This window comes from Pollicipes pollicipes, unplaced genomic scaffold (assembly GCF_011947565.3).
Source record: "Pollicipes pollicipes isolate AB1234 unplaced genomic scaffold, Ppol_2.1 Scaffold_4002;HRSCAF=4701_pilon_pilon_pilon, whole genome shotgun sequence".
Classification (NCBI taxonomy): domain Eukaryota; kingdom Metazoa; phylum Arthropoda; class Thecostraca; order Pollicipedomorpha; family Pollicipedidae; genus Pollicipes; species Pollicipes pollicipes.
In genome coordinates, this window is record NW_023596420.1 from 12,488,959 (window position 1) to 12,560,616 (window position 71,658).

The 71,658-nt window shown below is 55.5% G+C and overlaps 1 protein-coding gene and 1 long non-coding RNA gene across 2 annotated transcripts; both read right to left on the reverse strand.

Moving 5' to 3' along the window:
* Positions 1 to 12,969: 12,969 nt before the first annotated feature.
* Positions 12,970 to 17,363, reverse strand: LOC119093617 (uncharacterized). The gene is made up of 2 exons (XR_005093646.1): positions 16,738 to 17,363; positions 12,970 to 13,319 (listed from the first exon to the last, which is right to left on the reverse strand). It is a non-coding gene; the product is annotated as an uncharacterized LOC119093617 (long non-coding RNA).
* Positions 17,364 to 17,511: 148 nt separating this feature from the next.
* LOC119094107 (uncharacterized) lies at positions 17,512 to 46,148 on the reverse strand. The gene is made up of 6 exons (XM_037217183.1): positions 46,023 to 46,148; positions 34,969 to 35,215; positions 22,663 to 22,762; positions 21,095 to 21,117; positions 17,695 to 18,129; positions 17,512 to 17,519 (listed from the first exon to the last, which is right to left on the reverse strand). The coding sequence occupies exons 1-6, from the start codon at positions 46,056 to 46,058 to the stop codon at positions 17,512 to 17,514; spliced, it is 849 nt and encodes a 282-aa protein (XP_037073078.1). The 5' UTR covers positions 46,059 to 46,148.
* Between the last annotated feature and the right edge of the window lie 25,510 nt (positions 46,149 to 71,658).

Sequence of the window (71,658 nt, forward strand, 5' to 3'; positions counted from 1 at the left end):
GAACGGACTCTCGGACGGGTGGAGCATGTCATTACGGGTGAAGCCGCAGGACTGGTGTGTTATAACATCAGGTTACCGGACACTTTGTGACTTTAGCCGGCTTGTTAGTCACACTTTTGACAGGCCCAGATCTTACAAACCGCCAAGTCGCGCCACCATGAACTTTCAGTAACAGGCAGCGAAAATTTTGAAAACTGGCGCATTAAGGCTAACAAAACACTTGGACAAACCCGTTTCACAACGAGAAAGGAGATGCAACCTTTTTACACCTGTCTGACAACCTGCAACGTTGCAATATTCCCAATTTTATCTCCCCATTCAATTACCAAGACAAACTCAGAATTTTGAGATTGTGATCAGGACGTAGAACAAATGACAAAAACGGGGTCATATATCAATGGCCAGGCGTCACGAAAGCGTGAATGAATACATCCCGACAGAAGAAAAATGAGCAATCGTATTGGCAAAAGTGTGTGTTAATTTGCCCAGTCCGTCACGCACAGTCGTGCACGAGCCATGAATCTACACGTTTTAAGTGTTTTTAAGGATTGGTGCCAATTGTCGGCAACCAGTACATATTGGGACGTGAAATCTGTTCCACGGCGTAAGCAAGTGTGCTATCAATTTTTTCAGAATTTTTTAAAACTAAATTATCTCAGTGCTGCCCGATGCATGGATGAGTCAGCAGTGAACCGGGAAGCGACCGATATAACCTTTTTCCGAAATCAGCGTCAAATGCTATAAACCGCTAAAGCTATAGCTAAAACCAAACGTCAAAATATACGACACAGTAACCCGGTCGTCGCGACGAATACTCACGCGATATTTGCTTTACCAACTGCACGCATGTAATGAGATCGCTAGATCCCGCCAGACGGCCCAGGCCCAAAGCCAACAATAATACAACAATGTTCTCTGCCACGTTGATCGGGAACGCAAGTACGAGATCAGTGTGTCTCTATCTTTCATACTTTTGAAGCGAGGAGATTCAAATGCATTGATATGTCCTGCCCATTTTTCCCGGAGCCCACAAGCTAAATACTCACATATGTTGTCACCTCTCTCGTTTAATACTTTAAAACGGTTTTGCTGCTTGTCGTTAGTGTGTGTTTGAAGACTGTCTACCATAGACTCATGTTATTGGATTTTTTGGTAAGTACTCAAAAGTAAAGCGGTCTCAACCTGGATGATAGACACGCATCCTGTACTACCGTAGTACCTTATCATTTTGCCTTCTGCGATGTGTTTTTCCTATCATTTTGGGTTAAAGGGAGTGTTTCACATTTCAGATATCGAGGCAAGCATCAGATGTGATAAGGAAAACTCACTTGTAATTATTGGTATGGTTCTTAGTGCATAGGGCTGATCAAGATGACAAATTTTCACTATTTATTTGAAAAGTAAATATGCTTGTTCATGCGTCACCACTCAATTACGTCATGGAGCATTTCTCTGACGTCAGAGTCGCTGCCAGACTGACCATTTCAGAATCGCCACTGTAGCGGCGGGCTTATTCACTTGTAGTACTTCAGCCTGCTGCAAGGTGGCTTGCTAATTTATGCGCGTGATATGAGCCAACGATCGCAATGCGCGCGAGTTTCGGCACTTTCTCGTGGTGTTCTCAAATATTTATCCGTGATGGCATGTTTTTTTCATTTTCATCTGCAGTTGCGCCACCATTCTGAATTCATTATTTCATTGTCAATATTGTGCCCATCATAGCCAGAAGGAATGGTCAAATGCCTGCACTATACATCACAAGACACGGTGTGTGATCAAGACTTGCATTTAACGCGTTGAACTGCTTAATAGCTGATTGCTGTCTGTTCAAGCGTCGATGGTGCTGACGCGTTCTAGACAAGAGTAAAAACAGCTGTCATATTTGTCTTGACCTTAAACACAATGGGGCCATGAGGGGGCGGAATTTATGTGACGTTTCTATGACGTCATACCGCTCTGGGAAACTTCCAATTAGGCGGTGCGAAATAGTCAGCATAAATGTCTGCATAACTGTCTGCATAAGCGGTGCGAAATGGTCTGCATCTCGTAGGCCTAGCTCAGAAACAAACTTATTTAAATTCTTAAAAAGGTCGTAATTGTTAACTGCAATGAATGATCTTGAAAATAGCCATCTCAGTTCGAAGCCTCATATAAATGAGGAGTAGCGCCTTGAATGTTTACCCTGTTAGCCTTCATGTGCATGCGACGCTCTGCAGCCTGCTGTTAAAAGCTTCCGGCTGCATCCCCATACCGCAGCATCGCAAAGCGCTTGTCTCGTTTGAAACCGTAATGGGCCGGAAGCGAATTCACAGGCGCTTATGTAAAGGACATGCAGCAGTGCAGCAGTAGTGCCTACTGAATATCAATGTCATCAAATTCATTGTCAATAATAATGACCGATCTCAACCAAAACATACGAACAATATTTAACACGGAGCAGACATGGACGCAATGGCACGTGTCACCGTAACTGTTGTGCTATGCACACCACACATGCTGTTCTAAAGACTGTGTTATATACGGCCCTTGGGGGTTCTTCTTTACATCAAATACATTTCAAATAACTCTCAGCGTCCAAATGATCACCAGTTGCAACTCATCTTGGAAGGTGGGGCTGGTGATGATGAGATAGGTGAGACTTCTTAAATATCTCACATAGTTATACTTTGCCTGCATGGACACCCTGAAGATAGCCCCTGCAGGCATGGCTGGGAAATGTTCGCTTTGCGGGTGGGAAAACCAAGAGGCAATATGCAGCCTGCTGAAACGCCATCCCCACTGAGCGGAGCTATTCTCATGAATATGGAATAATGGAGAAGGAGGAGATAAGCACAGGCAGTAACTTATAGCAGGGCGTGAGCCAGCATAATTCAGCGCTACTTTTTGCGCCAGATCTGATGCAGAAAATGATGTGCCGTTGCCGACAAAATCACCAGTTTGTGGGTCATTCAAAAGAGCAATCCCCGATTGGCTGAGAAAGCGCACGTTGACGCGGCTCGGAGTTTGCTAGTGAATCTCGCAGGTGTAATTGGACACGTTCGTGGGAGTAAAAGCACCCGCCCATGGCTCAAATAGCCGAAGCCATGCTTCATGCCACTCTCTCCGGGCGTGGGGTGAAAATGATGCCAAAGTATCGCCGATACAAGGGCGGTTGAGTGCTAATGCCTCACAGTCAAAGGCACGTTTACAGTGCCCCAATCCCCACCGCGGAGGACTGCACAATCATGGCGTGCCAAATATTGCAAACTCATCAGATCACCAGCCTAAAAACGTACCGCCTTTAATCAGCGATGGACGATGATACGCCATCATCCGCGTTCATTATCTCCTCGAGAGGAGTCGGACTCGGAGCGAAGTCGCGGAACGGAAACAGCGCCCACTGCCAGCGGTTGACCGATGATTCTCACATGATTTATGTGGACCCCGATAAGTGAGAGCGCATGTGAAGGATAGCTCTTCACCCGGGAGAGTTCTTGTGCAACTCGCCATGCGATGTGAGTGCAAACGAACCACGCATTGACATCATGCGGCTTGCCGCTGGAGAAGATATCTGGCCTTGCCTGCCTTTCCTTTGTTCACATGTTTTTTCGGTGAGCCTGATCTTCTGTAAGCACAGAACCTGTGCTCTCAGAATGCCCAGACCGTGACACGATTGTCGCCGTTTCTATATTACGCTCTGACATGGCTTGCCCCGCATAAAGTGAACTCATCACCGGTGACGCGCAGCAATATCCTGCATCTGGTGAGCGCGACAAGCGAAGCTATTCGTCATCGCAGCGTAGGCTCGCGCCGGTTTTTGCCACTGGCCTGCTTTGTGTGAGGTTTTTGCGGCGGTAACTGAGCAGGTCGCGGCTGGCCCGGACGGCGCCATCCATCTCACAACGGCCGGCAATTCGTCCCCGCATCATTGGAGATGATATCTGGGCCAAATCGGATCTATCTGCTGCGGCTGTGCGCATGGCATTGTGTGCACTGACCTTCAGGGGTGGCGGACGACAAAGATCTATCGCCGGTCGCCTGGTAGGTGATGAGAACACTTCGAAGGCCGAGGCGAGCCGTTGGCTCGCTTTGCTGCCCCTACCACGTACCGCAAGGTGGAGCAGTTGGCATTTGAGCTGAGTTGGGCGGCTTCAAAGACCCAGTGCCGCCACAATTATTCGGCCTCTTTGACTAAGCGGGGAGCAAAGCACCACACCTCCAGAGCTGCCTGTCAGGCTGCCAAGGCTGTGTGTGCTGCGGTGTTCCATCACTCATCCTGTGACATTCGGCGCCGTTTGTTCCGGGTTGACTCCGCACCTGGATTTACCTGGATGAGTCAGAGTTCATGTTTGCCCATTCGTTTCTCCTGCCTTGTGTGTTGAAGAGCCTGTTGTTCATCTGCGTCCGTTTACATTTATCTGAATATGCGTTTAAGCTGTTCTTTAATGTTTTCCTCCTCTGTTTGGTATTCGTGTTTTGTATGGTTCAATAATGACGGTCGACATAAGTCTATTTTCCATTCTTAACTGCCGAAGTGCTTGCTATTTTGTCTGTCTCTTGCAATGACCAAATTTGGCAAAAAATGGTGGAAGGAAGTATACGCGGGATATATTCACCATGCATAGCATCTCACGAGTAGACCTTTCGATTCAACGGGGGGCACGGGGGGGAGGGGGGCATGGGTCAATCCATCCACGATGTTACTAAAACTGTCAAGTGTTTCAATTTATCAAAAAGAGCACAAGGTTTCGTATTTTTCAAGAAGTTTCCAGAATCGAAAGAGATCTTAACACTTTGGAGAGTCTTTTCTCGATCAAATTTCAAGAGCTCGACTTTTAGACCGCTGTATGGGCCAGATTTAATCCCATGAATTTGTTTTTGGGGACTGCATCAGATAACCGTTGCCCCCATGCACAAAAAGCCCCCCCCCCGTCATGGATTCCCACAGGTTATGGGACCCGCTGTCCGTCCTTAGGACCATGAGCTCATCCCGTCTAGACGGGAAACCATCAGTTCATCCTGCTGGGCCCGTATTTTAAGTTCTGGCCGTAGTTTAAGTTCTGTCTCTGCCCCTGCCACCGCCCGCCTGAGTCTGCGGCCCTCAGCGAACGCTCCCAGCGCGCTGCTCGTCCACCCATCTGTTTTCCATCTACGTTCCAAGCATGGCACAGTTCCGCAGTAATACAGGTAGGATGATGTCGAGCTTTTGTGCAAGGACAGTCAGTTCACAAGAGCAGATTTTCCTGGCGGGTCGACGTCGTCTGTAAGCAAATTGGCTAATTAATTCATCTGAAGAGCTGCTGGATGCACTGTCACGATCTCTTGCTAACAGCCCCTGAATTTAACGCTCATCAAATGCAAGCATTTCCAGTGAAACGGTCTGGTAAATGCCGCTAATTTAAATGTTCTTTGATGTAAAGCCCCATTAGTTGATGTGAATGTTGGCAGTAAATCTGCGCAAAATATTATCATTGAGGGCTCACATCATCAACATGGAGTAAGCGTCCTTCTTTTTGGTTCTGTCCTATTAATATAAATTAGCTCTTGCCAGACAAGAGTTGCACGTCAACAATTACTGCCGCTTTTTAAGGCTAAGGTGAAAAGGGTTCTATTCTAGTTTGCGAAATATAACCGTGACTCATGATGAACGCTGTAGGTACGTACGGGCAGTTTCTGGTCTGGTCAGGTAATTTTCCTATCACAAGATGATGGTTCGCCACACAGATGTAAGACTTCTCAAGCCTTACTTGATATCGCATTTTGTGTGCGCCAGGCTTGGGGTCAATTCGGCGCGGAATGAGATCGATCCACTACCCGCATTAAGTGTGGTCACAGCGGGCCTCGATTCCGCTAATTTCATAACCATTTGAACCAAGGTCAAGAGTGAATCGATTGTTATACTATGGCTAGTTCCAAATCGAGTTGTTCGAACCGAACCGCGCCGAACATTTCAATAAAATAAGTACGCTCTCACACCGTCGATGACCTTTTGCGCAACAACCGGACAATACCATCATCATCAAGGCCAGACAGTCCGCTTATCATCAGCTTAGCATCCAGGTAAGGCAGTGGCACAAATTCACATTAAACCATCATCATACTGCTCCATATCTTCTAAGAGAGACCTTCATTGCTTTGTGACCGACAATTTTCCAGGGTACTTGAAAATGAATTAAACAATACCATAATATCAGGTTAGGTTAATGTTTGAAAGAGGCCATGTGGAGAGTGCTGTATCAAGAGGCCTTCTGTCTCCAGTTTAGAGCTAAACTATGCTGAGTTAGGAACCGAGTGATGTCATACAATATTTGCCCGCTGTAATGCAACTGACACTTCGTGGCAGTAAGCACTTGCGTGGAGGTGGGGTACTTTTTAATGCGCAATGTCAACCAGGAACGACGAGAACGTCAATTAAGCTTTTCCCGCGCCCCAGGCTGGTCCAATAATAATGCATCGATGTTTGGTGTTCCATAAATGTCAATTATACGTCCAATACTTTGTGATGGACCAATACGCTCTCGTAAGTCAATGCAATGCGGAAGATTTAATGTTTTGGAAAGTGTCATATCGGAAAATCCTGCGCGGTAGGAATGATAAAACTCACGCGCCTGGTTGAGCAGGAAGGGCCCTGCGCTCATGGTCTGCCGGCATTATGGGTTCAGAATTCTGTAACGACAGTTACCGACCTTCATTATACCAGTAGGTACTAGCTAAGTGGCGTTGTCAAACATTTATTATACTGCAGATATATGACGTTTCAAAATGTGCTTGCAATAATATAAAGCAAGGCTATACCAGGTTGTCATAAAGCATCAGTCCTGGTACAAAACATCACTTAGATTTGATTACTGACGTCTAGTATCTCTCGTGATCATAAGCACCAATTGAAACTTTGATCGTTTACAATATCACCAGTCGATGATTAATAACGTCGTTTGGCCGGCGCTCGAAACTGATAAAACTCACGAATATACCTTTCGGAGCCTTGGAAAAAAGATAAATCACAGGAGATATTTAGCCTGGCGGCCTTAAAACACATTTAATTTATGAATGTAAACATCATGATAATAAATTGATGTTATTCGTACATCTATGTGATGAGCCTTCTTTTCTTGCTTTTAAGTTTACTCCTTCATTCGCTCGAGTTACTCTTGCATTGATAACCGAGAGCCGGTCTGTATCGGCCGACGTCATGGAGATCACGATGTAGTTGTGCAAAAGCCACTCAAAGCATCCGACGACATCATGACGTGGGAGGTGTCCGACGCGAGCGGCAGATATGATAGAAGTAGACGACAGATATGGCAACAGTAGACGACAGATATGGTAACAGAGCCATGCAGTCAGCCCGAAGCCTGAAGGGCGCGGGTGCAAAACAGGGACAAGTGTGATGAAACCGCGACCATAATGCACATTTATGGGTACTAGGGCCCCGCACTTTGAACATCAATGCGAGCTGTTAAGTGCACTTCCTGGTAATTGATCAAGGGATTTGCTCGAGCTTTGCCAACATTACCGCTTTGCTTAAAATGCATCCCGTGACATTTTTTCGGAGCGTCGTCAGTTTCACACGACCAGTGCTGGCCTAGATTAATTCCACGCCACCGGCAGTTGGCAGACATTAAGTACAGCAGCCGACTGGTGCAGCAAGAGAGAGCCGTTTTTGGCGGCTTACCCATCTGCGGCCCGCAGCGGGGCGGGCTCAATCAGGCCCGCGTGCGTGTTGTGCTTCTGTTCCGTGTTGCATTCTCCTCGCGGGCTAATGGGATGCCACGCCGCCACGGCGCAGCCCGACGCGCAAAAAGCGGCCTTTTTGCCACGAGTCCTGCTGTTCTCGTCAGCTGACCGTTGCCTGGGCTTTTTAGCTTATGCGAATATTTCCGAGCTGGCTGCGCACGGAGGCGAGGAAAAATCATCCGTTTATTGCTGCCGCTCATGGAGTGGAGGCCGTGCCGGTCGGGACACAGACGCAAAAATGTGGAGACAAGCATTAAAGTTCGTGCCAAACGAACCGCTTTTGCCAGGTTCTCAAGTAGTCAGTAAATCAGTCAGTGGCCAAGCGGTCAGAGTGCGGTACAGGACAGCCTGGTGAAGTCTACAAATTCAGGGGTACTGTTTCCTGTTGGACGGTCAGAGTGTAGTACAGGGCAGCCTGGTGAAGTCCACAGATTCAGGAGTACTGTCTGCTGTTAGACGGTCAGAGTGCGGTTCAGGACAGCCTGGTGAAGTCTACAAGTTCAGCAGTGCTGCCTGCTGTTGGAAGGTGAGTTGTTATCCAATAAGAGTGATGGGTTGCGTCCTGCCATGCAAGGACCAATGTGTTTCAACCTGCTGCGAAACTCGAATTTGAAATCGTCCAGCGTGTCCTCGGGGTTAAAAAGCGTCAGCAACTAAAAAGTCCATTGCCAGCGTAAATATAATGCTGCCCCAACAACTTCCTATCTTCTTGTCTTTATCTGCCGAAATGCAGCATTATTGTAAACGTTGCTTTCTCTATATATGGCCCGAAACATCCGTCTTTGTTGTCCTTTATTGCAGCAGCCATAAGCACACGATTCATGCGGATAACAAACAGCTGAAGAGCATTTTGGAGCAAAACACTCTGCAAACCGAGTCATGATCACCTTGCAGAAAAGCCAATCGATGCATGCAAAATGTCCGCTCGATTGTTATGAAGACGGCGGGGCCATTGGCTGAGGGTCTGGATGATTTAGATAGCTGTTCGCCGCCGGTGCCGACGCGAACGCGAGCGCAGCACGACCAGCCATATGTCTTGGTTTATGGGTGAGCATTCCTGACAACGCGCCAGGGCATAAAGGGAGTTATCACCGGGGCGGACCTTTGTCGGGACAATCAGTAATTGATACACCCTTTACCAGTGTGCTGCAATGTTTTTCATATTCATATACGGTGTAACATGACTCCGATTTGGTAGATTAAAGGACAGATACGAAGCAAAGGTGCTGCAAGCAGTGATTTATATAGCTGCTATCAAAATGTATGTAAATATTGTGTGTATTTATAGCTGTTCAGCTTGTTTACTCACTGCATGCACGATACAATGTTTAATCTGTTGGATACACCAAAAGTCGACGTTAGCAAGCACAGGTGTAATGGGGATGTTTTTTTTAGAGCCGCATTGGATCCATCCAATGCTCACAGCCAGACATGTTTGATGACCTTTTTCTCCAGCTCATTTCATTTCACGTTGATATAATGCGAATCTAATTATGCAAATGGAAGCAGCGACAACTGACACAGCCGCCCGCTCTAAATCATAATTTACAACGGTAGGCTGGCGCTGCAGCAGCAGTAACGCCAACAGAACGAGCATTGATTTATGAAATATCGACTCGTTTCGCTGTTCTTGGAGCGCGCCCGTCCATTGATCCTCGCAATGATTTGCGACGCGGGGTTTGAGCCGGTTGCGAAGATTTGCGCGCGGTGTCAGGTTACGGAGCGCATCGGTCGCAGCGAGGGTCTGTTCGGTGGTCCGGCCTGCTGCCAGCCTGGCGCGGAGTCCCGGCGTCCCTGACTGCCCGGGCCCGGCCAGCCCCCAGTCGCACAGGCCCGCCGCTCTGGGGCCACAACAGCCAATCTGTCAGCGCCAGGCACTCGGGATGCGCCGTTTTTGTGTCGGCCTTCAGCTCGTTTGATCTATCTGTCCGACTCCAACAATGCGACGAAAGCACGCGGAACGTCAAAACACACTCGCGCCAGGGGAACGGAATGAAAACAAACAATGACGGACGGAAGCGACGTGGTGCGGGCTTGTGCATCAACTCGGGCCTTGGCGGATTCCCGGCGACGCGGACTGCTGATTCGCTGGATGGAGCACCGCTTCACGTTTCCATACTGTTCATGGCCCACCGCGGAGCGACCCCAGCTTACCGTCCCTCATAAAGAATGTGAGACAGCAATCTAATCGGATGCAGCCAAACACCAAGCTAGCAAGTGCAATATGAAGCCAACGAAAAAAAAGAGCAGACTGGCGATCGGAAAGACAGGGAAGTATGCCTTGCAAACTGTAATACATGCATGGGCCAAAGGAAATGCATCTGACCCGCCGTCTCGCGTCAATGGCTCGAATGCTAAGATACTATTGCAGGACGCTGGTACGCTTTGAGGCCATGGGCACGTTCTGGAACATGACAGGTTTTGTCTGCCAAAATTCCTCTCATTTTGATCGCATGTCTAATCAGGTCACATTTTGCCATTCTGCGAGGATTATATCACTCCAAGAATTACCGGAACCACCCTCGCTATATATTCTTCCCACTCGTACCTAGAAGGCTCGTCGGCTCCAGCCCGTGGTCGCGCTTACAAAGAGAGTTATTAAATGTTGTTATAAGTTACTCGAAGGTTTTGGGACCCATAGTTACGCTGGCTCCAAGGCTCCAAGACAGTCAGAGTTATCCATGTAAGAACTCTTCATTGCTACATAAATCAGACACTGAGTTTGCGCAGCGAAAACCTCCATTTGCATACATTTTTGTGTGTTTTGAACGTGTCTCGGATTCCTAAGAGGTTTGTTGCCACATGCCATCCCAGTCAATCGCCGACAGCATGCATCCAGCTAATCCAGGTCGTTTGCCAACTTTCTGTTTGTCTTTTGTCAACTGCCCACAGCTCTCCCACCACCGGCGTCGATTTGCATCCAATCTGTCTCATTGGTGTCACTGAGAATGGCAGCATTCGATGTCCAACAGGACCAAACGCACGCAAGCACGTGCACACACAAACATACACACACACACACACACACACACACACACACACACACACACACACACACACACACACACACACACACAACACATACGCACATACACACACAAACACACACACACACACATACACACACACACACGCACACACGTAATGATCAGGACCATGTCACAGGTATAATACGCTGTCGAATCTTCCATTAGAACGTGCGTTATACAACTCGAGAGACAATGCCAGCGAAAAATGGCTGTCGTCGTCGATGCGCCCCTAACAGCTGTCAATACCAGACCACATGCAACTATACCTCAAATACAGCTTGCTACGGCCCTGGCCGAGCAGACTGCGTGCCGCTCTGGCCAGAGTCGGCCCCGCTCCACGCCCTGACCCTGACCCAGAGGGCGCGCCGCTCCGCTGAGCCACCCTCCCGTCCGCCGCAGGGCCGAGGAGGCTGAGAGCGGCCCACGGCTGCGACAGGAGCTGGAGCGGCCGAAGGTCAAGACCCGCTGCGGCAGAGACGTCTGCTTTGTTGTGGTGTCGCTCACCACGACAGTATCCTGGAGACCTGACCCGCGGTCTCGACGTCAGGCTCGGCCGAGCACTGAGACACTACCTGGCGTAAATGCCGGTTCTCCTCTTAGCGCGTCGTGACAGACACGGGATTGCCTTGTTTCATGGCTCGTATGTGTTAATCAATAAGACGTTAAAAGGAGTGTTCAACATTTATATGGGTTTTGAGCCGAAATAGTCATCTTGCAGACCTTTTGGTACTGTTCACAATCCCTTCTCCCTTATCCTTCTTCACATCCAACCATTCACAATCCAATCCCTTACCCTTCTCAAGACCTAAGCCTCCCTAGTTTCTGCGCTACACAATCGCGAACATGAAAAATGTATACCGGGTAGAGTATTTTGAAGTCACCTTGGCATTTATGACGTCATAACGACGTCATTCAAATCCCACCATTCCATAAACTATGCAGCAATCAAGGCCCAGAAAAGTTAAAAGTGTCGAGGTGTTCATATCTGGCGTTCGTAAGCGCCATTTCCAGATGTAGCTGCCGTCAAACGGTTCTCAATCAATGTTGTGTAAACTATGATGATGTGATCAAACCATGTCGCATTGAGAAGCATATTTACTGGACAGAGAATTGTGCTGTCTAGAGAAGTCTTTTCAACTTAAAAAGCATAACAACAGCTATAAGTGAGCTTATTTCATCATTTCTGATGTTCGCTTCAATATCGTCAAATGTGAAACATCCCTTTTCAACTATGCCAACGGCCAACTTTGTAAGCAGGAACCTCAGCCTACCAAATGCAGTGGCATTTCAACATCAATTTGTCCTGAACAACCTGTGCCGTTCTTAATCTTGAAACAACGCTAGACTGGTTCGTTGTGAGCCATTTGGTTCTTTCTGACAAAAATGGACTCTGCCAAACCAAACTCAGTCGCTTATCTCCACCGCGTAACGTGTAAAGAAGGCACGTGCTGCTGCCGTGTGCCGTTCCGCCTGCTCCGCCACGCGGCGTGGCAACAGCACCGCTCTCTGGCCAGCGGTCGTCGCCGTCGACCAACCGTGCCTGGCGATCGCCCCCAGCGCCGCGCCAGGTGTCACATGACAGCCCAGCTGACACCGGACGTCACACCACGCCTGTGACACCTCAATTCACTCCCGGCTTCCCCGCGGGCGGCGCCGGAGGTGAGGGTAATCGGTGCGCGCCGGAACCGCAGCCATCACCGGACACGCGTGGGGCTCCGGCCCTGCGTCAATACATCCCTTCCGGCCGCCGGGGCGTCCCCGGCGCGGGGCGGGCCGGGCGGTCAGTGAACGTCGCGGTTCAGGGATGCCGTTACGCGGGGGCAGGTGTCTGCCGACGGGACGGCCGGCGCCTTTTTGTGTCGGGCGCCGGCGTCGGATTACGGCGTCTGGAAGCGGGCCTAGCCCCGGGTGGTCAGTCACGCCGCAGCCGCGCCGCTCGCGGCCGCCTCGCCCCCAGCGCAGTCTGCCGAGCTGACAGCGGCTGCTCCTCACGACCGTCCCCCGCCCTGCCGCGCCGCGCCGGTCTGTGTGACCCCGGGGGCGGCTCGCCCGCCCGGCGCGCCGCCTGTCGTGCGGCGAGACCATCGCGTCGGCTCGCAGTGCTGGTGGTCATTACAGTCCTTTCATGCCGGCCGTCTGTCCGGGTGATAAGGGCCTTGTTCGAGCTAACGACTTCCGTCGCCGCCCATCGTCCCATTCTGGAGGCGGTCGGCACACTGCACGCCATCTCGAAGTGTTTATTCTTGAATGCGATTTGGTATATAGGACGATAATACGCTCCCAAGAACACAGTATATACACACGCACACGCACACACAAAGTTCACACGATCCAGGACATATCACAATAGCATGGAGTCGGCCCCTGAGTGCAGCGCATTTTGATATGATCTCAGCCGAGGCTGGCATGGAATGGACCGAGTCGTGCTGACGCGCTGGAATGGTCGCAGTCGGCCGCACCGCGTGGTCTCGGCCGGCTCCCAGTGAGACGGGCCGTCCGTCGCTACCGGAGGCCCGAGCGCTGGAGGTCTCGTCGGCCGCCCGGGTCGCCAGGTCGCGGCGGCGCTCCGCTCATCTGGAACAAACGGCGAGCTCGTTAACGGCGCGACTCGATGAGGCGTGCCTTGGACAGGGCAGATCACAGGCTGAGCTGATTACAAATGGCTGCCCGCTCCCACTCATCATGCCAGAACAGCTGTCGGGCCTTTATGTCTGCCATTTCGTTTTGCCCTTCGCAGCCATCACCATCCCGCCGCCTTATTACGGACTTCCTCACGAGCGCACTCAGCTTCGGCCAGTGGAGCCGACCTTTGGCCGGTGGCGCCGGGCGAGGTCAGCCGACAGTCTTGTCCCCTCCCCCCACCGCTTCCCATCCATCGGGACGCTGCCGGCCGTCAGACCGGCGCCCAATCACCATCCGTCCTGACGTCGCACGCCGGCGGGCTGCCGCAGTACGGCAGCTCGCACCACCGCTGGTTAGCACGACCGTCGAGCTGCGTTCTCTGGAGGACGCTCCGTTCCCGTCATCACGCGCGCCATGAAAACGGACGCTCCGGGCTGGACCGTAAATTGCGCTACTCTGGAAACTCGTGTGCTGGAAGCTAAAAAGTCAAACCCTAGCAAAGCGTCCAAGAGCGGCCGTCAGTTTCCCACGGAAGCGGGCAGCAACACTGATTGCAGTCCTGTAGTGTCGGTGTCCTACTGTGAAGTGGTTGCGGGCCGATTGGCGACATGGCGCCCCTGGGCTGCGGGCCTCACTGACTCTGGCAAGGGCAGCAGGCTGGCCGGTCAGGCAGACGAGCCGGTGAGACATCACCAGAGATGGAGCCGAGTGCCACCGCTCCCAGCCGTTAAGAACGATCGGAGCACAGACGAAACATGGTTGGAGCACAGTCAAAACACGGCCGGAGTACGGCCGGAACGCAGACGGAATACGGCCAGAACACAGCCGGAGCACGGCAGGAACGGACGGAGCACAGACGGAACAGGACCAGGGCACAGCCGGCAAACGGCCAGAGCGCAGCTGGAGCACAGCCGGGGAAAAGCAGGTGTACGGCCCGAGCACCGAGCCCCAGCAGGGAGCGGCCGGCGCCGCGCCGCCGTCGCACGTGACCGACGCGAGAGAGATGGACGAGCGTGCTCCGTAAATCACGGCCTGGCCGAGGGAAGCGTCTGGCCCGGCGGCAGAGACAAATCGGTGTACGGCGGCGCACCGCACGGACACGGCCGGCCTCTCACGCCGCCTGCGCCGCGCGACGTGCCCACCGCGGCGGCGGCGGCGCACACCGGGACAGAGCGCGGCCCGCGCGCGGTCGCGCAGGGCTCGGGAAGTCCGTCAGCTGTCCAACCTGGGGCGCCGCGCTTACTTCGCGCGGTGCTCGGCGGCTCAGGAGAGGTTCAACAGAGGTACTTCGGGGTACTGTGTAAGTGCGGAAAGAAACGAGTGTAGCCAAGTCATCTGCAGCCAGCCCTGTCTTCAGGGTTCCCCGTCTGCGCTCTCAGTACCTATTGTATTACTTTTTCTGTTCGCAGCAAGCAAATGTACAAGCCAAAACAGAATAGAGAAAGAACGTCAAGCCCCGCGAAACACTCACCTTTCACGCAACGCATATCAGCCAAGGGCACCAGGCGTTACTAGTGAGCGCTGTGGGGACTGCTGAGCATATTAAACTGCCACTGCGTTTGATTCCGATTAATCATGACTTGGTCACGTACAGTGAATTCGCACGCTTCAACGAGCATTAAACTTTTAACAATTAAACAAGTGATCTTGTTTATAACAATGGCCCACCCACCAAGTAATTCTGGAAACTGTACGTGCACACTTCTTTATATGCGTGACGTCCAGAAATTAAAATAATTTGCTTACCGATGGAAATCCTTATGACGGTGTAAAATATCCAACTCAGCCGGCACGTTGTGTAAAAATGCATGCCACACAATGCTCATGAATCAATTATCGATGGAAGCATTTCAAGCCCGCCGTGATATTTTCCGCATAAACCAGTTTGAAGTCGAGAAAAACCGGTTGGCATGCAGAAGCGGTTGACAGACAGTCGTCCCACAAACATCAGATGTTGATGGATTCCTATTCGTGACCGCGCCGTGGCAGAATATCGGATTCACGTGCCCCTGGCGCGATTTACAGGTCATGATCCACATAAATGCCACGCTCTGCCTCGCTCAAACATACGCTATGTGCCAACTGGAGAATTACATTACGTTCGTCATGTGATGACGTGCCGGCGACATAAATCGAGGGAACATATTTCACCGCCTGGAATATTGAAATCAGACGGAATGGGTTACACCGTACTTTAGCGTTGGGTTGGTTCTTTGAACCACTGCAAGTTCCGGGGAGTATTGGAGAGTCTTCCTGCACGCACAACGTCAGGCGTATCATCGAAGGAAGGGCCCCAGAGCCTGGGCAATGGAGTTACCGAGTCGCAAGGGACGCGGGGCCAGGGTTGGACGCCGGTCGCCGGTCAGGGATCACACGCTTCTATCGGCCAGTCTTCTTCGAATCCATGAAAACACCACTGCGCAAGCCGCCATCCAACCTTTCCGAAACGCTATCCCACACGCATCATATAGATCAGCGTAAGACGCGTCCATGAAATACCACATGTGGTGGCCTGAAGATGCCCCCACACCGTTCTGGTATAGATGACGCGAGTTGCATGTATCTTCCGCCGCCTCAAATTGAAATCCCAGTCATATTAATGCACTGGGGCTGTTTGTTTCGCATAACAATGAAGAAGCGAAATAAAAACTGATTATATTCGAATGCTATGCCAGTTTTTACGGTCGGCAGGCGAGATCCTCTTTGTACCTCTTCGGCTTAGATTTTATCATTGAAAAATGCGTGAAAATCATCTCTCCTGACCTTACGATTATTCCGGCGCCTGGCCAGAGAAATGTGGCGCTTTTTACTCGCGGAGCCAATCTTTTTGCCCCTTTCCTAACAAACGCGATGGCACACAAAAACCGGGCTGTCAAGAACGTCCACAGAATGGCCGATGTTCTTCTATGGCCAGAAGCTACACCTGATCTTCACCGGCACACGCTAAGGACTCTCGACCCGGCGTCAAGGCTTCCCGCTAAGACAGCCTGCTCCGCTGTAGGGCCCGCCCGGGGCACATGTGGGCACACGATGGGAACATGATCAATAGGTGGGGAGGCAGTCATGCCACTAGCGCATTTGTATCTCACAAAATGATATGCTAATTGCGGAGCCAAACTAAACATTGCACCCAACTCGTCCGACGAGTCTCAAGCAACAGTTCGTGATAACACCAACTTTCGACTTGACTGCACTAGTCGAGGCCAGGCATGCACGTTGCCATAGCAACGTCTGCTGGCTGGCGGTCGGCTGGCAAAGGCCCCGTTGCAAGTCCGTTAATATCGATTGTAAACAAGTCTCACCTCTCTATAGCGATTGAAATATTGACCAATTAGCATTCCCGCCAAAGAAATAAAGACGTTGTATTTACCTGAGGCTGGCGTCCCGTGGCGCTGTGGCTTCTGCAGCGGGCGGCGCGAATCGGCGAGCGATAAATCGCCAGGCGGCGCTGCCCTCTTCTATGCGCCGGACGTTTATGAAGAAATATAGAAGTGTGACTCCGGGGTAAACACAAGTGAGCTTGTTGGCCGCGGCGGTGCGCAGTTCGACCGCGTTTTTGTGCCGTCGTTTTTGCCTCCAGATGCAGGGAAGTCGTGACTAGATGATACCATCACATCGCTTGCCGGCGAAAAACAACGCTTTGCGCCGGTAAGCTCTCCAAGCGGCTTACACGCCGCCGTTTTTGTGCGAGAGTGACGCGTTTTTCGGCAGCGACACCGCGTCGATCGGCCCGGGTTTGCACCCATCCGCCGTCCGCCACCTACCTCGTCCCCGCGGCACGCGCGCTCACTATTGCACAAAGGGCCGCCGCGTCGCCGCTGCTACACGTACTCGGACGAAGGCGGCGGCGGAGGCGGCGGCGGTGGCTCGCTCAGCGCGTACACGCCACGCTTCTGCGGTCCCTGCACGCGCCGGCTGGGCAGCAGCGGCAGCGGCCGCCGGTCCAGGCTCCCTTGCTCGGAGCCGGAGCGGTTGCCTGAGTCGCCCGACCGCTGCCCCGAGTCCTGCTCGCCGCGGAGGCTGGCGTTGTGCCGGCCGGCGGCGGGCGGCGCGCCGGCCGCCTCGGCGCCGCGCGCCCGGCCACCCGCCGCCAGCGTCCGACTGTCCAGCAGCCGGTACTGCGAACCGCGTCGCGTCGCCGCGATCATGGTGCTCTCGGGCGGCGGTACCTCCAGGTTGTCGGGCAGGTCGGCCGCGTCCGGCAGCAGGTTGACGGGCACGGGCTGCCGGCGCGGGAAGAGGAGCGCGCCGCGTGGCGCCGGCACTCGCTCCGACACGCTGGCCAGCGGCCGGCGCCGGCGCCCGCTGCTGCCGCCGGCTGGCTCGCCGGCCGACACGTCCGAGTAGTAGGCGCTGCTGTGGGCGGAGCCAGCCGAGCCGGCCGACTCGCCGGCCGGCTCCAGCAGGTAACCGGCGTTCTCGTACGTGCCGTCGGGCAGCAGACGGCGCGGCTCGCCGATCTCGCTGTACGTGTTCATCAGGTAGGTGCGGCAGGCGGGCGCGCCCTGTGACGCCACACTGTTCAGCTCTGCGTACACGGCGCTCTCTTGGTCGGGGAACGTGTACGGCTGCTCGACGTAGCCGGCCTCAGAGTCGCCGCCGCTGTCGGGCGAGTGCAGGCCGGCCCCGCCGCGCGGCCAGAGCCGCATGCGCGAGGCCGAGGCTGCCACCGCCGCGCCGCCGCGCCCGCCCGGCGGCTTGGAGCTGGGCACTGGCGGCGCCGTCTCCTTGGGCCGCTCCATTGCCACGAGCGGACACAGACCTGCAAATGGAGGGACAGTCAGGGCACAGCGTAAAGCCCCGCGAGCTTTGCCGGCCCGCGTGGTGAAACATATCATCCTTCTGACGGCTTGTGCACTACGTCCCCTGTTTTGAACGTTGGCATACTAGCTTTGTGCATTGCCGACATGCAACTGACGTAGCATACCACAGCCCCGATAGCACCCAGCTATCTCCACCTCTGTCAACACGACGGCACGGGTGGTGTGATAACCTAGGACACTGCATCTCGTCGCAGCGGCCCACGGCAACAGCCACGGCGTGACAGCTGGCCGCTTCGGGCGGCTCCAGCTGCCGAAAAACCGGACTCACTCCCAGCCATTTTGTCATTCGGCCGGCTAATCGGCGTTTAATTAGCCGGAGTTTCCGAGACCGGTTCGTGGATTACGGCCTGCTGGCAGGGCGGAGCGACGCTCCGGCCCCGCGCGGCGTGACCGTCGACCGGCGAGCGTGTCTCTCGATCGGCGGCGGCGGTTCTGGCCTGCCGGCGGCGCGCCTGAGCCCGTCGGCCACGCTCGCGAGCTTCCAGCTCCGCGCTGACGAGCTCCCAGCTCCACGCCGCGCCGCCCATTAACGAGCGCGGAAAGCTGGCGGCACGGCGGCGCCGATAAATCTTCGGCTCCTTATTCGGCGCGCCCCGTGAAGCGGCGCGTCCCCACCCGGTTATGGACGACTCAATCTTGGGCTTGTTCGCCCTTATAATTGGCCGCTAGGTTTCTCCGGCGGCGAGGGCTTGGTAATGAATGAAATCGTTTGCCGCAGCGGGGCCCCGCCCGCGCGACCCGCGCAGGCTATGAATATCAGTCCCTCCTCCCGGGCACGTGAATGATATTTCTCCCTGTCACAGTCTCTAAGCACGAACATTCTCTCTCCATTCCAAAGCCCACAGACAACAAACGATATGCCTCCTGTCACAGGCTCCATCCGCGAATGCCGCACTAACCGGCGACAGTGCCGGCCATTAACGTCACGCTACGCGACCTGATCTGCCATGCACTGACGTCAGCTGTCCTGGGACCACTCCACAGTCATGCTCGTCAACCCTCCTGATCGCAGTCCACTGTCGGCATTGTCGTGGCACCGTACCGTCTGCTACCAGGAATAACTAAGCTGAAAGAAGTCGGGGGACGGAAACGTTGACTGCATGAAATTAGAGGAAGGTAGCAATAAGTATTTGAAAGGGAGAAGGAAAACGGTGTAGTCATTATTATGGATACATTGTGGGTACTTTTGACAATCCCCGAACATCTCAAAATCTCAAAATAAGAACAATTCTGGCGCATGTGCGTTCGTCGTGTACTTTAATAAATATCTTGAATTAATATAATTAAGGAAGTCTATTTAATGAGCCATGTCACACGTGCAGCATATTTAATGTCAGCATCATGTCACACGTTCAGAGAGCAGCATATTTAAGATATGCGGCATTTGACTCATGTTCAGGCGGAGTCACAATTTCCACACTGCTTTTGACGACATGACTTTGCGCAACACAAGCAGGGGCAGCTCACGCTGCACACCTCTCGGACCAGACGGAGCCACGTCCATTGCAAAGCATCACTTATAGTTCCCATTGGTTACGCACGGCACGAACGTCTCCCCAAAAAGCACTCATCGGTAATAGTTTAATCACGTGACATAATACTGAAGTTCTAGGCCCTAGCGGGCGTTGGAACTGCAGCTTCAGAGTGTCGAGCTGGTCTCCAACCTCAGCCTTGGAAACAAGCGCTGCGGTAGGCCGTCCTTGTGAAATAATTGTCGATCGGCCTATGGTTGACTTGCCTTCTGGATCGGCCACTTCATACCATGTTTGCAGTCTCTGCAGATCATCCCAGACCCCGTTCGTAAGTGCGGCCGTTCGGCCGGCCAGCCGGTCACGGAGTCCATATGAAGCAGGAAGGCGTCGTGTCCGGGCACAAGAGCCGTGGTGTTGAGCGCAGAGCCTGGATTTACGGGCCCCCAATTCGGAGGGGCCGCGGCAGTCCGCATGCTCCATCGTAAACAACAAAAGGAGGACCCGGGCAAGCTTGAGCGGCTATAAATGCGTCCAGCCGAGCAGGCCGGATAAAAGAGCGTCCCTAAGCGAATGGGGTCTGTCCGCCTGTGCCATGTGAGAACGGTCGCCTCGATAGCCCTCTTCCGGCAATCGCTGGACGAGGCGTGACCGCAGACGTATTTACACCTTCGGCCGCACTTCTCCCCAAGTCGATTTTTACTGCGCTGCTTTGTGATGCTAATCCATCATAAATTCTTTCCTTTTTCCTTCGCCTTTACGACGCTGTTCTCGGTTTATGCCGACTATCCTTTTCATACCGGGGAACTCGAAAGGGATGAGGGAGGACTTTGGCCCATTGGCGCCGCGCGTGCAAGGTCCGAGTGTTTGGAAGGTCACGCCGCGCACTTGACGCTCGTGGAGCTGGGAGCAGTTCCGGGGACGAGTGGCGCTGGTATTGGGTTCCAACACCAGCTGCAGCTGCTGACACCAGCAGCTGCCACCGCGCGGCGCCGCTCCCATCTTCAAATGGCGTGCGAAGAGTGATCATTAAAGAAAATGACCGGGGTGGGCTTTCAGGGCCGCCGCTATCAAAGGTGCGGGAAAATTGCTTCATCAGGAGCTACTTGGTCAAAGAACACACCAGTTACGCCGATAGCCGACCAGAGGCCGACAGAAGCGTATCTTCGACGCACGGATTTCAAAGGCGCTCGCAATGGACTATATCTGTCATACATCAGGCATCAGGCATCCGAACATCCGTCACATCAAGCGATGCTCCGCGTTGTTATCATCGAATTCGGAATCCGCTTTGCCAAGGCAGGCCATCTGGTACGCGCGCAGATGAAAATCGGCCAGAATCTGATCCCAGTGGCCTGAAGTTTGTACATCCAAGTACCGATATAAATACGCCGATGACGCCTAAAGAAAATCCATGTAGGTGTGGTCTTCTTACCTTTCGATGGAAGGACTCGCCACCTGCAAAAGAAGAAATATTTGTTAATTGTGACAGCGAGATAATAGAAAAACCCTTATCGGGGAGCATACACTGATGCGGGACATTCCCTTCGATGACACTAGTCTTCGCTTGGACTCCCTCCTACATATTCCATAAAGAGATGTTCAGTTATGGTTCAAACTGGTCAGAACAGAAGATTCTACCTAACTGGGCTGGCCATGTTGGGTGCCGGCGACAGAGCTGCGGGGGTCTAAGGGACATTTCAGTGGGTGTTGCTGCCCGCGCACCATATGCATAGCAGCCAGCACAGTCCACAACAGGCAGCCCGCGAAGCAGACGCGCCGCTTCGGGGCAGATTTCCGTGTTGCGATGGGAGTGTTTCCATACAATTCAAACTCCAGCGTAAGTGTCATCTGTACAAAGGATGAATAATTACACCCTATGGTTCCGCGCTGAATATGAAAGAGGGTGGAGCACGGTGGAGAGCCATTGTGGCCTGGTACATATTGTGCTGTTTTATGCTCAGCGCAGCAACCATGCCTGCGGAAACAAGGTATTCCAATTCTTCATTTATTCATTCACCCTTTGCTAAACGTGATGTAGGTATGCAGTTAAATTCATGCAATTAAAGCCTTTATTACGAGCTATTTCATTCGTGATTTACTAAGCCTTTAATCAAGATCGAATCACTTGGGGCATTGTTGTCTTAGCAACTGAAAAGAAGCATTGGAAGCTCACAGCTGATGTAAACAGATAAGGAAACAGCCTCAGGGAATTACAAACGTTTCCAGACCGCATACGGTGGGCTTGTTCACACACATCCATCGAGTCAGCACAGGCACCCACCACGCACCCATGCGACCACTGGGCGAGCGATGATGCTGTAATTTGCTCGCGCTGAAGCGGTGCCATTACCGGCTGCTTAGAGCGCGCCGGGCCATCGGACCTGTTTTCAAATTTGTCCTAATTGATATGTTTCCGCGGTGACGGCCGGAGCGCGCTGCCTGGGTCAGCAGCAATTGCCAGGTACGGCCGCGGCCACTAAAAACAGCCGACGTAAATCACCGCCTGTTGGACACCCGGCCGTGCCAAATTGCCAGGCCGGCCGACGGCGCGGCCGCAGACCGAGCCGCCGGTCCCAACGAACGGAGCCGACAGCGCGCTGACGCCACCGCAAATGGACGGGGCGCAGCGGGCGCGCCCAGTGAAGACATCACGCGCCAGCGGGACGCACCGATGGATTTCAGGGGCGCGGTCGACTGTCAGGGCCGGCTGGCTGGCGCGCTTCACGTCAAAATCAGAGAGGAAGCTGTAGACGCGTGGGCGATGTGGATCACGGACTCGAAACAAAAAGCCGTTATGTCAGAATTGCATCATGTGGGCGTCAAAACGCGCCGTTCAGACCGCTCTAATCCCCGTGCGCCCGGTCCTTGAATGGCTCCGTTCCGCACGTCATGCGGCGGATGCCACGCCGTCACCGGGGCGCGATGGGCGCCACCGGCGGCGCGACCGTGACCGCGGCCCGAGGCGCGTCGGGGGACTGGTGGAGGGGGGGGGGGGCTCACCTGCGACACCGGATGATGACGACCATGGCGACGGCGCCCAGCAGCGCCGACAGCAGCGCCACCACCACCAGGATCGGTATCCATGACGACGAGGTCGACTCTGTAAACAGAGGCGCGGCGGGTGAGAGGCGATTCACGCGCGGCAGGAGCGGCGACTGGGGGCGCTTGAGACGGACTCCGGCGCGGCAGGACCGCCGGCGAGGCACGGGCCAGCTACGCACGCCCGGCCAGCGGGACAGCGCCGCGACGAGACGCGCCTGACAGGCGGCGACACGGGGCTGCACGTGTAGGACACGGTCGACAACAGAGCGGACCTCCGGGACAGGAGGGGCGGGGCGCGAGGCCCGAGCCGCCGCCTCTCCGCCCGCTGCACGGCCGTATTGTTCTGAGCACTTCACAGGTAAGCCGCCCTGTAAATCCCGCGTGATAAATAGCGGACCGGTTGCCGCCGGATGGCCAGATCGGCGGCCAGGGCCCGCGGAGCATCGGCAGGTGCGACACCGCCGCATGCGACGGTCTAGTGCAGGGCCAGCTCGGACAGAGGACATCCTTCACGACCTGGCCGCCTGTCACATCACGGCCGTGTAACAGGACGACAGCGCTGTGTGGACAGACGGCTCATGCAGACGGCTCACGCGATAACTGCGCTATTTTTAGCCGGACGCCGCTCAGTTTGCGAGAGATTCAGCGGCCGGCCGGAAAATAGACCGGCGGAGTAAGATCCAGGTCAAACTCGTCCCAGCCGGTGGGCTCTGGCGCGTTACACAATGGGAGTCTTAGACCCTCACGCCTTCTGATAGCCCTTTGTGCCAGGGCGCCAGCAAATTGAAACCTCATTGTTGATCGTCTGTATGCGCATCGGCCAAGAGTGAAAGGCACACCGATGAAAAACAGCTTCATGTTGTAATGGCCAGCAGTCTGTGTCTGTCACTTTGGAACGGCGTCGTTATCGTTATTCCTCGGGGCGGCCTGCGCACTTAAGTAGCGGCAGGTCCAAGGGCAACGCCCCAATCAGAGGTCTGTTGCGCACAGACTGGATATTGTTCTATCCCCCCTCCCCCTCCCCCACACACACAGCTGAAGCAGCAGGCAGCATTGTTCCGCAGACTAGCCTGAAGTGACCTTGTCAAGGTCAGTCCGGCGGACAGAGGCGCCCGTCTCATTTGAGTGAACTAGCCAACTACCCTCGGATTGTGTTGTCTGTGTAATAAAGTGTTTGCGGTCCAGATATGACAAATGGTACGAGGTGTGCAGGAGGTCGGGGCTCCGCTTCCGCCGAACGCGCCCGGTGGCCGCTGCCGCCCGGGGCCAGGCCGCCATTACACGCGACGACGCGCCACCCATTCCGGCAGCCAGCTGCTGCGTCTGACGTCACATCTCTCCCCATCACCCGACAGCGCCATCCGTCCGCTGCTTGTTGACGTTGTGATGCGCTCTGACGCCACAACCCCCTCACGTCTGACCCTTTGTCCGCTGACGTCATCGACGGGCGAATTTTGGGATGAAGCCGACGCGGTCCACATTGATTTTTCAATCTCTGGCGATCGGGCTTTATGGATATGAAGCTGGCGCTGGTCAAATGGACCTATGAATCCTCGGACCGGGCCATCCGACCCTCCCAGATGAAATGTGGCACAAGCGCCGCTTCCAGCGGCCGGCCGGCCGAAAGAGACATTTCGTCCAGCTCCAGCGCGCGCGCGACAGGCTTTTTCCTCGGGGGTCGGGCGCCACTCCAAGGTCCTTTACACTCGACGCGCTGGGACAATGCTGAACGCATAGCCGCGTGTCCGGCGCACTTCCTGCGACAGTCCCGGCGCGGCCGACGCGCATAGTGCGCCACAATCGGCGCAGCCGGCCGTGAGACAGCCCGATGCGCTAATCGGCGTACCTTGAGTGGGCGGCGCAGGATGTGCGCTCGTGCCCCCGCTGCACATAATCACGCATTGTTTGAGGAGCGTTTAGAATAAATTGCTCGCAAATTCTGTACGGAGGTCTTGACGGAATGAGGTAGCACTCGGCCCTGCGACACAGGCACTGCTAGTTAGGCGGAGCTTTGATGGATGGGGTTTACGAAACCTCACGCGATAACATCTCCTCATAAGGTTCGTAATTGCACCCTTGCTTCTTACAACTAGTTCGCATATTTGCACGGTTATTATGTGGTACAAGCTCGTAGTTCAACATGCCAGCGGTTCTGTAAAACTGCAAATGACGTCTGGTGCTCTGGTCATCGGGGGAGAATCCATTTAAGGCACACCCAGAATTGCTCCGAGAAACATTATACCGGCTAAGGACGGCTTCCTCTATGTCGCGTTGATTGCAGGAAGACGCTCAAGAAATCTTCAACATCTGCCCGCAATTTGCGATGAAATACGCATCGTCAGACGCTGTTAATACGGTCCCAGTGCGTGCCATCGCCGTCCAATTTCCGCCAGACAACGCGGGTTATGGCCACGGTTTGGCGATAATTAAAACAAAGGATCTAATTACCCGCAGTCGGCGCCGTTAAGGCCTCCCTGTTGCAGAGGCCACCCGCGGGCGGGCAACGTCGCTGATTGCCGCTGGATAGCGCCGCTGGTCTGGTTACTGTTGGACCCACCGACCACGTCGCTACTCACAGTCGATTCTGGATTCACCGACCACACCACTGATTGCTGTCGGGTCTCTGATGACTGGTGGTCGCGCGGAATAGGTCTCTGATGACTGGTGGTCCCGCGGACCGGGTCTCTGATGGCTGGTGGTCCTGCGGACCCGGTTTTTAATGACTGGTAGTCCTGCGGACCGGGTCACTAATGACTGTTAGCCCCGCGGACCGAGTCTCCGATGCCTGCTGGCCCCGTGGACCGAGTCTCTGGTGACTGCTGGCCCCACGGACCGGGTCTCGGATCTAAAGACCTCACCGGCCCTCGTGCTAACGAGACTGGACAGTGGTGGGCCCGTGGGTAGAGTGACTGCGCAATCACTGGATCTGTCAGGATTCCGACTGGGAGGCCCAGCCAACCCGCCGCACAACCGACGGGGTCTCGGCTCTCTCTGCGAACTTACCGGGCGGCTGACGGGCTCACCCACACTGACAGCACGTCACACCGACGCGGCGGAGCGCGGTCCACGCCAAGCGCTTCAAGAGAGGCAAGTTCAGCAGACGGGGCCATTCGCAGGCAGTGTGCCCAATTAGTCGGAACTAAACGGCGGTTACCTCGGAGTCCCGCACCAGGTTCCGCTAGGTTGATGACGTCACCGACAGGCTGCCGGCGGCACCGCGCCCCGCCTCATTGCACGTGACGTCGCGCTCCCGGGGAGACACAATGGCGCCCCTGTCGTGGTCGCCGCCGCTCGGAGCCGCCGCCGGCCAAACACTTATGCAAATGGAGCGGAGTTTGGTGCGAGGGCGCGCCGCCGACGACAGCCGGCGCCGCCCGCGCGCTCACAAAGGCGGCGCCAGTGGCGCAGCGCGGCGAGAGCGGCGCGCCGCGAACGCCGCCGCTCCAGAGTGTCCGCGGGCACGCGAGGCCCGGCCCGCCGCTGCGGCCAGCGCCCAGGGCTGCGCGACTGATGGCGTCTGCTCATGCAGGTGAATCGATATAATTAGCACTCCATCTGCGGACGGACTGCCGCCGGCCGACGCCGGCTACGCGGGAGGAGGACCCGGTCCGGGTGACCCTCGCGGCGTCAGGTCAGCGGCGCCGCTCGGGAGCGCATCAGTCCGGACTGACAGTTGTTCTCAGTTGGCTTAAATACAACGTCACGCGCAATTGATTGAGACGGTGGCGACGCGTTAATGTGCGCTTCCTTTGTCAGGATCCTGCTCCATCCATCGCCGCTTGGCACGGAACAGAGCTGAACCGAGTGGGCCAAGCTGAATCAAGCACGCTGAGTTGTCGTACAGCGTCGCAAGCCCCACGAGCTGACAAGGTTCAACGGAGTCCCGTCATACTCCCATACAGGCCGCTGGGCTCAACTACATACTAGGAGCTCCTACACTGGGTACGATCGGTCGCCAGTGTGAGCTTTAGACAGACCTGATCTTATCAGCTATCGGCCTGATCGCAGCGGATGCTGCCTGCTCTGACAAGCAGCCAGTGACCGGAGGGTCTGACGCTGTGCTGCGGCAGGGGCCGGCGGGAGGCGCTGGGCCGGGCCTGGAGTCCGCAGCTGGCTGGCTGGCGGCAGCGGGTGTGCGCCCGCAGCCGCCAGCACCGGCCCACGCCAGCCGGGCTCTGATTAATTGCTCGAAAATGAGCCGAGAACGCGCATCGACCAATCGGAATCGGGAGGGGGGGGGGAGGGGGTGGGGAGGGTGAGGCGAAGGGCGGGGCGGAGGGAGGCAATGAGGCTGTCTGTCGCCCTCCCCTCCCCACTTCCCTTCGCCATGCCGGCGTGATCGCTGGGGCCAGAGCGTTCTGTGGAGAGATGGACGGGGTCTGGACAAGCAGGCGCACCGACATAATTTGCTTTTAGACAGCGTACCCCAGCGTTTTGATCATAAGGACCTGTGTGATGAGAACTACGATCTGCAATCATTTTCCTACCAAGAACTGCTCAACATAGGTGCATTTCATATTCACCCCGCAATGCCATTAGGAAAGAAAAGGTAATCTGAGTAAGGTACGTTCCTGACGTTTCTGAAAGGTCTGCCCTTGAGCCGTTAGATTGGGTGATGAAGCGCTCAGCCTCAATGTTAATTAACGCCCCGGCGCCCGATTTGCCTGCCCAGTCGTTAATCAGGTGCTCATGCTACCTTAGGAATAAAGTTTGGCAAAAATGGTTGCGTTCCTCAATATGTGCTTGGCTTTAACAAACCGTCGCATTCTACCCCCATCCACGTTAAACACGGGCTTAGCTGCACATGCAACCCGTCGTGGAACAAGCTGCGCTTTTTTGTCGAGTCAGCTGCCTGCCTCTCCATACCCCGATCCGCACCCACATTGGAAGCATGACGGGGAAGAGTCCACGCAGCCTGAGAGTGAATATAAATGGAACGGGCAGCGCGGTCACGAAAATTCTAAGAACTGTTTGTTCATTTTCCGCCACATCACTACGCCCTGGACCTCGACTGTTTGTTATGGAGCCCAGACGGCCAATATTTGCCCGACGTATCTCTGAGTAAACGCTGACTGATCCGCGCAAAATGGTTGTTTGTCGGTGGTGGGCTCACCGGCGACACGAGCGCGCCCCCGAGTCGAAAGGCGCGGTCGGCAGGCTGGGTGGTGAGCCATTGAGACCCATTGTGGGGCGCGAACCGCGCTCTGCTCCTTGTTATCGGCGTCATTCACGGATGGCGGGAGGCGACGCGAAAAAAAACTCGACTCACCTGCCATGGCCGTCGGCGCGCCCGGCTGGCGACCGTGTTTGCGTTGAAGTCGCCGGCCGAGATCCGTTTATACGGCGCATTAGTGTCGCACCAGCTGAATCGGACGGAAGCGCTCGCCAGTGCCATTAACGTGAATCCAAGCGGCCGGCGGCGCTAATCCAATATTTGCCGGGCTTTTTGACCACTCTGCTTCCGCTATGTAGACGGTCAGACGAGACGCGTCACATCGCCCGACATCGGCGTCCGGCGCCGGCAGCCGAGCCGCTCGTAAACTGCATATTTCATGAGATGATGATCTCCGGCGCCGGCCCCCGACTGCGCGTGCCCTCGCAGCACAATAACTTGTGCATAACCTGTAGCGGTGTCGGCGTTCGTCACGAAGGTCACTTTCGCCGGCGCGCGTCGCACGCCCCGCGAACCCCAACTCGGAACCCCGGGCGCACCGACGCGGCCAGCGTGCGGCGTGCGGCGTGAGCGCGCGTGCGGCGTGACAGACGCACGCCGCGCTCGGTCGGTCGTGCCGCCCCCGCCGGGCCACGCCGTCGCGCGCCGCCCCATATAGAACGCCCGTCGAGGCAGAACAACGACCCCCAACGCATTACTGGAGCAGATGGCTTAATTATTAATTCCCGACGCGATAGAATCTTCATCATAAAAGGAATTTAGCGCCGCGGCGGCGGCCGCTGGAGGCGGCGGCGTGCGAGCGCGCGAGCCCGACGCACCGTTACGCCTCGTCTCCGTCGGCCGGAGGTCGTGCAGCAGGCGGACATACCCCGCAGGCATTCTTCACACCAGCGGGTGGATGTGGCTGGACAGATATAGCGGGGCCCGTCTGCTGGGCCCGTGAGCTGATGTGAGTTGTGGGTTGAGGTTGAATATTTAAATACCCAATCGAGAGGGTTGTAATTGTGTCGTACTGAATGAAAATGACGTTCGTGTGGACCGAATGGAAAGTCCCAAATTAACTACGACTTTATGCACAGTCCCAGCACAGTCTGCTACAGTTTAATTGAGATGCATGAGCCGCATCACCCAAATGTCACGCATATTAACCCTCGTTAAGCCAATGCCTCAGCCAAGTTTTTGCTAGACTTTTGTTAGCAGCTAACGATAGCTTGGTGAAATTCTGCATGACTTGAGATGCCTCTCCTGTTCATCTGACCACCCACGCCAGGATAAAAAGCGGCGGCAAGTCAGTTCCGATCGCTGACACCGACACGGACATTGGAATTCGGCTGGCAGACGAAGCAGAATCCCGCCGAGATGAACGACCTTCAAACCCTACCAGACGGGGCAGCAACAGCGTAGTGACGTTTTATCGAAATGCAATCAGGTGTGATAGATCAATGGCGGTATGATGCTAATTTCGTTGCAAAGGCCCATAGTGAAAAATTATTCTCGTTTCTGTTATTGATGGTTTCTTATTATTGGCCGCAGCGCTTGATAAGTGGCGAGCACGCAGGATGCCGATATATCAGCATGGGCCGGGTACGGTAGGCAAATCGGCCACAGGAACATGTATACCGCAAATGTATGTGCAAGCGTGCCCGCTGTTAGTAGGCAGCGTCGTAAGTCGCCCTGGATCGAGCCATTCACCGCACTGATGTGCGCAGCATACAAGCGTGGTGGCTACTTGTGAGTCTTATACATCAGCCGGGGAAATCTGGTGTGGGCGTTTTGGACCTCCGCCGTGGCGAGAGCGTTCCTTAACATCCACCTCCACCTCGGCAGTGGACACCAATTACACCGATCGGAAAATAATGGCCCCAAATCACATGTCTCCTGCCGGGGTCAGAGGGCGGCCGTGTTTGGACGCCGGTCACGTGATAACGACCACGCTCACGACCGCAGAGCACGTGACACGCCGGCTGCCGCGTGCGGCGGCGGCGGCGGCGCGGCGAAAGTCTGCGCAGAGTGACGTTAATGAGGCGCGATCGCGGACCACCGCGGACGACTTCGGTCGGCGGCGATTGCGGCGCGCCGCGGGGAGCCCGATCATCGGGCGCGGACCGAGGGTGGCCGCCGCTCGTCTGTCAGGCATCCAAGAGCGGCGCGCTGCGGAGACACGCCGGCCTGAAGAATGAGGACTTATCTGGAGCGCGTCGCCGCGGAGGACGGCCGCTGAGACCCTCATCGGGGCCGGGCCGAGATGAAGCGGTGCACAATAAGGTCGAGTAGCTTTCCCATATCGACAGGAGCACAAATGGAAAAACTCACCAAGCAAATGACGACGAACTATAACTCAAGGATTGACGTTTGAAAATGGCTTCCGGAGTGTCGTCCTAAAATAGCTCACCAAGTCGCATTCGACGGTAACCCACGAAGGGTTATTCGAAGGAGCGCTAACAAAGCGCCATCCGGAACTAACTCACGCAGAACGTAACTGTCCGATGGGTACCGAAGTTAAGAGCTCGCTCCTTCCGGGATCCTCGCCACACCGCCCGTGCCCCAGCCCATGAGGTCGCCTCCCCTCGGCTTGCCGCGGTTCGCTCGCACGGCTGGGTCGCTGACCGGTCGGGCGAGCCCACTCCACCGTGGCGGGGGGTGGCCGGACGCCTTCATCCCTGATTTGGCAGCTGCCCGTGTATGCTGTTGAGTTGCAGCCGGGAGACGCGACAATAAACACAGCCGTGCCGGGCCGGCCGGCCGGCGGCGCTGAGCGCTGTCACACGCTGAGAGGCCGGCCGTCTCCGCCGCGGCCGCGCAGCGCCCGTCGTCTCAGGTGACGGCCACACGACAACAATAAAAGTTACAGCCGCCAGATATACGCACCGTAAACTCGGCCAAGTGGGGCGTACGACGTCAAACGGAGCCGGCTTACGGCCGGTCACTCACTAATAGGTGTCAGTTTACCGCGGCGAGGGGAGGCGCCGTCGCCCGTACGTCTGCGCCGGTGGAGACGCGGCGTGGTGCCGGCAGTCGGCATCTCAGATGTGGCCGGCGCGTCGGTAGTGCGGCAGAGTCGCGGGGAAATTCCCAGCCGCCGCCCCCGCTGGCCGGCCCACTCCCGAGTCTGGACGCGCCGCCCGCATCGTTGCAGCATCCACATTCATGTCATCTCTCTCTCTCTCTCTCTCTCTCTCTCCTCATCTCCTCTCATCTCGTCTCTCTCTCTCTTCTCTCTCTCTCTCTCTCTCTCTCTCTCCTCTCTCATCTCTCTCTCTCTCTCTCTCTCTCTCTCTCTCTCTCTCTCTCTCTCTCCTCTCTCTCTCTCTCTCTCCTCTCATCTCTCTCTCCTCTCCTCTCTCCTCCTCCTCCTCTCATCTCTCGTCTCTCCTCTCCTCTATCTCTCTCCTCCTCCTCTCCTCTCTCTCTCTCTCATCTCTCTCCTCCCTCTCTCTCTCACTCTCTCCTCTTACTGTTCTTCTTCCTCTCCCTTTCCATCTCCCTCTCCCTCTACCTCTCCCTCTCCCTCTCCTCCTTCCCGTTCTCCTTCTCCTTCTTCCCTTCCACTTCTCTTTCTCTTTCTCCTTCTCCTCCTACGGTAGCGCCACATCGTGCCGCCCACAGACGGCGCCCACAGTGGACAGGGAGCCGTGGCGTTACCGCTCCGCCCCCGGCTAGGCCGGGCCATCTGTTTGCCTCCACCCCCCCCCCCCCCGAATGGTGAGCATGCAGGCTGTGGTCGACCCTCCACCGCCGGACCCACTTACCCCAATGTAATTTGATGAAAATTAACCCCGTCCGTGTGCGACGGCACGGCAAATCTCCAGTTGGGCACGTAATTGAGACAAAATCGTTAAAAATAAGGACCGCGCTAACGCTAAGGTGATATAATAGCAGCGTGTACAGGTAAGCCGTAGTCGAATGTGGCTGTTTTTTGGCCCTGGGTCGATTATGAGCGGAGCGTTTTGCGGTTTCTCGAGTGCGCTGAAATAGAGCAATTAACTAAGTGGCAAACTCCGCAAAGGGGCCACAACCGTACCTGATATAACCGACACGTTGCCCAGCCGAGTGGCTGCTTTCATATCGCCCGCAGCCAGCGAACATCGATCTGGGCTCCCACCAGATGTTCACCACGGGCGTATTCCGCTATTCCGAGTTATCGGACGCGTTCAAAAAGCCTAACAACTTCTGAGGTGCCTGCTGGTGGGAAAACAAGCCCACCGTTTTGTTAATTATCAACACGATTTCTTTCTTTGAATTGGGGAGTCAGTTTGGTGTGACAGATGGTGTTCGTTTCAGCAGTAGAAATAACGAAACACCATTAGAACAGGCTGCAGGCGACAAAGCACAAGCTTACGAACACCCCAGACTTTGGTTTTTTCTCCCCTGTCCTTGAAGTTCTCTGGTGAAATTATTGGTCCCTACCGTGACAACACTGGCCCCGCCATTGCTCCCTACCGTGACAACATTGGCCCCGTCATTGCTCCCTACCGTGACAACATTGGCCCCGCCATTGGTCCCCACCGAAACAACATTGGCCCCACCACTGACTTTTTTGCGAACATTTCCTATCGTTTTGGCGTTCTCGTAGTTCAATGCCACAGCTAAAGAAAGCTCTGCCACCCCTGGATGCTTCTAACTCTCTGCTGACACCCTCCGTCTTTCTCCAGAGCTCCTCATAACCTGAACATCATCTTTCTGCTGAGCCGCAAACATCGGCCGCATCGCCTCCAAACGCCACGACCAGGGCGGCAACCTTGCGTAATTTCTACCGGCGAGACGACGCCCAGCGCGACGCGTGACAAGCGAGGTGTCGGCGCATACATGATGATGCTTATGCACCCCTGGGCGATTCATTGACGGGCGTTGGCACCGCCTCCTGCCCCGCCGCCGCAGGTGCATACCGGGCTCGCCCCGCGCGCCGGCTGGCCGCCAGACGGCGCCGCGCTCGCCGCTCGACCTCCGGCGCCCCGCCCGCGCACCTCGGTAACAGCCGGGCGGCCGATGGAGATGTTCATAATGGGAACAAACAGGACCCGGTCGAGTCGGCAGTTACCTCATTGACCTCTGACCCGGCCAGTCACGTGACCAGCGGATAATGCCGGCCCGAACCAGAGTGGCCCGTTTGCTGCGCTGTCAATAAATTCACCCAACAATGGGGGGGGGGGAGACAGCTGCCCCAAAGCAGGTGGACGCGAAGCGGCAGCCGATGCTTGTCAGACGAGGTCAGTGGTCACCAGACAGGGTCAGGTGTCATCACATTGGGTTATTTGTCACCAGGCGGGGTCGGTGGTCCCCAGACATGTTCGATAGTCACCAGACGTGTTCGGTAGTCACAAGACGTGTTCGGTAGTCACCAGACGGGTCAGTGGTCACCAGGCGTCTTCGGCAGTCACCAGGCGGGGTCAGGGGTCACCAGGCCGACGGTGATAACCAGGAGTGAGGACCGCTCGAGGCGCTACCCTTGGCCTCAGACATAGCCGAGTGTGACAGCGGCGCGCGGGCTCCAACCGAATACATTGCCTCTGTCATTTGGCATGTTTTCCGCCGACTGCGACGACGGTTGCTGAGATGCTAATACGGAAGGAAAGCTAACAGCATCTACAAGTATAATGGTGTCGTGAGCTGGCACAGCCGCCACTGGTCCGCCTGGGGCGGCTGTTGACAATCCGTTTCCGTTCAACGCCAGCCCGCCGTTGCTGCATTCGCCAGTTGGTGCGTTCAGGGCGGCGGGCAGATGAAGTGGGGGTAATCAAAACACTAAGTTAATTGAGGCGGGCATATTGTGCAGACTTCTCCCCTCCAGGGCCTGCGGGGCGGCGTTTTGTTGCCGCGCCGTTGCCGTGGTAACCGGTGAGACCAGCGCGCCTGTTTGGCTTCCGTGTGCTGCGGTGTATTGATAGAGGCCAGAGTGCTTGTCAGAAGTGCGGATGCTGCAGCGGCGCGTGGCACGGCAGAGCGCTCGCTTCCAGAGTGAGAGACAGCACTAAAACGCAGCTCAGACAGATCGAAAAAGCCTACAGTGCACCTGAAAAAGGCCGTGATGCCTTTCGTGTGATGAGTTGGGGATGACAGAATTCACACGTCAAAAAATACTATTGTCAAGTAATACGTTATCAAGCAGCATTTACATCTCAAGTGCAGCCGTAGTGTACATAGACCTGGAAACGAGATGGACACAGAGTCGTCTACCAACTTCCCAGAAGCCCGGGCAGGAGGCTTTTGATTCCGCCTCCACGGATGAAACCGCGCTTAAACGAATCCCGCCACAAATTGCAAAGATTGCTGAGCTGCTGCCCTCGCTATGGCACAATCTACAGGCTCCGATGTTCTTCTCCGGTAGCTACGCACGCGGATTCAGTTTGACCGCGCCGCAATACGTGACCTCTGACCAGCTGACCCCGGGTCCGGTGGCACGCTCGCCCGCGCGCCGCGGCACCACCGTCGGAATAGTCGGTCGCGAGTCGCCGGCGGCACCCGGGTACAAGTGCGCCCTCTCATCAGCTAACAACGTTTGCGGCCGCTAATACACCCAATCAGAGGTCTCCTCATCCCGGGCATCTCAATTACCCGCATTTCACGCTCAATAGACGACCGTGGCCGCGCCAGAAAACAAGGGCAGCTCGCATGTGTGCCTGTTTACAGGGCGGGCGAGGAGCGGCGACCGGTCCAGCCCGGGTCGCGGGGCGGGGGACCCTGCCGCGGCAGCCGCGGCATCGGACCCACCCGACCCGCCGGCCTCCCCCGCCCCCCGCTGCCAGCACGGTGATCCTACTTGGCGGAGTCGGGGAGGGCAGGGCGCTGTCGATAGCGACGCGCCAGTTCGTCAGTCGCCGACGCCGACGATATCGCTGACGGGCGGGAACGGACAGACAGGGGAGCGGGGCTGTCACGCGGGGGTAACCACGACAGCGAACCCCGACGCGCCGTACGGGGTGAAGGGCACAAGGCGTGCGGCGATCGTCTTCAGCGTCAGGAGAGCACAGCGTTATCATCAGCACAGACCAAAGGGGCGTGGACCACAATCACCTCACACACACTCCTGGCCGCCGCCTGAGGCTGTAGCCGCAGACTGGCGGAGCCGCCGCGGGCCGACTTCGGTCGCTCACCTCCGCCCACGAGTAGCAGCGAGTCGTTGTGCGCCCAGTTGCAGAGGAGGCACTCGCCGCTGCCCTGGTGCAGCCGTTGCACGTACTCCTCCATGAATTCTGGCACGGGCGGCGGCGGCACCAGACGCAGGAAGTCGGGCGGCGGCTCCAGCTCGCCGCAGCCCAACTCGCCGCCGCAGCTCAGCTCCAGCTCCTCCATGACGTCAGCGGCCGCGCCCAGCGCCGCGCACAGCCATGCGACGGGCACCTGCAGCGGGAGAACGACGGGCCGTCAGGGGCGGCCATGTTGCGTCCGGCGTGACGCCACGAGCCGAGCCAGTTCGCGGCGTGACCCAGTCCAGAGCGGGTGGACGAACGCTGTCGCGGCTCTGCATCGCGCCGCGCGTCCCGACTGATTACGGCTCTCATCGCTCACCCGCCTGGTCTGTGATGACAAGAGCGAACAGGGTGCAGCGCTGTCCGCGGCGCGCAACTGCCGCCGCTCGCTTCCTATAGCCGCACGTAACACGAGCTCTACCTACGGTGTGCCTCCCTCATGAAGAGCTTAACACTATCTGATTGGCGGACACACTCGGCGGCGGATTCGTTGAAGACCGGCAGCTCCGAGCTCAAGTGGTTTAACAGGCGAGCGTTCGCCGCCCGCCGCGCCGCCTCGTCGCCTAAAGAGCCGCCCATAAAGATATCCATCGGAGGCCGGTACCTGCGCCCTGCGCCGCAGAACGAAACCGAACGTGATCAGAAGGCGGCCGTGGTATCGGCTTCATCTGGGACCTAATAGTCTTTTCATTAACTGGCTGATGGTGAGATAAGTCCGGCGTTGCTCGGCGCGGTCGGCGCGGGCCGCGCCGACCCAGGTCCCATCTGAAGGCGTCCGAGCGTCCATCAACAGCTCTCGGAGGCGATCACGCCCGACGCCGCGCCGATAACGCCTCAGGGGCCGTGTCGGTAATGCGTTTAGAGGCGCGGCGGACACTGGCGCGGGGCGCGGCTGTCAGTCAGAGGCGGGCCGGGCCGCGTCACAATCGCCGCCGCGCCGCCGCCGCCGCCGCGGAAAATGGAGAGCTGTTTGATCGGCGGCGACGTGCTGCGTCGACCCGGTGAGCTTTCGAAACTGGCCCTTTTCGGAGCTCTGTACCAATTTAGGTTAAAAGGGAGCCTTGAAGCCTTGTCAAAGCCTACTTTGCGTGACGGATGGGAGGAGTGGCCGACTTGGGCTTGTGCAGACGCCGTGTCACGCGGGCCCTGTATTATCAGACTCAGGCTCGTGCAGCCGCCGTATCACGAGGACCCCGCGTTATCAGACTTAGGCTCGTGCAGACGCCGTATCACGAGGGCCCCGCGTTATCAGACTTGGGCTTGTGCAGACGCCGTGTCACGAGGGCCCCGTATTATCAGACTCAGGCTCGTGCAGACGCCGTATCACGAGGGCTCCGCGTTATCAGACTTAGGCTCGTGCAGACGCCGTGTCACGAGGGCCCCGTATTATCAGACTCAGGCTCGTGCAGACGCCGTATCACGAGGGCTCCGCGTTATCAGACTTAGGCTCGTGCAGACGCCGTGTCACGAGGGCCCCGTATTATCAGACTTAGGCTCGTGCAGACGCCGTATCACGAGGACCCCGCGTTATCAGACTTAGGCTCGTGCAGACGCCGTATCACGAGGACCCCGCGTTATCAGACTTAGGCTCGTGCAGACGCCGTATCACGAGGACCCCGCGTTATCAGACTTAGGCTCGTGCAGACGCCGTATCACGAGGACCCCGCGTTATCAGACTTAGGCTCGTGCAGACGCCGTATCACGAGGCCCCCGTATTATCAGACTTAGGCTCGTGCAGACGCCGTATCACGAGGCCCCCGTATTATCAGACTTAAGCTTGTGCAGACGCCGTATCACGAGGGCTTCGTGTAATTCGAGGGTTCACTGAGTCAGGCTTCGCCAGTCACAAACACGACATTGAGCCGGGTTAGGCTAATCAGAACGTGATTCCATACCATTTCAATTTCGCGGAAGATCCCAATGAAGCAGTCTCATAGGTACAAACATCCCATTGAGCCAACCTCGTGTAATCCGTTTTTGGGATGCTACTGCCGATACTGACGCTTACAGAACGTTTCTCAGGCATGACCATCTTAACTCCAAAACTGCACAGAATGTTCCAACAAGTCCACCGGCCTCGGGTCTCTTCCACCCAAGAAAAAAGGCACAACGCCGCAATGCATATACGCAATCCTTTTTCATTGTAACTCCGTTGCAAATCAGCACCAACTGGCTCCTGTGGCACGTGACAATACCAGTGCCAAAGTGCGAACACCTGTTATACATCTGATCTGTCAAACAATGGGCATCACACATCGCTGCAAAAACGCACCGTTTCCACGAACGCCAGGCAATCAATGTTACTCGCCGCGAAAATCCTTCCCCGTCCAAAAGGCTGAGAACGGCTTTCCTTATATGGTTGTAAAGTCCGACAGGCCCGCACAACCTCGCCAAGGGATTTCTCACCACCATCTCCGGGGATTCAGGGCTCCTGGACCGTCTAAATTGGCATGCTATAAAAACGGTCCCCCGGCAAATTGAGTTACATTCGAATTGAATTCCGCCCTTTGGGTACGGATATAAAATTAGAACTCGGTAACAAAACGCGCCCCATTGCTCAAGTCACTCGACAGGGATGCAGGGCGGAGGCAACAAAATTGGCTTTCCGTGGCCCTTGACGAAGAATGCGTGGTGGAACACCCGGGGAATGCTGCGCAGGTTCAGGTCCGAACTCACGGGCTTGGGTTCTGCACGGGCACTCAAACCCTCTGACCCGCAGAAAACCCAAAATCATGGCGTCAGCGTCACCTATGCACTGGTGATGCAATGTATCATTATAATCGCAGCTTACAGCCTTAAATCAAAGTTATCACGCGCTGACGCCGCCCATGCGTGCATCCATTCACACCGTCTCAAATGTTTCCGAGGGAACGCCGGCGAACAGTGAATTCTGAGCCATGTTTGACTTCCGACAATTGGACTCGGAAAGTTTTGCTCTCAGAGTCGGTCTGATTTATCAATTTGCTGAAGTTTCCACTTCAGGAGGTGACTGAATTTGCGGCAGTGCATGAAGGGAAAATTTGGCAGCAATCAGCGTAACCCAGTTAGGGCGATGGGCCGGTGTGATTGCAGGAACTGCCGGTGCGAGCTCCCCGACGTCAGCACAGTAGCACTCTGATGCGAATTACAGCTGACTCGGCATATCCGGCAGTCGACCGCCATCGATTTAGGACGAAGGCTGGTAAACAGCACTATTGTTCCCCAGTTTTCTGGTAGCACGCAGAGCTGAGTGGCAGTACACAAAGGCTTAATGGGTACTGCTGGGCACAGCTGGTGCACTGGCAGCAGTCGCAGCATCGGGTCGGTGCCGCAGCCCGGCACGTTCTCCGCGCCACGCACGCCGCGCCACTGTAAAGGGCTGAGGCGGATGGCTGAGATGCGCTCGGCTCCATGGCTGAGTCGCGCTCGGCTGCCATGGCTGAGTCGCGCTCGGCTGCCATGGCCGAGACGCACACGGCTGCCATGGGCTTACGCCGGATCGTGTAGCTTGCAGTTCCCATGCTCTGAACCTTCCGCGGCTCCGTGGTCCCCGGCGGGTAACTGCTCCCACATTGGGACGACGTACTCCTGCCGTCGCTGATGTCCATCTCAGAAGCGCATCTCATCTGTGTTAGGGATAAATTTGTTTCGAAGTTTCTCTGAGTTGGTACATGCGTCCGTGAAGGTGTTCTTGACGCCATCGGCATTCTGAGATAAAAGGCAAGCACTAATGAGCCTTTTTGAATATTTTCTTCATCAGCATCCCCATAGCTTTTATTTCATCATACACGAACGAAACTCGATGAGATCGGATGCAAGTTAGGCAATATAGGTCCGCTTCTAGACCCAGATCAGGTAACCGGTCTCGGACGCTGTCGCTGGCGGAATCGCCCGCGTCATGGGATGCCGCACTCAGCTCGCACGTGATAAAACACCCCTGACCTCCAGGTCACGCCCCGCCCGCGGCGGGTCGGCCGCGTCCCACGCGGGGCGAGCAGCTGCTGCCGGACAGGACCGACGGCGCGGCACTGCACCAGTCACGCCGGCCGATCGGTCACCGGCCAGCAGGGGCGCGAGGACAGGCGCCGGCGCCGGCCGCACGACCTCGCCGCCCTGCCACTGATCCTGATCGGCCACGGCTTCACGGGCGCGGCACGCAGCCGGGGCTCGAGACACGACGCCGTCGGCGCGCTCTGCTCCGGGGTGTGCTGACTTATGGTCCGGTTGGCACGGGCGTTTCAAAGGTCACGCAGAGTGAAGGAGAAGGCCATATCGATGCTATCGGTTGCTGCTCTCTATCCTGGAGGCGAATATGTGCTCAAGTGATGCCTGCCCAGTACGTGCAAAGCCGGGAAGTCGGCAGGGCACCAAATTAGTGAAGTCTAAATGCGCGGCATCGCGCGCAGGAAACGTACTCATAGTTGAGTCAGAAGTCGAACAGCGAGAACAAACTCTCACGGCGCCGTTTTATAGTCGCTGATGTAACATAGTTTTGAGCGGCGTGCGATATAACGGCGATCCGGCATTCACAGCCAGCTAGGGTCACACTTGTCATTCCACCGGAGCCGCGGTTGTTGCGGCGGCCTCCGTCACCTACACGCGGGTGTGTGCATTTCCGCAGCGGCGCGAGGCGGCGCAGTTGGCCCCCTCCCCGCCCCGTCCCCGGCTGCTCTTTACCGCGGCCCGAGTGTCTGCCTGGCTTCAGGAGAGGGGCCGTAAAACCTGAGAGCACAGTGCCCGCAGGGAGGTGGGGATTAAGCCAGCTCCAGCGCGCTACGGCGGCGTTTTAAGTTAGCACCGAGCCGAGGCTGGGAAAATTCAATCGCCCAGGGACAGGCCCCTCGCCGGGAGAGCGCGCAGTGGGACATTTATGTGCCGCGTTCGAACTTGCGAGGAGCTGTACGTCAGGCGCGGAGCACGAACCTGGGCCAGTGAGGGGCGCTGGCTGCCGGGGAGCTGGGGCGCTGGCTGCCTGCGGATGCCAACGCCGAGAGGTGCTGCCTTAAAGTGCGGAGACAAGCAAAGAGATGAGTGCCGTGAATGGTAGACATGGAAACCAAACGGAGGAGTGTTCTGCTGTGATTTAAAACTTGAGGCATGAAACATTCATCTAGGTTTCGAGACGTAAATGGAATGGCTTTTATCCTCCACACCGGCTTTTTTGTCTCGTCTATGGACCGTTTTTTTGTCCATTCAAAAATGGGTGCACCCGACCGCTAGCACAATCCCAGATTTGCTTCGGGAACAAAACTGTCCTGTTCGTCTTTTCACTGCGCGGCTCACTTCGAAATGGCTTTATTTGGACAGTCAGTCCACGCTGAGGATCTCCACGCTGTGAAGGAATTGGCTCAGAATTTGCATAAGCCGGGAGATTTTCTAGAAGCCGGGCCTGGTGTGGGATGGCCGCAGTTTGTTTGCGGCGATCCGCCGGGTGCAGACGCCGCTGTCGGTCTTCACCGACCGTACTCAATGGACGGTGGCCTGCCGCTGGCTGCGGGCCGGCCGGGCCCCATTCTGCTCTCCGTCTGCGGCCCGACGGGCTCTGAATGACGCTCTGCGAGCGACCCCACCGACGCAACAGGAACGGCGAATGCGTGGCGTTGAGTGAATGCAGCATAGCGATGAGGTTGACTGGGAGCGATGCACTAGTGTCACACGTGAGCTGACTGGAGATGACATCACGGAGAGGGCGGCACACATTGTCTGGCTTGGTCCTGACCTCGGCTGGGGTGAGATTGTGACGCCGGCCTTGACCCTGGATCGGAAGGCTCAATCAGAGGCGAGACGGATCCGAGACGGATCCGAGGCGGATCCGACGCGAATCCGATCGGTGGGACGCTCAGGAGCCAGGATAAATGGCTTTCAGAGCGCAAAAACCACACGAGTCCTCACGAACGCCCGAGGAATGGGAGCCACCAGGATCAGACGATTTCATAATTTAACGGTTGATACATAATTCGGATTCACTTGAATAATCAACCATCTGCCTACACAGAAAGGGCTAGCAATCGTTTACGTAAAGCCGGCTCCCGCGAGAGCTGGCTATGAAGTTGGCCGCCTTGAATATGAACAGCAGGGTGAGCTGGGAATTGCGATGGCATAGTGGCTTCAAGCGGCATTTAATGCTCCGCCTAACCGCGTGGCTGGGCTTCCCATTCGGCCATCATTTGAATGATTGAGCACGGGCGCTATGAGCGTCTTGTTTCTCAGCGCTGGAATGCTCGAATGCGACAAAACCCCAGTGAGAACCATCCACCCAGCCGCGACATGCCCAGAATATAATGCGACAAAGCGAGCGAGAAAATTTAACGAAGCCGCCCGCCGGCCAAAATGTCTGGAATTCGGGTGCCGCGCCCGCGGATCTCCTCCCGATGGAAGACCTTAATTAAGAAGTACACTTGTCCCATCACCAGCGACATGCCTCCGTTTAAGATTGTCCGGATGGTTTCTGAGCGGATGAATATTTGGGGAGTTTTTATTCGGTTGACAGCGCCGGCTAACCGCGATATGCTCCCCTGCCTGGAGCGGGTGCCTCGTTACTCCCGAGCACGTACGTCGGGGCAGCGCTGCAGCCCGCAGCCCAGATGGCGCTGTCGTCGCCCCGGCCGCAGACGGGGCCGACACACGGCCAGCGCTGACGCCGGCGTTTACAGCGGCCTGTTGAGCACCTGGCACGCGCGAGCACACAAGAGCCTGTTTTTGAACACCCGGTGCGAGGCATTCTCCCTAATAAAGTTGTTGAGAGGGATCGGTTTGCCGGTGCTCGGCGGGGAGTCTGTGGCGGCGGTGGATTTTTTCATCAGCGGCCCAGCTGGGGTCGGAGGGTCGGGTCACGTGTTCGCTGGCCCTCCCCCCCCCCCCCCCAGCGGTGCCGTTTGACGCCCCAGCCGTTCCGCCGGTCTGCCCCGATCTGATAGCCGATACGGGCAGAAAGGCGCGGTATGCAGCCACGGATACGAACAGCGGTGTGAAGAGGTCACAAAAAGCCGCGCGTCGGTGATAAATGGCCCGCAATCTGATAAGGCCATCTGTGGACATATGCGGTGCGTTTGGGCGCCCGATGTCGCCGGCGATAAGGCGGCGGGTCGGGTTGGGGCGGGCGCCGCGCGGCCCGCTGAGCACACCAGCTGCCCCCCCCCCCCCCCGTCCTCACGCCCGTCTGTCCATAACACCCCGCGGGTCACAGACAGCCTCGCTGAGAGCTGCCCCGGCCGGGCAGGTGCCCGGGACAGCGAGACGATGAGCCGGAGCCGATCGTTATCGAGGTCTCATGCGCAGAGCCGACGCGGCGGGGCTTCCGCATCAGCTGCTCACCCGCCGGACAGCGCGCACATAGGGATGGTCCGATGGTCCGATGGTCTGAGCGGGGTGGGCCGGTAGGGACTGACGGGGCCAGGGACGGGCTGGCGCAGGGATGGACTGGGACGGGCACAGACCGGCGCAGGGATGTAACGAGGCAGGGATGGGCCGTGGCAGGGACAGACTGGAACAGGGGCGGGCAGGGACGGAAATAGACCAGGACAAATAGAATAGACAGAATAGACAGAGACAAAGCAGGGAGGGACATATCAGACAGGAACGGACCGCGAAGTAGGCAAAAGTGTGCGGACATGCTGGGCCAGCGGCGGACATGAGCAGAAACACTGTCGGGGCAGGGATGCACAGAACGTGAAAATACCAGGACAGGGACAGTATGTAAATGGACTGCCAATGGCAGCAGCACGCACGGCCTGGGACCGCAAACACAAGACCCGGACTGAACAGGGACATGCCGCGACGGGCAGTGTGGCGGGCATCATTCCTGGTTACAACAGCACCGCGGTGTGACACCATCCCACGCGGTCGGGACAGCCCCGCTGACCACAGGTCGTCCCGCCCCCGGCCGACACAGGTGTGGTGTCGAAGGCGTCCGGCGCACGGCACGCTAACGGCGCCGACGCGCCGGCCGACATAGGTGTGGTGTCGAAGGCGTCTGGCGCACGGCACGCTAAGGGCGCCGACGCGCCGGCCGCCCGACGGCCGCCCCGCAACTGCTGCGCTCATTTGCTCCAGGGCGCCGAACGCTGGATTATTAATGTGCCGGGACGCCGGGGCACGGGCGCGGCCGGACGGCCGCTACGGCGAACCGTTCGCGGCCCCTGTGTCGAGAGCGGCCGTGCACGTCAGCCGGCATGCATTATGCAGGGACGGAGGTGGCCGCGCGCCGCGCGCGCCACCCCGCCATTGCACGGCACTTTTTGCTGATTAGATTAGGAAATTAAATATGCGCTCTCGAGTTACGGTCGTGTTGAGTTCACGCGCGTTGCGTGACAACCTCCAATGAGGTGTGATGGAAAAACGCTGCAGGTTCTGGCAGGTGTGAAGGGAATGAAACATGAGACGTGCGAAATACACGGCACGAAAGCGCGACCTGATGAAAGTGCTCACCTGTTGCTAATTTGGGGCTGTGACTGAGCCACACGCAGCAACAGAACGGGGAGCTTCCGCGCTTGATGGCAGTTATTATTCGATTTCACGGTTTGGCAAGCGGCGTGGACTGAGCAAGAGACAGGAGGTTGAGCCGAAAGCCACGCTCGTCACGGAATGGTTCCAGTATCGGTTCTTGTAGCTTCTGACCAACGCAATGAAGTCGGCGAGGTGGTGGAAGCCTTAGGCGGGCCACATCCTTTGATTGCAGCAGACCCTCCCAGCCAGCACTGCTCAGGGTGCGTGTCCGGTATTAAGGCGGGCAGATTAGCCTTCCCAGCTGGGATGGCGCCTCGCCACTGGCTCATGTCTGCGTGGGGCCGAGGAAGTCACAATGCTTCCTGGGGCACGCTCCGGCATTCTATGGCCTCGATCGTCCATCTGGTGCACTTCCCATCTAAACACCAGGCACAGATTGAGAGCTACCTCGAAGAACTGGCAATCTTCGGCATTTGTGCTTCATTCTGGCTGTGGAGGTCTGGATACAGGTAGGAGTGCAACGTGACGAGACAATCTGGTGTGACAAAGCCGTCGAAATGGGCATTCTTCAAAGGTCAACCGTTGAAATTATGATAATTTTAATGAAAGCTGGCGCGGCCGCTGACACATCGGCCGTACGTAATTCCCGCCCATGGATGCAGGTTTATGAGAGAGCCGCACGCCATGCAAAGGGCTAATGCTGTTTAGAAGAAAGCTTCGTAGTGATGGTCTGCTGGGCGCCACCGTGCTGGTTGTGCTGTTACCATAACACGCCGCGGCACATGAGCGAGGATCATCACAGCAGACTTGATTTGACTTGATGACCGTTTCACCAGCACTGATCGACACACTGCTCTGTTTCCGTGGCAGTTTGCGAATGCCCTGTTCGTGAATGTCATTAGCCAGGATGGGGGGAGACGCGCAGCCAATAAGGCGATTTCAGGAACGCCACGTCAGCTGAAGGGGGCATACCGAGAACTCATCAGCGCGGAAAGTTCGAGCCTGCCCGACGCAATTTCCGGACCGCCTTTGCCATTGACCAAACAGAGACCTGAGTTTTCCAACTGCATATATCGCAAGGCAGCGCGTATAGTTCAGAGAGAACGCGCTTCGACCCGGCTCCAACCGAGGGTGTTACTTGACTCTCTGTGGGGAATCGGGGCTCCGTCCGAGGGTGCTACTTGACTCTCTTTGGGGAATCGGGGCTCCGTCCGAGGGTGTAACTTAACTCTCTGTGGGGAATCGGGGCTCCTGCCCGAGGGTGTTACTTAACTCTCTGTAGGGAATCTGGGCTCCGTCTGAGGGCAGTTACTTGACTCTCAGTGGGGAATCGGGGCCCCGTCTGAGGATGCTACTTGACTGTGGGGAATCGGGGCTCTGCCTGAGGGTGTTACTTGACTCTCTGTGGGGAATTACCCGAGGGTGTTACTCAACTCTCTATGGGGAGTCGGGGCTCCGCCAGAGGGTCTCACTCGACCCTCCGCGGGGATCGGTGCGGCTGTGGGGTTCGTTCAGCCGGCTCTGATCTAGAGGTCAGATAGACTGCGGGAGGTCAACCGTGGTGGAGACGCTGGCCGGAGGGTGCTACGATATCGGGGGGGGGGGGGGGGGGCAGGTCTAAAGGGATTCACCTAGCAAAACCGCTGGACGTTGGCATTTCCACACGGAATCCGTGATTAGAATGCCTTGCCGGTGTCAATTGTGGATCAAACCAGCCTGAACCAGACCAGACATCACACCGGCAGGGCCAAGGGGGGGGGGGATGGGGTGTGAGAGAGGACTGGCCAGAGCACAGCCCGATAGCCCAGGCAGGTCTGGGCGAGACAGGACGTGGCACAGCTCCAGGCTGGCACGGAAAGTATAGCCACTAGCGTCAGGCCATTTCCATTCAACTACACGCGCCATAGCCTGTTTCAAACTGAGCCAATTCCACCACAGGGCGGCGGTCTTGCTGTCGGGTCATCAAACTAACTGACCGAACGTGTTCGCTGGACGGTGCGCGTCTCCGCAGCTCCTGATTTGTCTAAGCCCCATGTTGTGCAGCCCTGGTCCCTGCGTGTTTCTGATGCAACTTGACAGCCTCTTCGCTGACGGCCGGGGTCGCGTGCTGAACCGCGGCCTCACAAACCCTTCAATACATGTATTCATCGCGCGGAAATGAATCACGCTGTACTTTGTCAACTGATTTCCGGTGCATGACTACAGATATATTAAATGCAGACGTTTTTCTCACCAATCATCTCAGTGCCCTATTTATGTTCAGTTCGCATCGATTGAGCGTGATGCAAATATAAATTTCAGCGAGTTAGCGCAATATTGTCCAATTGTTTCCTGTTTGTTGTCGACACGACCATGATTAAATGATTGATTTGATACATCACGGTTGAAGCAATAGAAAAGCAACTTCACACAGCTTGCACCTAAATGATGGCAGTGCACGGGCATGCCCGCATCTGTTCCCAGCCGTTTCGCATAGCACTGGCTTACGTCAAACCACTATCCCAGCAAATCCAAACGACACTACGGCGACTCACCAGGTAAGAGGTACTCCGTGTCCTTGAACATCGCATCACTCTGTCACACGTCTACGATCCCGGCATCGCGGCGCGTCCCGTGCGTCACTTCGCCACCAACTCGCGCGCGCTCCTCACCTCCGCCGAGACCGCGGCCGACTGCCGGGACATCCGTGTCGGGCTCGCGTCCGCCGGCCCGGGCGCCAGCTTGCGCTCGAGCTCTCTAGATGGCAGCACCGACAGGCAGGCTGCTTGAGTGCCGCTGCAGGTTATGGCGGAGACAAATTTATGAATGCTCGGCAATGTCAGCATGGCTCCAATCCGGCAGCTTGTGAGAATTATGGGACCTGGGCAAGAGGAGTGGGAGGCTCTTCTGATGAAGTATCGTCGACCTTCTCGACCTCCCGCCGCGTCGTCGTCTGAGGCTGAGAGTGGAGCGGGAGTGGATTATAGACTCGTCAATCCGACCCTCGTGTAGTACACCTGTTCCACACTCACAAACACATATTTGCGCTGAGGCGGCCATACCTTGCGAACAGTATCATTCGCAGCATAAGAAAAGCGTCAGTTGCTGTTCAGCGTTTATCCCAGTGTCTCCCATTCCTTTTCGCGAAATTTGACAGCGCTTATTCGTCACACCGAACGGTTTTCACGAAAAACAGAGGCTTCTTAGCTAACACTGGCATCTCTACCAGCCTGTTTAAAAGCGCATTATCGTTGAAGTTACTGAAATTGCTATTTAACGAGAAAGAGCAGATGCGAAAAATCGTTGGCACGAGTAAACTTCCCCTTATGTTAAGGGAATAACTACAGCATTATGCCACTGTGGAGTTCCACCAGAATCCTACCTTACCATACCTTAAGACATATAGTGGTGTTACAAGATCGCTGAGCCTCCAAAAGACACAGATAAGAATTGCAATGTACTTGAAAAATAGCTAGTCCCAAGGGGTTAGAGGGGATTAAGGAGCCGGATGTCAATTTAAGGAACATTATACGCCGCAGCACATGCCATATTTGACCTTCGGTTTGGCTTCCTGGCCTCTTGGGGGAGGAAACGGAATAAAAAGGGGATAATGACTTGAAATTATTGGGGGGATTTATCCGTAACTGAATTTTATTATGAGCGTCTCGGGACCAACACAGTGGACACTCGCAATGCTCGGACGTGTTTTTCACGTATGTAATCTAATGAAACATCAAGACGACGGCATTTATGTTATCACCAGTTGCATGTGTACGTGCCAGTGACTGATTAAACTTAAGTTGCATCAATACCAGTGTGACGGCAATTGGACAGTTCAGTGGCGTCAAGTTGGACCACTTGACAACTCAATTTCCGTCATTTCCAACATGCTTTCATAAACTGACAAGATGTTATATCATGAACTGATATTAGAACTGATATTATGTCATGCAAACATGGTTTCTATCTCGATCACTGAGACTCCAAATGAGAATGCAAAAGTCGGAGCATGCAAATACGTCTATGAAGCTTTTTACGCGAACACTAATGTCCTAAGTGTATCCAGCACGGCACCCCGGCAAAGAAAGGCAATGTGACAGAGCAGTACAAAAGAGAGATGACCTCAGTGGGACCAGTCTGGCCTGTCTCTAAAGCGTTTGCTGATAAACTTGGCAACTGACACTAAAACATTACCACCGTACAAATTCCGGTCGCACGTGAATTTTTCTAGCCTTCGCCTGCCTTTGATGTTATGTTTAATCTAGTTGCAACACCATGGAGTTGTGAAATAGTGGATTAGTGGAAGTCTTGGATTTCTACTGTTAACTAATATTGGTGAATCAGACTGGACTAGATCCTAAGAATGGAGGCCATCGCAGCTCTACCCTGTGTAAATCGCCACTAAAGGCATCCCTTATTCGTAGGTATAGGCTACGGTTCCTTGCCCTACGTTAGACGTGATAGCAGGGCAGGCTATTATCGAATTTTGCAGGCATCATATGACTGCATCTCATGCTGCCATAGTTCTACAAGATTAAGAGCCTGTACCAAGACTGCATCAAAATGCGATTCCTCTCAGTGTTTTGTTGGTTAGATACCACATAAACAATTATTTCTTGCTCACAAATCACTTAGCATTCCTTGGTGATTTGTATCGTCGTGAACGCACACAGTAAAACAGAGGTTTGGTCTGCAGTCCAAGAATAAGCAGCTGATTGCATGCTGTCAAGTTATAGCCATCATCTTAAAGTGACTTCTTGACATAAAATCGCATGGTGGGAAGCCAGCTGATTGCGAATCTGACAACTGACTGCACATAGCTCCAACGCGATATGGGTGGCAATCATAGTTGTCTTTAATGGCTGGAGGTATGGGTGTTTATGAGCCAATCTGGGAGATTGAAGCACTCTTGAGCCACGATCAGCTATTCAATGCGGTCACTTCGGAAAAAAATTATTTGCTGCGACGCTGCCAGCCATTGGAGCATGCAGATTGAGCTCTTGTGATGGCCGGCATTCTTTGATTGCTTGGCGATGTGGCTGGGAACGTTTTGTTGATAGGGAGTGCACCACCTGTTTTGCATCCCCACTCATAGTTGTATTAGACGCGTCTGATTTTCTCGGAAACACCAGTGTTCGCGAAATCCTTTGGGATGGCTCGGAATTTCGGTTTGAAGTTTCCACGCCCGCAGAATAGATTCGGTGAATTCCCTACTCGCCGTCGACCAAAATGAGTGCGTGATAAATTGCATGACTGCTTGAAGTAGTGTACCTAGAACAAACATCGATGCAAATATGAGGTCATTATGACGTGAATTCCACATTACGTCACACAATGCCTTTACTCTATCTCCCATGACGTTTAGTTAAGTCACTCTTCCCGAAAGTCACTTTTGTTTCGGGAAACATTGTTTACTTGGATGCTCAATTCGTTGCACGACTGTTCACAAAACAGGTATATTCCAGAGATATGCCGCACTGTCTAGTGACGCACATGTTCAAATATCCACCAATGCACGGCTCCCTAAATGGCTGACGCCGTCCGCTATGCCAATCACAAGCGTCCATTTCTACTGACGTCATTCATTCCCATTAATGGCAGCATGCACTCTGACCACCGTACTTCAGGTACACCAACAGCCGATTGTTCGTGATGGTAGGTGGTCTGTTCTCCGCATTATATAAATTTTCGTTCAAATGATAAATTTTGTTCACTCTCCTCGATAAGCCTTTCCCCATTTTTGCAGCCGTGTAGCTAAAACACTAGAGGACCTTGGGTCTCAAGAAGGACAGGGTTGTGAACAGTACCGAAAGATCCTCAAGATAGCTATTTCAGCTCAAGCCCCCATATCAATGTGGAGAACTTCTTTCAGTCTATTTTTCCAGCTTTTAGACGTAAGTTCAGCAACAAGAACAATTGCTCATAAACATACAGCATACAAGCAGCCTGTATGATGTGGTAGATGTGCCCCGCAGTATTGAAATGTGTCTGCGATTTGTCTATTCCACTCGATTGAAGAAAAATTAACTTTCCGCGTGACAACAAGTTGAAAAACCTGTGTATGCTGACGTCAGATAGCCTTGATGCTGACGAAGGAGAAACAAGCAGTCGCGCTGGTAAAAGTGTGGATGGGAATGTGCAGATCGCCACGAGCTTCGTGAGTGAAAATGCATCCATTGGTCTAGAGCGTCTTTAAGGATAGATGTCAGATCCCAGCAAGGGAGGAAGTAACGACTGGCATAACTGAGCAGTGCGCGCGAACGCACCGGCTAAAATTCACCGACATATCTCTAGACTCTCCGACCCATAGGTGCGCCAGAAATCGACGGAAAACGGCAGTTGTCACCCGAGCCAAAACCAGCCTCGAATGCAAGACCCCCTGCCCCACACCGAGGAAGAATGGCTCATGAAAACTGTGCATGCCGGACAAATCGTTCCACCCATATATTTGTGTTGCTTGCGACATCTTGGTCATATTTGTAGAAAATGGAGATTTCAGCAAATCCCTCGATCTCACTGGCTGCCCTTGCTTTTGAATGGCCTTGGATATGCATGACTGCCTTTCGGTTCGTATGAAACTGCTGCGGAGCATGTTGATTTGAGTGATACGGCTGTTAAAATCTAGGTTTTCTTTGTGCTTCGCCAAATGGGTATCCCTAAATGATTTCTTACATCTATTAGGTTGTTTTGTGCGCCAGCTGTGCACGTGGATTATGTGCCCGAATAAGAAAAGTGAAAAGAGAACCTATTTTTACGGGCCATTCATAAGTTACGTTGCGCATTTCTACCCAATTTTCAAACCTCTTACCCGGTTGCATGCTGGTTACGCTGGGCGAAAACCCCTTCCTCTGATTACGCCGTGTTAAAAGCATCCTCTCAAAAAGATGACGCTCGTTTGGACACTTACTGAGCCAAAAGTGTGCAACACAAGCCAGCGTGATGTTTGGCATGAGCAGAAGATCCGACCGTGATGTCTCAAAAGATTTGAAACAGGGGATGTTTATGTCAAAGTTGACATATAAGAGTCACTATGGCCCATTTCTTTTCTTGTTTTAAACATAATGTTACCAAGGCCTTTCTTGATTGATATATGAAGGCTCACGTACGCAGTTCAACTGTAATCATCTAAATAAGACACAAGAGTTTCTTGCAGTTACAACTCAGGGTGACTTCATGGTATCGATCCTCGCACCCTCCTTGTTACGTTTCGGTTGCGCTCTATCAAAACCTTCCTCCCCATGTTCATACGTAACGTAAGGTATGGATGGCTAGTGCGTTATTTCTAGCACTTTAGTATGCTGACAGATACATAAAAGGAAACATGTGGCGTCTTAATTCATGTAGTCTGTTTATATTCCATATGATTCCGTGTACTGACAGTGAAGCATGAAGGCACAGACTGTTAGGCGTTATGGTAATATCGATTTCATTTTGTCTATAAAGTAAAGAATAGCTGAGACCTTACCAAATTGAAGACATAGCCTTCCAATAAGACCACCTTCATCGGTTTAAATCAAGCATGCCTAAAGCTTTCTATTAATTGCTTTACAGGGTGCCATATCATGCATCTTGGCAGTTATTCCCTAGGTTTTATAATATGCAACCCAGCTTTCGACGACCGCCGATGACGCTGATATTGCATTGGGAGAATGGCATGACATCGATATGCAGCATTCTGATGTTCAAGCCATCTCTGTACCCCATTGCTTGCTACAAAACACATATATTTCGTGTAGCACACGCGTACACTCGTATATATATATATATATATATATATATATATATATATATATATATATGTGTGTGTGTGTGTGTGTGTGTGTGTGTGTGTGTGTGTGTGTGTGTGTGTGTGTGTGTGTGTGTGTGTGTGTGTGTGTGTGTGTGTGTGTGTGTGTGTGTGTGTGTGTGTGTGTGTGTGTGTGTGTGTGTGTGTGTGTGTGTGTGTGTGTGTGTGTGTGTGTGTGTGTGTGTGTGTGTGTGTGTGTGTGTGTGTGTGTGTGTGTGTGTGTGTGTGTGTGTTGCTGAAAGAACCAATGAAAAACGATACCCAGTATTGTTTCGCCCAAAGATCTAATGGGAACTAGGATTCAGAGTCATGTCTGGAAAGAATCGATAGGAACCAGCAGACAGAGTTTTGTTTTGCTGCAAGCACCAGCGGGAACCAGAGTTTAAGATTTGCTTTGTCGAAAGCGTCAGCGCGAACCGGGATCAAGGTTTGTACTTTTTTGAAAGAACCAGTGGGAACTAAGATCAAATGATTTGGTTTGTCCAGAGAGAACTAGTGGGAACAAGGATCCAGGGTTGTGCTGTGTCGAAGGAACTTATGGGAACCAAGACCCAATGTTGGCAAGCAGGCACATCTGCTCAGAGCATCACCGCATTACATTTTGAGGACTAGAAAACAATACATGAGAACTGCCGCTGATTCAAACCCGCGGCAACGGTGCATTCCATGCAGGTTTACCAGTCAGGTAAACTGGCAACACTATACCAAGCAAGTAAAAATGTCCGACTTCCGTGCGGCTGTGAGAATTGCATATGGGTGGTGTTAGCTTGCCGTCGCTAGAAATAGTACAATGGAGACTTAACGCTCACGTGCGAGAAATTCATCGAGTGAAAGCTCACATGGCATGCACATGCTAGTTTGGAATGCCTTGCGCTGGGGCGTAATGACCGAGTGGTTAACACCCTCCGCTCCCGCGTGGGGGGCCCGAATGAAAACCCAGTGGCACCATGGCCATAAGCGCTTTTATGACCTATGCGGTCGGTAGTATTCCACCCAAGCTTCTATGCTACGGACAGGGCAACGTGCATTACATTCCCTCTGTACAATCCAACTACAAAGTTCGTTGTGTCTCGTTGATTTCGTCGTTGCCTCTAAATACCTACGGTAAACCTGGATTGTCGTACTTAATTGCATTAATTCATCTGTCGCACGCCATCGAACCATGCGGAAGCAGTTTTGCCATTTCAACCCAATCCGATACATTGATTTTAGAAGCACCCAGAGGTGGGAAAACTTGCCGACTTGGAGGACACGGCCGGCAACAAAAATGTATATATTCACGCAAAGATTGGTGCCACACATGTTTTTGGACAGAAAATTTTGGCGGCGGCCAGGACGAAATTATATGGCACACCATGCAAAACTTAACATGAGGTTTCCATGCATGGATGTTATGCCTCCATGCTAATACATTTCGTCACACAACACCAGCAAACATCTCTGTAAAGACTCTTTACCGTACTCTACGGCACCATGGTATCTTTTCTAGGTCTTACTCCAATCCGGCGACAAAAATATCCCATGATTTTTTGTTGGTCGTCTGACTCGGTGACAGGTCGGCGACAAATCAGTGTATTTCCTATGGCCCGGCCGGTCGGCCGATTCGCTGTTTCTTAACAGCCGACCCTCAGTGTCCCGAGCTACACAGTGTAAAATGCTGAACAAAATAGATATGGGAATTCATCTGATTGATCGGAAGGCCATATTTCAATGTAGGGTTTAATTTTTGGTCTTGCTTACTTCGTTGGGAAGTGTCCTGTATAATCGTGGCGCGATTCAGCATCCCCTTTCTCAGCGACGAGAGTCATTGGCAGTTCAGGGTAAGTCGGCGGGATGATCTGACCAAGGCAGAAATTGATCTGTGATTATCTAAACCCCCTTTCCACGACACCGAAAAGGCTGTTGCACTGAGGCAGTCACAAGCGACCAGCCTTTTTCCCTTTGAAAGGAACCGCGGGTTTGATGCTGCAGTCTAATGACATTCCTCACAAGGGGGAAAACAGGCGATAATGGTTCTGAAATGCCAATTTATGCAATTTTTGCTTTTATCCTGATTGAGATTGGTTAAAGTCACGTAGATCTTCAAATCAGAGGTGTTCCTACTCTTCTATTCAGATCAGAGCTCCAAACCTCCCCTAAATTTGTGAAGAGGTGTGCAAATCTGGGAGAGATCCATATTTTGGGGTACATTGCATAATTTTTCACTATTCCAAAACCTGTCCTCAAAAACTATGCCACTGATTAATATGCAATTATTTCATCAATTTGCTTATAGCATGTAAACATTATTTACACTTCAACTTTTTGCTTACATGCGTCTTGGCTTCTGAAAATTTATATCATAGGTAATGATATGGGCCATGGGAAGACAATGAAAGTGAGGGGTGGGATGTTGTAGCAAGTGTAGGCAATGAGGATGGGATGCAGATTTCATTGCCGCCTCCCTCTTCGCCAAGAGTTTTACTTCAAATAGTAAGAGGTTTGATGGTGTTGTGGTTCAGCCGTCCTATGAGGTCAGTGAAAGGTTGGTATTTATTTGCCTCTGAGAACAATGTTGGCTATTTCCTGACGATAGCACCCTTACTGTAACAGAAAAGCTCTGGAAGCCATTTATTCTGCAGTGCTCATTCACGTGCACATTCTCTTTGTGCTTGGGGCATGGGATTGCGTAGACGCAAATATGGTATGTCTTATTATGTTTTTCCTTACATTGAAATGTAAAATTGTCCTGATGGAACCATTAGCACAATCACTGCAAGCGTAATCAACCAAAGGTGGTGAAGGCAGACAGCCTACCTTTTACGCAGCCTGCGCTGATAGTGGAAATCAGTATAGTTTGTGTGGTGTTGGCATAACGTTGGTGGTGGCAGGAGTGTCGATTTGTTATGCATGAATAGGGGGAGGTAGCAACCCATGGACCGTGGCCAATAAATAAGCCCCAGAGACAGTGGTTTTGTGTTAGAACGGTTTTTTTCTGATATTGTTTTTTAATTGTCCTGCTAGAAATATTGGTTGGCGGGGAGCAATCAGCATTTAGAGGGGTTTACCCAACATGCATGTTGGGTAGTGCCCCAAAAAATGATTTGAGTTGATACTCCTGTATTATACATGACAAACATTACAGATATCCTCAGGTTTGCAAGCGACTTGAGTTCAAAGGGCAATGGTGGCAAAACTATGTATGTAGCGATGTATGACATGACACGACACATGGACTATGTGTATAAACACACTTACGATTTTACAAATCATATGGAGTCTCACCTATTACGATTCACTCGATACATTTCCCAGTTTAGTCCAATTATTACAGGTATTTTGCGGAAATTTTTGAACAGGTATAAGCCAAGCTGTCGATCCGAGAACGTTTCCAGTTGCCATCCAGAATTCACCATGCCATAAATCCGCCTTCCTAACAAATAAAGAATTGTTTTGAGCCTGAGTACGGAAAACTAGATTCAAGGTGGTGATTTACACGAACATATCACATGTTTACCAAAGCTCCCATAGGACGCAAGCTATGGATGACACTAATGGCGCACAGAAATGCATTTACCTCTGTTTTATTTGAAACCTATTCTCTCCCCAATTGCATTTCATCGATGTCAATCTTCTCTAGCTAGTTACCTTTCTGTCTTTAACCATTCCGGTTGTACCAAACAATGCAAAAACATTCTGGGGTTCTAGTCCAATGCCATAAGTTCACCAGGCCGTCATGTTTAGATATTGATTCAGTGTTGGTGGCGCATCAATTACAATAGCTATTTGCGCCGCCCAGCACGTCTGTCCGCGTCAATAGTTCCGTAATCAGTAACGCTTCAAAATATTGATATGACATTTGACAAAACTATGACCCCACTTTAAGCATCAGATGGATTCGGCACGCTTGCCGTCCTCCGCCCCATTTGAAAGTCACAGCTGACTGCAGAATCACCATCCAAGACAAGCGTTCCATGCTACCAATGGACCAATTTCAATGCATAGAGAGTTTCTGTGGCAACCACTCAATAGCATCCTTTGCTTAGTGTTTCAGCGGTGACCTTCAAGTTGTCTGCGGCATGACGATGACAGACATGTGTATCATGATGAAGTATTAATTGGAAATGCTGTGCTCATTTTGAAAATTGCATGAACATGCAGAACTGAAGGCGCGTCATATGTAGGACTCCTTGACCCGACGCCTGTAATTTGCATTTTCGGGGCCGACATCACTGGCAAAGTGCGGCAACCACTGCTTGCGACTGGCACTTCATGACACCGGACAACACGCCGATTACTCAAGTGTCACGTGCCGTGCGTTAGTCCGCGCCGTGCCACCGAGAGCGGGTGATCCCCGTCAGTCACTGAAAGCCCGCCCCCCCCCCCCCCGTGCAGCCAGCTCCACGCGTCCAGAGCGGGGCTAGAAGGCCGGCCTGGCGCCGGCCGAGGACGGTACGCTGCAGAGATGCTCCGGCGACTTCAGTGGCGTCCGCTGCGATGCCGCCGGGCGCCGCCGCACAGTGCACTTAGCCGGGCCGGCCCGCTGTCAGGTGTCATTGCCGAGACGGGCTCGGTCGCCGGCGGCGAGCGCGAGATGTGCTCTGCAGAGGCGGCCGCTTGAGACGGGGAGCGAACCTCGCGGCCGGCTGAGATGCCGCCCGGCCCCCGCCAGCTGACGCTCTCACCAGGCCGGTGAGAAAGGCAGCCGCGCTGGGAGAGCGGCGGCGCAGGAACAAAGTGCTGAGAGAGGTTGCCTTTGTGTCCGTGTGATGTGCAGACGGTTCTACGTAGGTGGAAACATGATGTACTCAAAATTGTTCACTTGCACGTGGGTGACTTAGATAATTAGGCTATCGCAGCGGGGCCTAAGGCCACGACCTGAAGGCTGGAAGTCCACTGGATATAGACATTCGATTGAGTTGGAATAGCTGTCTAACACCTGGCTGATCTTTCTCAGACAAAGCACTCGATTTCTCCCGACATACGCCTGTCATCTCTACACGTCCCAGTCCACGGCGGTGCGCGGGACGTCAGCTGTGGACCGGCAACTGCAAGGCACGACTATTGCGACTGCTGTTCGATCTTAAGGCAAGCAATACATAATGATCCAGAGTCTAAAAATTGTAGCAAATGATGTCATTATCTATATGGTAGCACGTGATGTACAACGGCCCGCCTTTCTTCCGTTCGCTACGACGAAACGTCACACTGGGTTCGTGCTGTCGACTGCGTGCATACTGGTGTGCTTTGGTATGCTAGTTTTCTTACTTTGCAGCTGAAGTGTTGTGTAATTACACAACACGTGCATGCCTCATCATATAAGGTTGCATATAATCGCACAAAGTGCGTCTACATCATATCATAAGATATGTGTTCGCTGGTATAAGCTGCGCGTAGCGAGGTTTTGTTTAATTGCGCATAATGGAAGTTGCATAATGTTCTTCTGGTTAATACCGCATGCTCCTTTTGTCAAGCTTTCGCTCTTCTTGTTGTCATCTGTCTGCAGAGTTTTGTCCACGTGGGGAGAGGGTGGGGGGGGGGGGGGGGGGCGCGGAGTTAGAGCCAGATTGGTGCACTGTATCCTATTCACTCCATGTTGAAGCAAAAACGCTGCAAACGAATTGCAACGTAATGGTGAACAGCTTAGACAAGAAGACAAGCAAATGACAAGCAAATGTCAATGGGAAATGCAATAACTTTATAACTACGGCACATGTAACACAAACAGAATTTTGAAGGATGTCTTATCTCGTTAGCCATGCGTTACAATTAGGACCCCTAAAAACCAGATACATATATATGTCTGTGATTGAATGACCCACACGAAGGACATGTGACAGGGTCTGTCCTGGCCCCATACCAACACGCAACGAAGCATGCGTGTTGCCATTCCGCCTGTCCTCAGCCCCGATGCTCACACCAGTAACGACAGCCGCTCCGCTGCGGCACAGGTAAACACACGCTCCGCCTGTCCTCAGCCCCGCTACTCACGCCAGTAACGACAGCCGCTCCGCTGCGGCACAGGTAAACACACGCTCCGCCTGTCCTCAGCCCCGCTGCTCACGCCAGTAACGACAGCCGCTCCCCTGCGGCACAGGTAAGCACACACTCCGCAGGCCTCGGAGCCGCGCTTCGCAGGGCGCGGCGGGGCCCAGCGAGGTCGCCGCCGCGCGGCCGGTGACCATCCGGCCCAGCTGGGGGGTCCGGTGACGTCAGGTGGCTACTGTGATCTGATAGCACGTGATGCACGGCCTGGCAGCCGTCACCTTCGCCGGGAGCGGCGGCGGCGGCCGCCGCCTGCGTCCCCGGCCGCTCGGCTGTAGCCCGGCCAGCATGCGTGGGCGGGTCCCCCTGACTCAGACGCGCCGCTCGTGGTGGCTGACTGGCTGCTGAGGCTGGTGGTGGCTGTAACCCGGCCAGCACGCGTGGGCGGGTCCCCCTGACTCAGACGCGCCGCTCGTGGTGGCTGACTGGCTGATGAGGCTGGTGGGGACTGACTCACGGCTCTGGGTGTGTCACAGGGTGGTGTCGAGTGCGGTGACTCGATTGCGAGCTGAAGGCCGGCTGCCGCACCCCTGACACGATGTTCAAGCGCTGTCATGTTCCATGGTGAGGTGAGCGCGGAAATCATCACCTCCCGCGGAACGAATTCATGGCATTAAAGCAGACGCGGCGCGCTGTCGCTGTTCGATAATGCTCCAATATTCCAAAGGATCTTGAAGCTTGGTGTGAAACGATCCTAAGTAACAAACGCTTGCTTTGTGCGAGCCCCACGGTGCCTCCACCGCACCGTACAGGCTTGTCCCGCGGGGTTCCGCAGAACCTTCGTGGCAGGAGCTTTGAGACACGCGGGCCCACCTTGCTGCTGCAAGGCTGTCCAATCACGCCGCAATATGCATAAGCCAGGGCTTTGCCGCGCCTCGAGTCAATCGATTCAAACACACTCCCGCACTCTCGCAAACGCACTAAGCAGGACGTGACGGGAAAAATGAGCGACAGCTTGTGAGAGTTCAGTCAGGTCGTCGACTCCCTGATGCCGCGGGGGCTGCTACGGCGGCGGCGGCCCGTGCTGAACTACCACGTGTCGGAGCGGCACTCACCATTCCACCCGCGATCGCAGCGTTTGGCTACGCCGATCTGGCCAAATCAATTACCGTGCGGAGCTCGTGAAACATAATGATGTCTCGGACGCCGACGCGGCGCCTCCGAACAGGGCGGGATGGCGAGGCCACAGGAGCCTCGGGCGCCGCTGCGGCTATTGAAATTCAGCGATGCGGAGCACATCCATCGCACCACACCCTGGCTACCGCAGCATCACACCACACCAGGAGAGGGCAGTATCGCACCACACCAAGAGAGGAGAACATCGCACCACGCTAAGAGAGGAAAGCATTGCACCACATCCTGGCTACTGCAGTATCGCACCACAACAGGGGAGGACAGTATCGCACAACAACAGAAGAGGACAGTATCGCACCACATCAAGAGAGGAGAGCATTGCACTACACCGAGAGAGGAGAGCACCGCGCCAAACCCTGGCTTCTGCAGCGTCGCACCACACAAAGAGGGGACAACACCGCCATCGCACCACACCCTGACCGCAACAGTGCCGCCATCGCACCACACCCGGACCGCAACAGTGCCGCCATCGCACCACACCCGGACCGCAACAACGTCGCCATCGCACCACACCCGGACCGCAACAGCACCGCCATCGCACCACACCCGGACTGCAACAACGTCGCCATCGCACCACACCCGGACCACAACAGCACCGCCGTCGCACTACACCCGGACCACGACAGCATCGCCATCGCACCACACCCTGACCACGGACAGCATCGCCATTGCACCCCACGGAGACTGCACGGCACCGGGACGGTAGTCTGTGACAGGCCATTATGTCCCCGGCTGCCAACTTGTCGCGGGACCCGTCCGACTTGGCGCTGCAGTGATTGCCAAAGTTCGCACGCGAGCCGCCCAGATTGCCGAATGGGGCCCGTTTCGTGCATTTGAATACATTTTTAAAGGATTCTTAATCGAGCCAATGCATCCAATTGCCGTAATACCTCGTTGGTGATGCGGCGGGCGTGTTTTTAATCGAGCAATGGGGCCATAACTCGGCCGCTGGGCGCGGACGGACCGATTTATGGGTGTGGGGGAGGCGTTTTCCTGTGTCGGCAACGGACAGGGCGGGCGCGCGTGTTGCCCTTTGCGCGCATTCCCTCCTTCCGTAGTCCTCGCGCCCGGAACTGGGGTTCGTGGGTGAGCCGACAGCGCAGACCTGACGAGCAGACCTGAAATGAGGCAACCCAGCCTGCCTGAAGACCCCCGAAAAACCGGTGATCAATGGGACTGATGCTCTGGAAGCTGAAAGCCCCGATAGGACTGAGGCCGCGCCGCCAGAGTGAGATGAGCCACCAAAGGAGGAAAGACGCTGGATAAAGCGAGTTTTTTTATAGATCGGAAGATCTGATCTCCAAAAGAGGGCTCACATGTGGCAGGGAAGAAAGACACCACACGGAGCTAATCTCCGAAAGAGGGCTCACATGTGGCAGGGAAGAAAGGTCCCACGCGGAGCTGATCTCCGGGGGAACTAATCACATGCGGCAGGGAAGGAAGACACCACACGGAGCTAATCTCCGAAAGAGGGCTCACATGTGGCGGGGAAGAAAGACCCCACGCGGAGCTGATCTCCGGGGAACTGATCACATGTGGCAGGGAAGAAAGACCCCACGAGGAGCTGGGCTCCGGAGAAACTGATCACATGTGGCAGGGAAGAAAGACGCCACAGGGAGCTGATCTCCGGGGGAACTGATCACATGTGACAGGGAAGAAAGGCCCCACGCAGAGCTGATCTCCGAGGGAACTGATCACATGTGATAGGGAAGAAAGGCCCCACGCAGAGCTGATCTCCGAGGGAACTGATCACATGTGGCAGGGAAGAAAGGCGCCACACGGAGCTGATCTCCGAAGGAACTGGCAATTGAAAGAGCTCAGTATTGATGTGGAGGGAAACTACACAGCATTGCACGATGCAGACAAGGAGCACTGTCCTGTCCCAGATGCAGGGATGTGACGAAGGCAATGTCACGCTCCTGACGTGGCATCGCGGGCGTCCGGCTTGTAAGAACCGCAATCGCTGTACTGCCTCCCTCGCAACGTAAGGCCGCGTTCCATCCGTCGTCAGCACGATTCTCAGCTGGGATGTGTGACGTCATGCGTACTGACGGAGTGTTTGATAAATGGGCTGACGGGAAAGTTTTTTTTTAAATTTTGCTTCCCTTTCTGCCTTTACTTCTTACTTTAGACCACACACTGACTCCCGCTGACCATCGACCATGACATACTACCTATAAAGTGGTGCTTGGAAGCGTGGCTTTTGTTGCGGTATCACCATCCTCTATACGATTCGAATGTTGGACGCTTCTTCCTATTTTCAATTCATTTCAATCTCCTCCATCTCAATTTAAGTGTTTGCTTATAACGCTACTAATTTACTGGGGAACGCAACCACAAACCACACCAATCATTGTCACTCACCTTTGCATGGCTACTCTTAGCATTTCATTTCTCCCCTTATCTATCTCACGTTGCCTTTCTCCCGAAATTAGAGATAAGTGCCCCCACCCCACCTGACGTATTCGCAAACGCAGGGCTACCAAATCAAAGTCCGCTTCTTAATCAGATATTTTAAAATCTGGTAGCGCTTTCTCTCCATGCTGACAGGCTGTCAAAAAATCCTGGCATCATCTTCAGCCAGCACGTGACGCCACAGGCCACGTGACTTTGTGGTCACGTGACGTGACGTTGGGCGAACACTGGGCCGTAATTGGTACTGACAAACGTGCTGGCTACAGATCAAACGCGGCCTAGGCAATTTCATCTTATCCGGGATACCGTCCACTGACCAGCGTTCAGTGAGCGTTCGCAGGCTTTGCTTCCGCCCTCATGACCAGCGCCCAGTGACCGTTCGCAGGCTTCGCTTCCGCCCTCATGACCAGCGCCCAGTGACCGTTCGCAGGCTTCGCTTCCGCCCTCATGACCAGCGCTTGGTGACTGTTCGCAGGCTGTGTTTCCGCCCTCATGACCAGCGCTTGTTGACCGTTCGCAGACTTTGCCTCCGCCCTCATGACCAGCGCTTGGTGACTGTTCGCAGGCTGTGCTTCCGTCCACATGAGTAGCGCTCGGTGACCGTTCGCAGGCTGTGCTTCCGTCCACATGAGTAGCGCTCGGTGACGGTTCGCAGGCTGTGCTTCCGTTCTCACCAGGACGCCGGCCCGCACTTCTCCCCTCCCTACACACATACTCCTCATAAGCGATGCTTATAAAAAGGGCAGCTGCACCGTAACTGCAAAGATGACCATGCACTTCTGACTAAATCACATTATCGGAAGGCGATTCTAAGCAGCAAAACGCAGGTGATCTTTAACTGGCTTTTGAAAAAGACCCATCGCCTTAACTATCCGTAATAACTATGCACGGTACGCCGGGTGCATGAAGGATGACCTGCTCTTGCCCCGGTTTGGGCCGGCTGCGGCACGACGCAACGCACAGTAGCGCTGATGTCCCGGCGTTAACGAGCCGAAATTGGGCCATTTCCACTTCTTGCAATGGCCAAGCGGTGCGGGTGTTTCTGGCGCTGGCTCGAGGCTTTTGCCATGCCGAGTCGTCTATTAGCTGCCATCACGGCCGACGCTTTGCCAGCCGAGTCAGATGGGGTTGTCGATTTGTTAGCGGCGTTCTGCCGGCGCCTCATCATCAATACCTCATCATCAATACCTCATCTCCACCGTAATCATTATTTGCCGGTCGTTACCAGCATCCTAGCGTGAAAAATAGCGCGTCGGCCTCTTCTAACAAGGTGCCGGACCGACCGCCTCCGGCGCAACGCTGGATGAAGCCATCAGGAATGCGAGACAGTCTCGGTGGACAGCCACGGCTGCCGCGGCCGGGGCCTGACGCCGCACGGCGGCCCGCACAGCCAGGTGCGCCGCCGCCGTCGTCTTCGAGACTGTACCTGTCGGCTGAGTTTGCTGTAGGTCCCTCTGCAGCCCGAAATTTTCCGGCCTCACACGCGAGATGCAATGATAGGCTAGAGCTGACCAGCCGATCGCGCTGCAGCGTTCGGCGGCCATAGGTGATGGGGAGCGGCTGCACTAGCCGCGGGCGACGGCGCCCACCCCGGTCGGCGTCCAACGCCCGGCCGGCCCTCCCCCCTCCCCCCAGCCTCCCCGCCGCCGAGCCGCTGCGCCGGAGACCTGGCACATCTCACCGCCAGGCCGGCACAGTGCGCTGCATGGCCTTCTGATGCCACTGATTTGGTGGTGGTGATCGATTACGGCTTGTCAGTCGTCTGGCCACCTCTCTCAGTATGGTGTGGAGGTCATTAGATTGGCATCAAGATGGTAGTGTAAAGGAGGACCTAACAAGCGTCCGATGAAATATGATTTGTGATTTATAAGATTATATTTTAACGAGTATTTTCAGCTCTTAAGAGTTGTTGAGCTGGATAAGCACTAGGCTGAGGCAGTTTGCAATTACTCATCCATCGAAATGTGGAAACATCGAATGCTCGATCTTCTCCAGTGCAACGGCCGGAAAGATAGCTCGCCAGTTATGCCCGCAAACGATCCAAGTGCACCGCGCTGGTGCTTTCAGATGCTGCGCTCACATCACATGTACATGAGAGGCAGAGCCGCCTATGCTCCAGCAGTCACCAACACGCGGTGCTTGTTATCCGACCGCACGGCGAGCAACACTTAGGAAGATTGCCGGCGTATGTGTGTGCCCCTCACCTGCATACATCCACACACACTGGTCCCCGCTCGCGCTCTGTGTACGCTGGCGGCGCAACCGGGGCGTGCTGTCCTGTGTACGCTGACGGTGCAGCCGGGGCGTGTTGTCCTGAAGCCGAGCTGGCCGCGCCGCGTGTACTAATTAGCGCGCCTGGTCGGGCGCACGTCCGATGGGGCCCGGCGGCCGGGCCCGCGGCGACGGCGGCCCTATTGCTCTCACCGAGAGTTTCACCGCTTCGAGACGACGTGCTGGTCATCCCCCTCCCACTCTCCCCCTACTCCCTCTTGCTCTCCCTCTCTCCTTCGATCTATCTCTTCCCCTCTCTTCTCCTCTTTCCCCATACCCTGCTATCTTCTCGCGTTCTCTCTCTCTCTCCCTCTCTCTCTCTCTCTTCTTCTCTCTTTCTCTCTCTCCCTCTTTCTTTCTCTCTCTCTCTTGTTCACTCTCTGTACACTTCTTCTCTTGACTGAGAGCTGATTGACTCGAAATGGCGGCGAGCACGTAAGAATAACAACACATCCGCCTTCGCATAAAGCTTCGTATAACGCACTATCAACTGCTTTTCTCCTCTTCTCTCACTCCTTTTTGCAGTTTTGCTGTTCTGGTCCTGGCTTGACAGATAAGAACTTAATCGCATAACTTCTTGCGACACTGTTCTCAACGGCCCGGATGATGACAGACAGACCATTGTCCAGGCTCGTAGTCTAGCGAAACCAGTCGGTGGGTTCTCAGCCCTGGGTCGATCTCCTAGCGAATCACGGAACGTGTCTTTTTGTCACGAACGTTGTCTTTTTCTCGTAATTGGATCGTCCTGTTAGTTGTGCACTTCGGGAAAATTGAGAGAGCACTTAGCACTAATTTTTGTTTGCAGTCCGTGATTTCATGAGCATGGTAACTTGAGATGGAGCCCGCTATCAACTCCGGAGGGGATGGCGGTGGGAGGGGAGGCTGGGCTGCAAGCTGTGAGAGATCGAGCCCTTTCAACCGAACACAATCCTGCACCTCCACCACCGGCAATCAGCAGGTTGTCATCTAATGTCGGCTGCTGGTGTCAGTCGGCCCCATTTGGCGACCTTGTAATCTCGGCTAAGTTTCCAGCTACGGATCAATTAACGCCGAGAACTGGTCGTCCACTTGCCGTGGCAGTCCCTGTCGGCATCAACAGGTCGTAACTCAGTCGTTTAGTTATGATGGCGCCGGCCGGCAGAAGCAGGGTCGAGGTGGACCTGTGCTGTGATGGCGTGTGACCGAAAACTCCCCTGCAGACACCTGTTAGCTTTTGCACTTGTAAACAAGCCCTCTGCTAATGACATAATTTATCGAGAATAGTGTCCGTTTAGCATAAGAATGTCGGCAATGACCCGAAGCTTCCATGTGGGCGGAGCCAACCGGCCAGAACCGCTTTGGAGAGGTGTTAAAACGCCATAACTTTCGGCTCTGTCCTCGAGCCAGCCCCGCCCTGTAATTTTCGCCCGGCCATTTATCCGTACCGATTCCTGAAACAATGGTGCGGGCGGCGAGTCGTGCAGGGCGCCGCGAGCTCGGCCCGTGCACCACCGCCGAACCTCCCGGCCGAGCCGCCCGGCCAAGCGGCGGCGCGCTCCCAACCAGGCCCGGCCGAGTGCCGACCAGGCCCGGTCGAGCGGCGGCGCGCTCCCGACCAGGCCCGGTCGAGCGGCGGGGCGCTCCCGACCAGGCCCGGTCAAGCGGCAGCGCGCCCCCGACCGGGCCCGGCCGAGCGGCGGCGCGCTCCCGACCAAGCCCAGTTGAGCAGTGGCGCGCTCCCGACCAGGCCCGGCCGAGCGGCGGCGCGCCGAGCCCGCCGGCCAGCCCCACTGGAGCGTCCTGCGGCGCGGCACTTGCACCCCACGCACAGCCGACCACCGCACGATCAGCGGCGGCGCTGCCCCCCCCCCCCCCGAACCGTCCGCGCGGCGGCGGGACGCGTCCATGGCAGCTCAACCGACAGTCCGACGCCGAGCGGCCCGCCGACGCTGAGCGAGTGGCCGTGCCCGGCTACCAGCCGGCGCCGCGTCGGCGTTCCCGGGGGCAGGCCCGGCCCGCACGGAGGCGGGCTGGGCCGAGTCGCGGCTGCGGCGACGCCGCCGGCACCCGCCAGCCGACATCTCCATTAGAATGTGTTTTTCATCGTGATTAATTGTTCGGCGACCCGAATAAATGCGATATTAATTGGTTTCTGGCGGCCGTCGGCGCGGTCGCGGGCTCGGCCACGGGTCGACCGCTTCCGTGCTGCGCGGAGCGGCACGTGAGCGACACGCACGTGCCCCGCGAGTATCACGTGCGGCCCGGCCGTGTACTGGCGCTAATGACAAGGCGCCGGGACGGCCGCCTTTTGTGCGCGGTGCGGACGCGTCTTCGTGTCCATGGCAACGGTGGCGTGTAAAACCGTAGGGCGAAGTCATAAACAAATCAATTACGTGTCCGGCGAAGTCTGGTCATCGAACCGCCGCCGCCCGCTCGGCTCTGTTGTCGGCGTCACGTCACGTGACCGGGCGGATCGGGCCGTCGTAAATCAGCCGGCGCATCGGATCCGCTATTTATTCTCGGCGAACGGCTGTAAAATTAAGTGACGATGGCCGCCAGCCGGCCAGTCCGCTCCCAGGTGACAAATTAATGGGCGATCGCAGGTGGCGAAGGGGTGGCCGCCCGGGCGCGCTCGCCCGATGGCGCCCGGCCGGCGACGGCGTTCGGGACGGCTCCATTGGCCGCGGCGCGCCGGTGATTTGTGATTATTGCTGCCGGTCGGCGCGCGGCGCGGCCGGGCGGGAGCGGGCTGCGCTGGCGGCCATGCCGCGGGCGCGGTCCGACGCGCCGCCGCTCATATCCATAATGCCCGCTCCATGGCGCCGTCATCCGCATGCACCCGGGCTGCTTGTGAGCATGATGGGGATGCGGGTCGCGGCGGGAAGGAGGGGGGCACGAAAGCGGTAATCCGCCGCTGTGGGTGTGGGTGGAGTTCACAGTCGGATAGACGGGGAGGAGTTCGCAGTCGGGAGTGGAAGGTTCCATCACGTCAGCGCCGTGCGACTTTGTGAGAAACAAAATACTGTCGTGAATGTCATGCCGCACTGAAACATAAATTTGGATTCATGTTAACGATTTTAGTGAAACGTTTTGCCCCTAAGTAAGCACGGACACAAAATAAAGCGGACAAAATGTGCAAAGAAAGCCAGGTGGTAACAAAATGAGCATTTTTACCATGGCTGTACCCGCCCCCACCGTCTGGCGAGACTCCTCGGCTCTTGTTTCCTGCGCATCGCTCGGTCGGCACGCCAGGTTTGTCGATACTGCCAGTTATGAAGAAATACGGCACGTCAGGATGCCCCGCTAATGGTCGACAAATATGGATTTTATGGGCGTGTTTAACACGCGTAAACAAATCGGAATCTCATCAACCTAAAAGACGCCGTGTATCGAGTCGCTCCACCCGACACAGGCCGTGTCCACCGCTCCCCGACACCGAGTCCCGACGATCCGGCGACAGGTCCGACTCGACCTGGCGTCTCCCGTGGCGCCCCTCGTCCCCCCTCGACGGGGGGCCGCGGCTGCCGGCCACACAGTAGCACTTCGTGCGGCGGGGCGCCGGAGGGGTCACAGGCAGACCCTTCTTCCCGCTGAGCTCGGTCCGGACGCGCTATCAGGCGCAGATACGCAGCTAACAAGCTACATCTGTTTTGCCGATAGCTGGCGACGAGCCCTCATGACCCTGGCGCACGCAACGCTGCCAGCGAGCCGACAGGCGGCCGGCGAGCCGTGCGGACGGATAGATGGATGGCCGAGTCGTGCCGTCGGCGGCGGCGCTGACGATGAAGCATCACCGCCTTCGAGACCCTAATTAACTCTTTTTGTCATTGTCAGCCTGCATCTGATCGTCGGCCGGTTTTTACAGGGCTTATCGGAACCCGTTGCGCTGGCCGGGCCTCTAGAGGGACCGGCCGGCCTCCTGGGCTGGCGGCGCTCGCTCCTCCCGCGCTGTCGGGCGGTAGCTGAAGATACGGGGATAGCTTCTGGATATGCCGGGTTACACTGGCTTATCTGGATAGACACATCGATCTCCCTGGCGGACTCCTGGCGACCGCGCGGTTAATGACGCTGGCAGACTCTTGGCGACCGCGCGGCTGATGACGCTGGCGGACTCCTGGCGACCGCGTGGCTGATGACGCTGGCAGACTCCTGGCGACCGCGTGGCTGATGACGCTGGCGGACTCCTGGCGACCGCGTGGCTGATGACGCTGGCGGAATCCTGGCGACTGATGGCGCTGGCGGACTCCTGGCGACCACGCGACTGATGACGTTGGCAGACTCCTGGCGACCGCGCGGCTGATGACGCGGGCGGACTCCTGCCGACCGCGCGGCTGATGACGCGGGCGGACTCCTGGCGACCACGCGACTGATGGCGCTGGCAGACTCCTGGCGACCGCGCGGCTGATGACGCGGGCGGACTCCTGCCGACCGCGCGGCTGATGACGCGGGCGGACTCCTGGCGACCGCGCGGCTGATGACACTGGCGGTGATTGCTAGGCCTGCCGGGCTCGTGATCCGTTGTGCTTCCCTTGGTGCAGGGCCGCTCCACCGCATCAGCATCCCCCGACCTCACGGATCTCCTGGCGGGCCACAAATGGAGACCTGGGACCTGACAGATCTGGGAGACCCTGGGAGAACCGTCGGTCATTTCTGAGAGGGTCGCCTGTGCTAGACCAGTACCAGATCATGAGATCTGAGGATGGACTCACCGCAGGTCTGGGATGGGCCTTCCGTGCCATGTCACTAGGCCTGGAGGGCTCTCCGCACCCAACCACCAGGTCTGGGCTGTTCTCCCCGGAGACTCTCCATGTCCAGTCCGGGCTGCACTGTCCGAGAGCTGGCCGCGCTGGACGCCCCGCCGTCACCCGGCGGTGTCCGCTGGGACCGTCGACCGTAACCCATCGCTCAGAGCACCTGTCCCCGCACGGCCGTTACACCTATTATAACTCTTTCAGTCTCGCCGCATGCGGTCGGCGGCGGGCGGGCGCGCGCCGGCGCTCAGGGAACGTTTTGTTTTCGGCGCAGTCGGCCGGCCTGGCAGACTGCAGGAGGTCGACGGGTTTACGGGCATTGTCGACAACAGCTCACTTACCCGCCCGGCTTCGTCGATAGTTATGCTGTGAAGACGCTGCGCTTGGGCGTATCGCAGAGCTGCTGACGCTCGACGCTTCAGGGAGGACGTCGGAGCGCGCTGCTTGAGGTGCGGGCTTCATTTAGTGCTGAAACTGTGCCTACAGCGGCGGACTTCGGCGTCAGTCTCGAGGCGCCGAGCCTCAGCACCCGAGACTCGGGGTTACAGAGACGCGGCACACTTGGCACGGCTGGTGAGTGCTGAGAGAAGTTGGCGCGGCCCAACTTTCTGGACGGGTATCTTCCAGCACGACAAAGCTCTGTAACCATGGAGTCATTTCAACGGTATTTGGTGCAGTCACTGCCATAACCACTCAACCGGAACCTCTTGCCACGCACTCCAAACTTCAGACGAGGCCGCGGTGCCAGCCCGACGGATGCTTCCAGCTGGTGTCTCTGCTGCTGTCTGTTGGCGCGTCGAAGTCTCCGCACAGCAGCGGGCTTTGTTGCGCAGTTTCGGAGGGCGCCGCCAAGCAGTGTGAGTGGAGCGGCGCAAGCTGCCGGCGTCAGTACGTGATGTCCCTGGAGGCATCACCACTGTCAGCATCAGCACGTGCTGTGCCTGGAGGTGTCGCCACTGTCAGCATCAGCACGTGCTGTGCCTGGAGGTGTCGCCACTGTCGGCATCAGCACATGCTGTTCCTACAGGCATCACCACTGTCGGCATCAGCACATGCTGTTCCTACAGGCATCATCACTGTCGGCATCAGCACGTGCTGTCCCTGGAGGCGTCACCACTGCTGGCATCAGCACGTGCAGTATTGGGGCGCGTCGCCATTGTCAGGGTCAGTACGTGCTGTCGCGGGATGCGTCGCCATTGTCGGCGTCAGTACGTGCTGTCACGGGATGCGTCGCCATTGTCGGCGTCAGTACGTGCTGTCACGGGACGCGTCGCCATTGTCGGCGTCAGTACGTGCTGTCACGGGATGCGTCGCCACTGTCCGCGTCGGCACGTGCAATCTCCGGACGCCTCGCCACTGTCGGCGTCGGTACGTGCAATCTCCGGACGCGTCGCCATTGTCGGCGTTAGTACGTGCAATCTCCGGACGCGTCGCCACTATCGGCGTCAGTGCAGGCAGTGACGCGCACCCGCCGCTGGCCACCATTACGCCCGTATCAGCGCATCTCGCCGCCAACTATGACAAATCGCGGACGAGGCCCCAATCACTCCGGCGCAGGTCGGAGCGTATCGACAGCAGCATCTTGACCGGCCGCTGGCGTGTGTCCAGGGTCCGGGGTCTACCTTCAGTGGCCGGTGTCCAGTGTCCAGTATCCAGTGGTCAATGTCTGGCGTTCAGGGACGGTGTTCAGCACCCAGTGGCCAATACCCACTAGCTAGAACCCTGTGTCCAGTGGACCAATGCCCCCTTGTCCAGTCGCCAGCGTTCGGTGGCCAGCGTCAGGTGACTGGTGCTCGGTGTCCAGCGTCCAGTTTCCAGTGTCCAGCGGCCAGCGTTCGGTGGCCAGCGTCAGGTGCCTGGTGCTCGGTGTCCAGCGGTCCAGTTTCCAGTGTCCAGCGGCCAGCGATCGGTTTTCGCACTGACGGCTGCTGCTGCAGAGCAGCTCGGCATGGTAACGCCCGTCAGGGCTCACCGCAGGCGGCAGCGGACCACCGTGACGAGCAGAAGGCATCTGCGGATCCAGAACGAACCGCGGATCTGCGGATCAAGACTTCCCGGCCCACCTCGGTCGGCTAGAAAGGTCCGGTGAGACACGGGCTGCCCATTTGTCGCCGCTTGGTCGAGTTGTTCATCTGGCGAGATGTTAAAATATGCCTCGATTAGAAGGTACGTATTGGGTTTGCAGACCAGGCTCAGGTGAGAACGGCGGCGGGTAAGCGTGGCCGTGGTCCCACATTTTCCTCCCACGACCTATCTCAGTAATAGCATGGCTTTAATAGAAAGCTGGCCGATCCAGCAGCTTTGGCTTTTCAAACTGTTCCCAGCTCAACGGTGCACCGGCGGATGACACAAACTTCGGTACAAAGCCCGCAAAAATAGATAATGATGTCAAAATCGCCCCACGCAGCTAGTCGAGGGGCGTAATTATCGTGAAGTAAAAACACCATCCACCACGATCCCTCCTTAGCAATTGTTTTCTCAGTATGGTGGCAGTGACGTTTAGATAATTATGGTTTCTGTCGTGTTATCGCGTGAGTTACGCCATTGGTAATTACACTTAAAGCCCGGATAACTCATCGCTGACGTATCCACAAACTAGGACGAGGTTTCTATTACCGAACCGCCATATTGGCGAGCCAACGTAAGGCAAATTTATAAACCGGCAGCCGACTCCACGGATGAAATACTCGCTATTTCTCATAGCAGCGGCTCAATTTGCAAGCCGACGGCGGCACCTGACGGGTCGGCCGGCCGCCAGGCTCCGCCCCTTTTCAGGCGGCCGGCCAATCAGCGGCCGCATGCATAAGACGGTGAAATCCGAGCTGTCAATTTCGGTAATGAGTAAGCGGCGCGGCCTAGGGAGGTGTCCTGCGCGCCTCTTGTTAGCCGGGCGGTGAGCGGCGAGCGGCGCATTCCAGCCCACCCCCCAGCGGCCGGCCGGCTCTGAAATTCAAATAAGGCCGGTAATCGTCCGTTTGGGGTTTGTCGGCATTTTCGGCCGGCCCGGGCGCGCCGAGGGGGTGACAAATTGGCACCCCCAGCCGCCCAGGAATCCCGTCGGCCTGGTCAGCGGAGGCGGACCGCGCGCCAGGAGGACGCTCTGGGTCAGTGCGGGGTGCGATATGGGCCAGCCGAGCAGACGCGCCACTCCCGTCGGCCAGCGGTGGAGGCTCGGACCGGGGCGGATGAGATGAGCCGTACATTAACTGGATGGAGCTTATCGGCGCGGGTCTCGTCAGCATCTCGCCTACTCCCAACGCGTGATGCGCACCAAAGCAGATAGGAATGAAGGCCCGTGGAATCGCTATCAACTTTTGTCGTTCATGCCGCTCAACCAATGATGGCGAGCGTAAGACGTAGCACACTCGAGGCTGTTAAACAGACGAGTGCCAGGCTTGGATGCCAGCTTTGGCAGTTTCGCCGCCCTCAGCGATGTAGCGAAGGCTAGTGCGGCCCGGTTCTCACAGATCCTCTGCCGAAAATGGCGGAGGCGGGCATAAATAGCATCCATCTGGTTCCTTGGCACATCAATGTTGCTGAGTAAGTGTTAGCGTCACCATTTATTTCCAAAAGTCAATACATGATGTAAGGCAATGACACATTTATTCCCAAAGAGTAATGTGAAATCGTCTGTGAAAGCATTTGATACAATGTCATCCATTTCGCCTTGAATGACCCTGCAGCCACAACTGTCATGTACGACGTTGTTACGGATGCACTGTTAAGGTCCTACGAACATTTACCTGGCAATTTGGCTACTCGGCTTGGCGTGCCTCTGACATTGAATGCCTTCTATGCCACCAATGAAATAGTTGCAAATCACGTTTCGTA

Bases quoted from the DNA above. Each gene is read 5' to 3' on its own strand.
- LOC119094107 (XM_037217183.1), bottom strand. From the start codon at position 46,058: ATGCGATGTTCAAGGACACGGAGTACCTCTTACCTG. The intron at 35,216-46,022 runs GTGAGTCGCCGT...CTCCCGCTGCAG, and splicing joins CACGGAGTACCTCTTACCTG to GTGCCCGTCGCATGGCTGTG. The intron at 21,118-22,662 runs GTGAGCCCCCCC...CTTCTTTTGCAG, and splicing joins GTCATCATCCGGTGTCGCAG to GTGGCGAGTCCTTCCATCGA.